Source organism: Argiope bruennichi, chromosome 2, assembly GCF_947563725.1.
Source record: "Argiope bruennichi chromosome 2, qqArgBrue1.1, whole genome shotgun sequence".
NCBI classification, from domain to species: domain Eukaryota; kingdom Metazoa; phylum Arthropoda; class Arachnida; order Araneae; family Araneidae; genus Argiope; species Argiope bruennichi.
In genome coordinates this window covers 133,651,187-133,708,412 of record NC_079152.1, presented here as the reverse complement: position 1 = coordinate 133,708,412, position 57,226 = coordinate 133,651,187, and the positions used below count along the sequence as shown (strand labels likewise).

At 29.7% G+C, this 57,226-nt stretch overlaps 2 protein-coding genes across 2 annotated transcripts; both read left to right on the top strand.

Moving 5' to 3' along the window:
- The first annotated feature begins 12,758 nt into the window (after positions 1 to 12,758).
- LOC129962345 (uncharacterized) lies at positions 12,759 to 25,533 on the top strand. The gene is made up of 6 exons (XM_056076092.1): positions 12,759 to 12,948; positions 15,334 to 15,380; positions 18,467 to 18,601; positions 22,680 to 22,718; positions 23,480 to 23,542; positions 25,412 to 25,533. Exons 1-6 carry the CDS (start codon positions 12,759 to 12,761, stop codon positions 25,487 to 25,489), a joined length of 552 nt encoding a protein of 183 aa, XP_055932067.1. The 3' UTR covers positions 25,490 to 25,533.
- A 15,899-nt stretch (positions 25,534 to 41,432) lies between these two features.
- Positions 41,433 to 56,058, top strand: LOC129961969 (uncharacterized). Its single transcript, XM_056075620.1, has 6 exons — positions 41,433 to 41,669; positions 45,242 to 45,288; positions 46,600 to 46,734; positions 51,228 to 51,266; positions 54,132 to 54,191; positions 55,896 to 56,058. The coding sequence occupies exons 1-6, from the start codon at positions 41,495 to 41,497 to the stop codon at positions 55,974 to 55,976; spliced, it is 537 nt and encodes a 178-aa protein (XP_055931595.1). The 5' UTR covers positions 41,433 to 41,494; the 3' UTR covers positions 55,977 to 56,058.
- Positions 56,059 to 57,226: the final 1,168 nt, after the last annotated feature.

Genomic DNA, 57,226 nt, shown 5'->3' with positions numbered 1-57,226 from the left:
TACTGTAAATTTGAGATTTTTTATAAGAATTTCTACAGTTGTGAAAAGACTAAATAAAAATAGTGTAATACAAACAAGTACACTATCTTGAAAGTTTGGAATTGAATTTAAATTGATATAATTTTTAATACTCTAAAAATTATTAATGTTTATAGATTTTTTTTTTTGCTTTAATGATACATGAAATAATTATTTAATTTTTGAAAATTAAAGTATTGGTTCATAAAGATTATTATATTGAATCAACTTAATGTTACATAGAAAAATATAACAATCCTAAATTTTTCCAAACAATTTTCTGTCTTACCCTTATTTGGGAAGTAAGTCATCTTCATAATAATTTTCATTTTTTTATGATTAAGTAATTATTGTTAATGCTTCTAGTATTATTGTATCTTTGGTTTAATTATTATTTTCATTTTTGCATATTTCGTTATTTCAATTTTTAAAATACATATCAAAAATATTAATAAAGTAAAACTTCGTTTCATACACGCATGTAATTTGGATATTGCCATTTCAATTTTGCTTATTTTTTCCTAACATTAACATTTCCTAAGCATTTATTTTGCCACATTCAGTTAATTTAATATTGGAATTGTTGCATTTTATTTTCTTAAAATTCAGTATTATTATTATTACTATTAATTCTTTTTTTATTATGTGTTAGTAATTTTATACATCTTGGCAGAAATATGATGCATATGTATGCTATTCACATTTTGAATAAGTTTAACTGAATCTTCTCAATTGTGGTTACAGCAGCTTATTGTTAGAAATTCAAATAACACAATTTTATATATTACTGTTTGATTGGCACAATGGGAAAATAAATGTTCTCTGAAGAATATCTGTAGCATAAAAAACACTATCATAAGATACAGAGAACATGTTAATAAACAATCATTTAAAACAGGGAAAGAAATTTTATTTTTTGTTAGTTTTATAGACGCTCCTTATACCTATTTTCTCATATAGCTATGTTTTGCCTGAAAGAAAACGTTGGGCACAATAAAAAACATACTGTTGCTTAAAGAATTTTTTTAACAAACAAAAAAAAAAACCTTTATATAAAGGCTTCTTTAATTTTATACAAATTCCAAAAGCAATTGTCATTCATTTGTGTTAGCTTGATTGCTTCCCAATATCTGTTGCATGCAAAGTGTCATCAGATGTGCAGTCATGCCTAAGAAGCATTTATGAAGCTAATTAAAATATTTTGCTTTTATTTCATTTCTCTGTCATTACTGATTGTTTATACGCTTTTATTATTATTATTCCTTTTTCTTAATCTCATATACAGACAAAAATGAATTTATAATTATCTTGCATTTAAATATTATAAAATTTTGATTTTATTATAAAGCATTGTGATCTTTCCTAATTATTTCCAGTCTTTTAATTTTAACTGCTTTAAATGGAAGATATTATATAAATTTGTAGTGCAGCACAATTTCTTTGAAAATTAAATGTTTATTTTTTACCTGATAATATTTATTTAAATGAGAATTGTTTAATTTGAATTTGCAAATGTGCTGAAAGAAATATTGATCTTAGATTATATATTTTTTAAAAATCTTATTCTAAAAAAAAGTTATTCTGGATTCCTCTGAAAGTGTTTGTGTTAATATAAATCACCAATAATTTCCTAAATATTTTTATATTGACTCGAAAGCATATGTAAACAAATTGCTAATAGGGAAAAATTAAGTATTTTTAAACAAATAATTTTAATATCGTTTTTTTCTCATTGTATTATAGAAGACAAACATCTTTCATTTTTTTTTAAATTCATGCATTTGTATTTAATGCTTACTTTGCCATTTGATTATTTCCATTTTTGACATTGCATATAAGTCACAATAAAAAAAGTGAATATGTTATTACAAAATATAAATAATATATTATTCAGCCTTTTCAGTTATATATTTATATTTGCTTGTGCACATTTTAATATTGTTCCTTGAAATAATGATTTTTATATATTAATATCTACTTTTGTTATTTTAATGTTGTTGAATTTTAAAATGGTTGTAATTTATAGTTTTTTTTTTTTTAAATTATAGATAAAATAGTCATTTAGTATTTTGGAATGCAATTCAGATTAAATATTTTAAAAGGACATGTCTTCAATTTTTGACGACAAAATAATCTGTATTATATTATTTAGTTTATTATTATATCTTAAAGAAAAGTTTTCGGATTGTTATATGCCTTCCCTCCCCCCTCCCGTGCTCATTTATTTTAATTTTTCCTTGATAAAAGTTTTTTTCCTCTGTGGAATTCTTCTGTGTCGATTAAAATGACACATTTAATTAAAATGTAATTCTTGTTTCAACGATTATTATTCATGCAACGAAATAAATAATTTTCGATTAGTTCTTTAATTACATGGAAACAGTATTCTGTGTGTTTTGGTATTGTTCAAAATTGTATTCCACTTTTTGAATAATGTTTCGAATCAGTTGAATACCTTGAATTATAATCTAAATTAATCTCTCTTTATTTAATTATTGACCAGTTTTGCCTTGAGGTTATCCAAACATTTTAACATTGATTGCATTAATTTTTTTAAAAAAATTATATTCTTGCATGAAAAAAAATTAATTTGAGTGATTCAGTGCTCAAAATTTTAAATTTTTGGTAATCTTACGTTGAATTAAGTTTATTGCAATAAAATTAATCTCTCCGTTTTAAAAATCTGGGATTACATAGTGATCAGCAAAGTGAAGTTTTCTATTTTTAGATTAGTTTTCAATCAGTATTAACAATATCCTGCTTGTCAAATTTTGTGCTTGTTTAAGAAGTATATTTAAATATAACTTTGAAAGGTAGCAACTTTTATGATATAACATTTATTATATTATTTTCTACTTCTGCTACATTTTTAAAAAAATTTACTATGAATTAAAATCCCAAATTATATCAATCATTAATAAAATAAAATTTATCCCCCCCCCCCAAGCATTTATTTGGTAGGCACTCTAATAGTCCATCTGCTTAAAAACTTTTTTTTTTTTGTTATTGTTGTCTAGGTATTTGTAAAGAGATCCAGTAACTGTTATTTAAGAACAATACCTTGTATGGCATTATGCTTTTCATAATTCTGTTATTAACACTTACGGCAATAAGATGATTCAAGAATTTCTTAATTAAAACGATAATAAACCTAGAGATACTAAATATACTGTTAGGTCAATTTTTTCTTCTTCTATATTCTAGCTGTATTTTCAGAATTGTGTGTATAAATTGTGATTAATATAAATGAAAATGAGGAAATGCATTTTTCTTAATCAGTGTTTTGACCAATAACTGCACTTCTAGAAGAAACCCCTGCTATAGGTCAAAGCAGTAAGTAAAATTGTGGAATCACAAAAATTTTGATGGGAATATTTCTGTGAAATTTTTCAACATTTGTTAGTAAAAATATTTTTTTAAAAAAATACTTAAAAAACTTTTAATTTGATTTTTCTTTTATTTTTTAAAGTTTGCCACATAACTTTATAAATTGAATTCTCTTTTAATTATCTTTGTTTACTGCTTTCTTTCTTCATTACATCTAAAAGTCATAGAAAAATTATTCTAATGAAAACGAAACCAAGGGGGGGAAACCTGAATTTGAGTTTGAGTGGGAGCAGAAAAATTAATTGATGATTACTAGAAGCTCATTAAGTTTTTTAACATCTTTTTCATATTTATTTTTAAGTCACAGCTTTAATTTGTGTGCATTTTATTTGCTTACTTTACTTACTTTTTTCTTTCATAAGTCTTTCCTTTTGTATATATTTTCTTTGTTTATATAAAATTATATATATATTTGTAGCAAACAATTTGTATATTTTGATTTTAATATTGTTTTCCTGTTTTGAGAAATCCTACAAATTTACATCCTAAATGATTTAAAAATTTACTCTAAAGTGAAAACTGCATTTAATAAATAAATCTATTTCATAGTAATATCACATTCATGCATTGTCTGTTAAATTAAGAGTTTGTTAAACCTTTACAAACTTCAAATTCTAAAATTAAAGTCTGAATTTTCATTTAAAGTTGTGAATTATTTTTTATCTGTTAATTCATTTTTCATATTTTGTGCAGTTAGTAATGAAGAAATGCTTCGTAATGTTGTATTTATTATATTTTTGTTCTCGGCAATCAAGGAGAATTGTTCTTTTAAACAATAATACAACTTTTTTATGCATTAAAATGACATTCCTATTGTATTAGTTATTGCATTTTATAATGATTTTAAAAGTTTATTTGTTGACAACATTAAATTTGATGATTAAAATATTGTTGTGAAATAAATATATTTACACTTGATATGTTCCATTTTATTTTATCATCCATTATACACATCAATAGTATATTAAAAGTGACAAAGATTTGGGAAATGTTTGTATCAAATATGGGAGTAAGAAGTGATTTATTAAAAATATTAAACTTATCCATATGCACAAGGAGATACTGTTATCTGTAAAACATTATATAGCAGTGTTTGCTAAAATAAGCTGTTTGTAGTTTGGGGCCTCGGTAAGTGGTTTCAGGTAAAATGATCAGGATAAAATATTAACTTCGATTATTTTGGACTGATAAAAAAGAATTTTTTTCTACAATTGGTTTTTTTTTTTTTTCCCCCGAAAAATAGAATATTTCATAAAATAAGATAAATATTCATCTGAAAGTTTTATCAGATTTTCCTTTCTATGTGATACTTACATATATGGATTTCCAAAACTTTCACCAAAAGAAATTATTATTATTTATTTTTTTAAAATTCTGATTCAATTAAAGTATCCTTGTGAAATACATTTTGCTGGCTTTGACATCACGCATTATGAGACCCTTCATTTAGTAAATTGGTCAATTTAGATTTATCTTTAAACATTCTTTTAACTTAATCAACATTTTAACTATTTATTTTAGATTAATTATTCTTATTTTAGTAAACTTATTAAAGCATAACGCTTTTATTTATTTGTTTGTATGACTCATAACTATGCAGCATCCACAATGAACATAATATAATAAATATTATCCTAACGTTTTATAATCAACAAAATGGCTTTTTTTTTTTTTTTTTTGCAAATTTATTTATTTTGTAAATACTACAATTATTCACCACGTCTACTGCCTTCCTCAGTCCAACGTCCTAGGCAGTTGCCTATTCTGCCTAGTTGAAAATTCGCTAATGTATCTTAATGTTCGATGGCTCATCTTATAATCTTTTAAAAGTATCTACAATCTCTTTATCTAAACTGTTCCTCTCGGATTAATAGCATTTAATTAAAAACCAAAACAAAAAAAAACCCGATGTTTCAGTTCTCCCCTTATACCGTCCAATATCCGGAAATAAATATGTAAACCAAAATTCATTCAAAATTTGGATAACCAGTACCAAAACTTAAGGCAACAATGTACTTCTTTCCAGGGTTTTTATAATTTTCATGGCATTTCGATTCGATAACAATTAAAATGCCATCGAATATTAAATCAGAAGTTATCTTGCATTACATCTTTTTCCCATTTGTAAATTTAGCGATTGAGTGATGCAGCGCATTTTTCAAATATTAGAAAGTATCTTTTCCTAATTATAAGTGCATTTTTTGAAAATTTTCCTTTTGTTTATATTAACTATTTTTTAATGTTCGTACGTAAGCAACCAAATAAATAAGGAATGAAACAAATACAGGATATCTCAGGAAAGTGGAACAAACCTTTATTTCCTTTAATATTGCTTCTCGACATGTATTTCCAATGACAAACTTTCTTTAACTCTTTATTTAACGACCCTGCTTTAAAGTACCATTTAAATCCGGCTGATATCTTCACAATATGACTATTTTTTCTGACCGTATTTGAAAGAATATGTAGAACGTAATTCCAACAGAAGGCAGTAGATATTAACTAAAAATAACATTAAAATGCCTTAATTAATAATTAAATTATTTTAATTAACTAAAAAGTTTTTTTTCTGGGTTTACTCTGTACCAAACTTAAACAATGGTTCAAAAATAAATTTGAAAAATTGAAGATAAAATATTTCGGGAAATAAAGGATAATTTCAGGATGACAATTGTCTGGAAAAATTTGGCTTCTCTGAATGTAAACCAAAAAAAAAAGTTTTTTTTTTAAATAAAATTTTTATGTCTCTCCCATAAAGTAAAAGTGTCAAAAGCAAAATATTTCTTTTACCCTTTTCCATGTCCACACAAAGTTTCACGTTAGTATTCACAAAAAATGGCAGAAATAGGTTTATTTTTAAATTTAGAGGGATTTATTACAAATTTAAATGGCAACACTTTTTTCAGAAATGCAAATTTATTCAATAAAGGAAAACTATTATTTGCAAATATTGTCTTGCAGTCCAATCATTATCATTTTAAAGGTGTTTGCTAAATACGCATAATGTTATTCACTTTGATTAGGCGGTAATTGCAATTTCAACTGTATGAGGAAGGAGAGAGAAACCGATCATTTAAGATGTCACAGAGAAATACTAGAATGTAGAACAAGAAAATAAGATATATTATTCGCAATTTTGCGCTTTTTAAAATAATGACATGTCCCCAAAACAAGGATTATTTTGAAAGGTTGAGGATTTATGCTATATGCGTTTATAACGCTGATCTAATTTTGTAGAAGAATACATTCCTTCTTTTTTCGCATTCTCGACATCCTTCTAAGAAAGTGTGTTTATAGAACGATAGTAAATTGAAGGGTCTTTACTTCCAAGAGGAGAAACGACGAAGATGAGAGTTACATAAATGATAGAAAAATTGACATTTTGGCTTATTATTATTTTTTTTAATCCTTCATACTAAAATACGAATAACCAGTTCAGAATTCAATATTCCAAAAACGACAACGTAGAAAATATTTCAACACAATAACTGTCATCCTTAAAACATTCCACGCAAGTGGTGCAATTGATAAAAAGACAATTGCATGATCGACGTTTAGAATTTTGCAGTTGGACCCTTCTTTAGATAAAATCAAATCCTTTTTTGAGAATTGCAATTTAAATAGGAGAATGCCGTTTTTACCAAGAAAGAATCATTAATCTACAAAATGGTCACTTTTGGAACCGAAAAAATTCATTCTTCATACATGAGGTTCATTATCAATGGCAGTTTTTAAAAAATGTGTAACTAGAAATTGGCTGGTTCCATTTTGTACAACAACATACTGAGTGGCAACCGATATATTTGGTTAATTTTGATGGGCATTATGTCTGAATTAAGGGATGAACTAGTTTTGGCAGTTCGCGAACTGTACATGTCTGCAGACAAATTTTAAAAGCTTGTCTTTATGCCACAAATGATGAACTGGATCGCATGTAAACAAGTTTATTAAAAGAATGCAATTTCGTATAGATTTCGAAGAACGCATTCTTTTCCATTTGTAATATGTGTATTACCCCTGACAATGGAAAAATCTCTCAAAAACCGGTCAGAAGTAAGTAAAAATGGTCTAAGTTCATAAATTTGCCTTTTAATATACCAGAAAAATTTACAGATAGAGCCATGAAGCTTTGAGTCCTTATAAATGAGAGTAAGAAAACATTTTACTCGTTGTCGGGTTTAGTTTCCCTTCCTAACCCCATATGGCAGCACATTCCCGTTGTCTTGAAAGTTATGCAGAAATATTTCTTGTTTGATTGTCAGTCAAGAAAAGTAGACTTTCACGTGGATTGTGAGCAAATTGTAGCTCGTGAGGAAAAGCTGAGCAAATTTATTTTAACGATCACGCGGAAGCCCAGCGAGTTTCTTGTGAAATTAGTAGTTTGTGATGAAAATAATTTTTATTGTCTTTAAGAAATATTCGTAACTGTGACATGGAATTGCTTATCGGAAATTCTATAAAAAAATGAGATGTGGTTTACTCGATGTGAATAAATAGATGACTAGTTAAGAAATCCTATAACCTGATTTTTTTTTTTTTTTTTTTTGGTTTAGAATCTTCTATTTTTTTGCAAGCAGGAGCACAGGCTATGTGCTCACGAACAGTGCAAAAATACTTCCTTAGGGAAATGTCCCCTATATTCGACACTTTTTCGCTTTAAAAACCGCATATAAATTAATTTGTTGTAATTTTTTTCATAATTACATAATTTATAATATACATAATATAATTTAATAAAATTTTAATTTCATTAAATTAATTTTAATAATTTAATTACATAATATAATTTTTTCATAATTTTCTGGTGATAAGGTCTCGGTTCCACAAACGAAGGGTTTCAGGTTCGATTCCACTGAAGAACCATCGTACAAGTGGGTCTAGTGCACGTTAAATTCGTCGGAGCCAAACGTCCTCCAGCCGGTGCAGTGGGAAAGTTTGGAGAGGAGGTGGCAGCTCAGGTGTCGTCTTCGTTGTCTGACTGAGATTCAAAGTTACGAGGTCCTTTCCAAAATGGTCCTAGTTCTAATTAAGCTAAGCTAAACTCCACTCGTGTACAAAATATAGACGGAGAAAATACTGTTATCATCAGAATCTTCGATCTCGATGTTTTGATGTATCTGCCCGTTCTATCTCCTTCTCTTTACCCCCTCCCCCAAATTTCGAAAAACACATTTTTCGAATTATGTCCGTTTATCCGTGAACACTATAACTCAAAAATGGAACAAACTAGCCTAATTTAATTTTCTTTGTAGTCTTTGTGTCAAAACTGTATTGTATGGTTAACTGTATCTTTTATGGCTATACATCAACATTTGTAAACAAAATCAAAATATAATATAGCAAAGGTTACTATTAGCAATGAACTTATGCAGTTATGTAATGTAACACCATATGCCAGAAAATAAAAATATATTTCATGGTAGCTTCCGCCAGTGATCAGTGGTTTCATGGGAAATGATGGTTGCTAAAATTTTCAATTAAATAAAAGTCTCGGTTTCGGAGCTTTGTGATTTCAGGTTTGAGACACGATCCCACCGATGAAGCTTCGTGTAAGACAGCTCAGGTGCCGCCCTCGTTATCTGACCACGGATCAAACGCGCGAGGTCCGTCCCAAAATAACTTTAGTGTTGCTTCAAAACGGGACGTTAATATAGCTAACTAAACCGAACTTTCAGTTAAATAATTTATTTGGCTTACTTATGATGATTTCTTCAGCAAAGTATTTCGAAGTTCGAATTTCAATAACCAAGTAACATATACTATTTCAGAAGCCTTGCAACATTCGGTTCATTGTGTTATACATCTCCCTAATTTTTTACTATCTCATTTAAAATTTGAATATGAAATAAAAAAGCAAAACTTCAAATAAAATTTTAAAAATTTTCTTTTTTAAACTATTTAGAAATGAATGTATTAAAATTTTATCATTGCTTACTCTGGAAATCAAACTTTATTGTCAGTACAGCAATTGAAAAAAAAAAAAAAACATGCTTTAAACAAAAAATCTTTTCAGCGCAGACAAAAAGAACCGACTCTTCATACTTTTAGCATCAAAAATGTTAGAAAAGCACTGTAGGAAATATTTGTAGCAAAATGAAAACAGTGAAATGTATGTTTGTAAAATGAGTTTTAAAATATTTTTAAAAATTAATTGAAATAGATAACCCCTTAATAAAGCTATTCGTATCATTAAAAAAATAATTTTAGGACTATAAAATTTATTTTAATGAAGAAGGAAATGCCACTATTATGTTTACTTTTTAATTAATTAAAATTCTAACTAAAATTTAAAACAAATATGGTTTTGAGGATTTCCTTCTTACTTTCTAAAATGCATCCATTTAGGAATTCCAGTTTAGCAGACGTACTCGAATGTTCTGTCCTGTAGAGTGTCAATACACACACACACACATTCACTTTTATTATTAGTAGTGAATAGCACATGACGGAATGCCAATGTGCATGTAAATACAGAGTAAATACGGAGATATGAATGTCATTTAAAAATATGAATGTCATTTTTAAAGTAAAAAGTACTTTTAAAAAAACATATAAATTAAAAAAATTCTTTTATGATCTGCAACTTTATTTTTTATTTAAAATGGGAATTTTAATTGTAGAAAATCTTAGATGTTATCCAAAATTTGAAAGCTGTCATTTTTTTTCTAACCAAATGATTTTTACAACCTGATAATTCCATATATGTTATTAATTTTTTTTTTTTTTTTTTTTTGACGAATGATACAAGATTTCAAGTAATATTACAAATGGCAACTCAGAGAGATGAATATATTAATTTAAAATATTTATAGGAGTTTTTTTCAATAGGAATACTCATACTATTAAAATGGTGGCTATAAAGGAGGCTTTGAATCTCTACTACACCAAAGCAATCCAAAATTCTAATGGACTTTTATCATTCTCGGACTCTCGCTCTGCCCTCCAGGCCATACTAAGAGGAAACTCCCAGCTCACCCAAGATATCATCCTGCTCTTAAAGGAAATAACTAAGGCCCAAAGAACCTGCATTCTCCAATGGATTCCGGCACACGTCGATATCGAGGGAAATGAGAAGGCTGATATCCTGGCCAAGGAGGCCCGAGAAAATCCTCCACTTTCTTACAGCCTGACCCTGACTGATGCTGATGCAATAGCCAGTCGCAGACTACTTCCTGCTTCTTTTCAGAAGCACTCCATCCCTGCCCTAAATTGTGAGCGTACTATATCCACGACCATTGCTGGATTGAGGACTAAACACTTCGGGGAAATGAAAATATCTTCCGATGGCCATCGAAGCCACAGAAGTCGTCCTCACTGCATCGATACAGAACTCTCCCCCGACCATATCTTTGACTGCCCAGCCACTTTGGCGAAGCTCTTCGAGATCCATCTCGATTCACCGCATCAACTTCTCTACTCTACTGAGGTTATTGATGTGGCCAAGTCCGTTTTAGACACTTTTGGACAGATATAATCCTATTGCACTACTGGACAAGACAACAACAACAACAACATACTATTAATATCTCAATCTTTTATATGTATGGAAATTTAATTTCCAATCAAATTACAGTTAACTTCGAATGTTACACTTAAACTTTATTTATTCTTCAAAATATGAGGAAAAAATTGAAGGAAATCAATTCAATAGTTTGATAGTTTCTATATTGTACAAATTACTCAAGGATTTCTTCAATTAAATTCCAAGTATATCTGTGGTAGTTTTTAAAATATTTTATTATTTGACTTTTTTTTATCAATTTATTGGATTTTGCTCGTGTAGCAACATTGAAGTATAATTTCAGTTCAAGATATTCCAGGAAAAATCATTATAATTAAATTAGGGTTGCTATAATTAACCTTTGAAAGGGAAGAGGTACATATATAAGTTCAAAAGTAAACTTATTTTTCGATCCAAAACTGTCCATGTACTATTTCAATTCTTAATCCCGGAAGTTTGTGCGTCGGCACAATGGAACTACAGTTCCACATTTATTATTGCATAATTATAATTATTAATTTATTTTATTTTTTATGAAATATCTAACTTAATCAAAAACAACGCACTTCTTTTAGAGCTTTCAGTCTACAAAAGAAAGTCGGGGGGAAACGGTATGTTTATTTTCGATTAAGAAGAAAATATTCGCAAATGTTGCTTTTTAGCATATTTTACATACATACAATACATATATACAATATATACATATATACAATACATATTTTTTAGTGCTGCGCATGCGTAGTATGAAGGTACTTTCTTTTGTATGTTTTGTCTACAGGTTGATGAAAGGAAGAATATGCTGTCGAAAATACAGTTCCAGTAATGTTAGAAGCAAGGCTTTAAACATTCCTTCTACTGAAGTGGAAAAATTTCAACAGTCAGAAATTTGAAAAAAAAAACCCAACAAAAATCTAGAATATTGAGGATAAAAAATAATTAAAAATATCGAAATAATAAAATTTTTACAGTAGTTTGTAGTTTTTAAATCTTAATTTTTAATGTTTTTTTTATTATTTAATCATATTTGTGACATGTTTTTACACGAATATTAGCTAAAGGAAATATATTATTAAGAAAATTAATTTTTAAGTTCAGCTTTTAATTTAAATTATTGATTATTTGGTTGCAATTTCTTTGTTAAAATTTACTCTCATCAAGTCAAAAATCTAATTATCGTTTTTAGTAATCTAATAATTAAATTAGTTAAAATCAATTTTTAAAAAAGTCAAAATTTTAGAAGTTAAAATATTAGATACCTTGATTACAATGCATGAACAACCACTGTTTGTGACTTTCAAAGTAAATCACTTCTCGTTATACTCCTGATGTTCATAAAATGTATCTTAGGCTTATAGAATAAAATATAAACTCTCTTTACATTGCATTGGAAAAAAGTGTTATAGGTTGCACGCAACGCTTTAGAGACCGTCTATTAAATCCTCCCCCTCGCCTGATGGAATCTCGTAATATGCCGGGAAGTTTCATTCTATAAATTTTAAGCAATAATTGAATTTGGTGAAGGCTTCATTAATACTTTCATGCAATCCCGCCTATTTTTCCTTAAGGAAAACATGATTTTATTCATTTCATTTAATCAATAAGGAAGTTTTTAAAATACAATTGAAATGATAGTTAAAAACCTGTGATTTTTCAAACTGATTCAAACAATGTTTTAACAGCTGCTCTTTTTTTGTAAATATTTTTTTTTTCATAATTTTTTGAATGATATGAATATAAATACAATACTGCCAAGTATATTAGATATTCAATAATATTTAATACTTTCAAAATATTCTTTTTTTCCACCAAGATTTGTATTTCGTTCGTTTTGCAAAATTTGTTCTTCATTAGGATGTTCTTCGACAATGTAGTATTATCATCTTTTGCTGTGCTGGCGCTGTTTTCCGCCGAACTCTTTCATCCTGTCCTAGCCGTTGAGTTTTACAACTTGCAGGATGACTACGGTCATCTGGTCAGCAAGAACCTCGATGAAAATTTTGAAATTGCCTGGAACTGTACATGGCTCATCATATGTGATTTTGGTAAGTATTGTAACGTAATATTTTAACTACAGACTAGAATATATAAAGCTTATCAGAATATGGAACAAATTTTAATATCAATAATTTGCCAATGTAGGTAGAAATATGCAGTTTTCAAAAAAAATATTCGTTTTGTTTATCCATAAATGCATGCCAAAAATGCCAAAAAATATGCGTTTTCTTATCCTTTTTGTCAAAAGATGATTTACAAAGCGAATGTTTTTGTCATGGAACTAGAAATTAATAGTGGCAGAGTTTATAGTTTAAACCACCAGAGGGCTCTGAGTTGCCAGAGTTATGCGTTACAAAAGATAATAGTTACAGCTTGCAAATGTTCAGGTATTATGCTTCATGTCTGATTAGATTTGTCAGAAGGAAGCCACATTTTTCGCAACATCAAATACCACATCTGGTGATATGACACAACATAAACAGCTGACATGTTGCTGAGTTACATGGAAAAAAAAGGATAACGTCTGGCAGCTCAGATCCAGAAATGAAGACGACACAATGTAGAGTTATTCTGAGGACTCCACATCATGCTGAAGTCATATGTAACTGAAAAGTGGTGCACTAAATCGGTTAATATATACTCCAAGAAATTCAGGCCGCAACAGTCTTATTTTACTACTTACTTTAGGTCAAACAACACCATCTATAAACGCATAAATGATGTTTGTGTTTGATGCTCATACGTAAAACTGGTTTGTTTTGGCAAACTTTATCTTTTTTGTCGAAACTTTTTAGAATCGCCCTCTGTATATTTTTATGTTCTCATACCCCAAGTATGAAAAAAAATCAAGCTTTTATTTAAAATCGATATCTAAGTACATGCTAAAAACCCTTTTTGTGCGTTTTTCGTGTTTGTAAATCAGAGATACAAAAAGATAAATAAAATTTTGTATGAATAATCCTTACACTTAATAGTTTTTATTTGTGATCAACTTTCAGTTGAAATCCAGCAATAGGAAAAAAATGTTATATATATATATATAAACTCGATTTTTTTAGATGTAGGACATTAAAGAAAAACTGAAATCAAAATCTTTAGCAATGAAAAAAAAAATTGAGGCCACAATTAAGCTATCTACAAAAATCAAGAGCTTTTTTAAGGAATAAAATTTATGCAAACTTTTACCAATAAAAATAGATAAGTAGATTTTTTTGATTCTATATATATTATGCTTCTCAAATTTCTTGCTTTGTTCTGTTCTTTTTGATATATCTGCAGTTACACCTGTTTTACTTTCTAGTAAACGAAATATAAAAAGAGAAAGTATAGTAATAATCAAAAAATTTGAAATCGAGATTTTGGCGAATCTCCATATTTCATACATCCTTGCGTTCGAAAAATACATTTTTGGAATTATATCTGTCTGTCTATAACACGAGAACTCAAAAATGCTCCGAAATGAACAGATAAAGTTTCCAAATTTGTATGCCTGTCTTTGTCCAAGTATTAGTATACACGATATATAGAGGCGAGTGTGTAAGATTTGGAGCACAATGTTAACATCAAAGAGGTAGATCATTATCACATTTTGAACAAAATCCATACAAAGGTTGTCTGTCTGTTGTTTTATACATTAACATGCTTTTAAACACGAGGACTCAAAAACACAACTTAGATAAAGGAAATTCGTTATGTGATCTTGCATTGCAAATTGTAGCAATGCGTCAAATTTTGGCGTCAATATTTTGAAAACAGAGTCCGAAATTCATTCTCGATTTTCTTCATTGCACTACGAAGAACAAAATGCTCATATGGTGAACTACGAGAATTAATTCTAAGTATTCGTGGCGTTCATGGCATTGCCCAAGTTCACAATTTTTAATACGATTTGTGGTAAGGTTGGGTTATAGCATCGAATATGCGAACAAGTTTCGGAGAACCGATCTTGCTAGTATATTTTACAACTTCTAAGAGGAAGGTAGGATTTATAATCTTCAATCTTTTATTTCTTTATATTGAGCAATATTATTTTATTTTAGTTTGATTTGAACCACTGTTGGTTATACTGCTTCAAACAAATTGTTAAATCTAGAGCAGATAATAATAGAAGTCTTACTAAAATCTAAAAGCAGATGGAAGACAAAAAAATATAAAATATGAAAATGAAACCATAGAAAGTTTAAAAGATTCAGTATATGAAGGCTAGATGATGATACATTCTATACACATATGACATATTCTATTTTATATTGCACTCCTAAATCGAGATGCTTATTTTTATGTACTTAATAACATTAAATAATAAAATTTTTGTATAATTTTAGATTTATTAGTTTCCTTTTTTTTAATTTCTAGTATTTTTATTATTATAATTTAGAATTATAGCCCAGTTTTGGTTTCACTTTGCTTAATCTAAAATTTGAATTTTACAGGTGGAGTAATGGAGATGAAAAAGATAGTTGATGCAGTTCATAAAAAGGTAAAATTTGATTTAACAGCTTTAAAAATTCTGATTATTGAAACATTGGTGGAAGTAAAAAAAAAAAAAATCTTTCAAATACAACGATGCACCAGTGTTTGTTTGATAGCAAAGATGCTTATTGCAATAATTACGAATGGTGGCATTCTCTTATAAGGATGCATGCTTATAATACTAGGAAGAATCAGGGAACAGAAATTTCTATTTAAGTAGCTTTTGCTTTGTTTCATACCGTTTCTCATCACTCATTACACTATAGACATTATCGGTAATGAGTAGTGTGAACATATTCCATATGAATACTCTAGAAAACCAAGGGTAGTGGTCAACTCGACATTTTCTCATTTACTCCCCAATGAAAATCTTATCCTCCCTCCCCTTGCATAAAACAGTGGACTTTGGTAAGGCCGCGTATGCTTTACAAGCACTGGCTAGCAATAAGTTACGAAAAGAAGATTTTTTGGCCTAAAATTAAATCGATTGAATCCAAAATTTCACACACCCTGCAGTGATAGTACCAAAAGTTTTGCAGAGAATTACAATTGTAGTCACGCGATCATTGTGATTAAGTCATTGCGTTTAGAAGCATGCAAAAGTACAAACCGACATACATTCAAACATTTCACAGATTTAGTTTATAATAATTTACATTTTAAATGTTAAATTTGTTTGCCAAATTTTATTTATGTAGCTTTTTACTTTTTATAGTTATCGAATTCATTTGTACTTGAATGGCCAGATGGATGGATAGATTTACACACAATGGATTTTTTTTTCTTCAAAATTTAACAGAAATCTACAAATTTGGTCTAAGGATATTATCTCAAATTTCAGCTGTTAAAACTCAAAACATTGTTTAGGTATTCAGAGACATAATGCATAAATAGACAGACATAATGCCAAAAATGTGTTTTTCAAACTCAAGGAGGTCTGAAATGACAAGATTCATCAAAATCTCTCTCTCTTTTTTGATAATTGCTAAATTTTTTTTCTAAGCTTCGTATTCGAGAAAGTCATATCTCTGAATTTCGTAGACGAGAAAGTAAAAAACAGCAAAGGAAATTCAAACTTTTCTGAAAGATCGTAGCAAAATAATCCTCTGGTGGACATTTTGGAACTAAAAATTTTTTTTACAAAATTCCGTGAGCGCATCTCGTGTATAGCCTATATACCCAATCTCGCTGCAATCCGTTCATCCGTTTGCGTTGTAGGATGCTGTTTATAGGGGAAGTTTAATTATAACCACCATGTACTTTGCCTTCTTTCTGATTTAAAGGTATCAACCAGACAAAAAGTCAACTTGAGTAACTATTTTTATGTCTCATAATTTACAAAAAGAACCAACCTGAAAATGCTATCTTGTTAATGAGGGCGGAAACAAAAATGCATATTTAGAATGAATGTTCAAAGAAAGTAAGTATTTTCTTATCATAATTTTAAAATTGGCAAGTGAGTAAAAATGTAATAAAACGAGAGATTTTAATTTTCAAGATAATAAAAAAAAAATGTTTCAATTAGAAAAATGTAATTTTTGAGTCTGAATGTGTTTTGGGTTCCATACCCTCATCACCAAAAATCGGTACTGCATTGAGATATCGCTAATGCTTCATCCCTCAGGGGACGACATCTTCTTGGTGCTGGGATGTGGATGTTGAAAGAGATCATTATTTTTTAGATGTCCACATTATCTAATATTTCTCATTCATATTACCACGAAGATGCAAAGAATAACTGGTCACAAAGTAACACTATACCAAGTTAATTAGGTCTAAGCAACATGCAGGCGAAGAACTGATTTCACTGCTTGTGGAACTTAGAATTTATACCTTTACAGAATCGATTAGAATTATAAAGAAGGCTATAGAAAGTTTTAGAAGCTTCTAATGAATTAACAAATGAATAATAAGGAATTCAAATTAAATTTCAACCTTTTAATGAATGTGGCTTGGCTGAGATTCGAACCCTTGAAATTGTGCATTGCAAGCGCGTACTTTATCTCTAGGCCACGCTGACTATGTACAGATCTATCTTTTGCTAAAATATCTTCAAAATAAGATGCCAATTTAATTAATCCGTTAATGCCTGATATTGTTTTCAAAAATATTTTATGTACTGGTTGCAGATATTATATATATATATATATATATATATATATATATATATATAAATTAAAATTATTTATAAAAAATTTTCCTTTTGAAATAGCAAACAGAGTGATTCTTGAAGAACACACACAAAAAAAATGGCTTTAGAACACGCTTTACATCATTCATAGGTTGTCATCTGCTAATATCATATTAAAACAAAAGCATAGGAATAGATTAGTACAATTTTAAAGTTAAAATGTTTATTTGTATAAAATTGAGGCGCATTTCATAAGCGTTCTTAAAAAGTATGCAAAGTATCAATGGATTAAACTAAATTAAAATGAGATAAGTCGAAGGAATGCCGGTTTCTGAATTTTCTCCTATATCTCTACTCCGATATCTGTCGCGTAGCTTTCTATTTCAAGAAGTCGGGGCATTTGAATGAGAAGAATCTGAATTTTACTTTCATCAGTCCTTGATAATGAGCTTGAACATTCTTTGACGAAAGTAGAATAATGAAAGCAGAACAGGAAAAGAGCAAAAATTAATTTAAGTTACGAATAAAGCTTTAAAATAGAGCAGGAAAAGAACAAAAATGAATTAAAGTTACGAATAAAGCTTTATAGCAGAGCAGGAGAAGAACAAAAATTAACTAAAGTTACAAATAAAGCTTTATAGCAAAACTTTCATACAGAGTCTTCAATTTCGTAGAAAAGGAGCACCTTACCAATCGCAAGCAGCAAGCCATCATAGTTTCTAGCCTTTAAATATTAACATCCATACCTCTATCTATCCTCTAGACATAGTTTGCATCCATTATTTAGCTGTTTGATCATATCTGAGCAACATTGTTAGTAGAACAGTTCAAAGTATTGAGAAAGAGACAGAGTATTTGAATGTGGAATTTATTTCAATGGAATATTGTAGTATACTTTATTTGAATATGGAACTTTCAAGTGTGGTTAGGCAAACGTTAATTTTTTTTTCCATCTTTTTCAGACTGTAATATTCTTTGTAGATGAACTGAAAAAGCTATTTCCCGAAGAAGAGTTCAACGAAAAAGATGCTTTCGATAATGAATTTTGGAAGAATGAATTAGAAGAGTTTGCCTGTTCCCGTCCCGAAGAAGAAAAGGTAAAAAATCTAGTTTATATTTTCGCTAACATGATGAGAGTTCCTTTACGTGAAATTTTTCCTGGGTAACTTTCTTTCACATTTCATGGTTATTTTTTTAACTATGGAGATATTTATAATCAGGTATTTAAGAATTATTACTCGCCTTAACCGTGATCTCGGCGTCCTGGGTTCGAGTCCCGGTACGGGCATGGTTGTTCTTCCTCTGTTCTGTCTGTGAATTGTGTGAATGTGCCCTCCTGTACAAAGGGATTGTGCAAGCGAATGAGTGATGCGTGAGTAGCAAAGTCGTATTCTTGGCCCTAGTTGGCGCTACTAAAAAAACAAGAGACGCACTCCCTATCGTCTTAAATTGCTGTTTTCGTAACAGCGGGCTTGTCTAAGTGCCATAAGAAACAACAACAACAGAATTATTACTAAGAAATACTATTAATTAATGTTATATATAGAAGCCTCAAAACCTCCAAAAGAAAAAAATTTATTTGAATGAATGTAAATAATATTACTTTTAATAAGCAAAGTGTTTCTTTTGCTCACGGCAAGTACTAAATGTAACGAGTTTTGTATTTAACTTCGTAATACTTCCTTAACTTCATAAGAATCGAGTATGTGTTTTATTCCTCTTCCCACTGGCCGATTAGATCTAACATTTGATGCATATCCACAATTTTTGAGTTAAGACCGCGCGTCAGATTTTATTTATCTAATTTGCTTTGCTTTTGAAACGTTACTTCAACCAGAAATTTTCCGACGGATGATAAGACATCTCCGGTAGTGGGCTGGGTGGTGAGGCGCAAACAAATTTTCTCAATTTATTTCTGAAATAGTGTACAGTAAATAATTGCATATTTAAATCAAGTCAATTAAGTATTTAATACTAATTTAATTATAATAAGTAATTATTCACAATAATTAACTATTTATGTGATGTTAGGGATGACGAACGACAATAGCATAATCTCAAATGAAATGTATTGCACTGATATTGGAAACAGATTTTTCACATTATTATTTAAATTTTATAATAAAATAATAATAGAGACAAGTATAAATAAATATTAACTTATTATTAAACTTCACTATAGTGTAATATATTATGTTAATTGAATTAAACTTATATTAGTTAAATAGATGTTATATGAAGTGAAATCCTTTAAATGTTAAAGAACTCTCAAAATCAAATTTGGATTGTTCACCAAAGCATCATTTGTAGTTATTGCTGTTATTTTTATTGAAATAAATGAATACTAATTTAAAATAAAATTGCTATTTCTCAATAAAAATTAAAGTATTAGCACCAAATTCAATTAATTATAAAGTATTTTGTGGGGTGAAGATTTCTTCTGATAAATTTCTAAACATAAATATTTCTTTAAAATTAAAACGTTTTATTTTTCAATTCTGCAAACTTAATCAGCTATAAGTCTTTTTTAAAGTAAGATTTATAGTGAACAATGTAGAAAAGTATTCATGTGCTATAAAATTCATGCGATTCTCTTAAATATTCTTGTTAAGAGCATTTTCCCAAAGTTTGACATGTGTTGAAAGTAACAGTAGAAAAAGATAGTATAACTTAATAACGTAAGTTACAATGCTAAAATTAAATAATAAAATACGAAAATAGTTTTAATAAAAATGTCGAAACATAAAAATCGAAGAATCTTAAAATTATCTTTAACTACACAGCTTTATTATCATTATTACTTTCAACTAAAATTTCAACTTTAACTTTAATAACCTCCTGCTCCTTTAACATTTCTGTTGATGTAACTATAACATATAACATAACTTTTCTATTTCTCTAACATTGATGTATTCAAAGAGCATTTCATGCCATATGAATGACGAAACCTTCTTTGAATTCTGATCTAATAATAAATTGAATTCCTTAAAAGTTGAATTCATTCTTTTATCATATTTAGAATCAAGAAATCAGCATATATTATAACTGATGATCAGCATATATTATAAAGGTGAACTAAAATAAAGTATCATTTAATCACAAATTTGTTAAAAATTATACATAATATACTATGGATTCTATTTAGGCCAATTAAATTAAATAAACGTTCGAAATGCTTCACATATTTTATAATTTTTATTTTCACCCCAATAATTTTAATACGCAATTTCCAAAAATTAGTAAAAAGATTTTAAATAAATAACATTTTCTAGTGAAAAATGCTATATATGAAAGTATAGAAAGCGAAAATTCTCATTTGTAAAAAAATGTTTTTATGTAAATTTATACAATTATAAATAACAAAAAATTATGATATAGAAATAAATATTTGCTTTGATACATTTTTTTTAAAAAAGAAATTAGTAATCTATTATAATATTTAAATCTTTTTGGGAGGGAAATGTCAGAAGAGCGATTGTTTAATGAACATATATTAAAAAAGCAACAAAAAAAAATCAGCATAATTTAAATTTGCCTCCAAGAACAATTGAAGAATATTTTATTTTGCTATGAGAGTAGTAATCAGAATATGAAATAACTTTTCTTCTGGAAAGTGGTGTGAATTTATTAAAACTTATCTGGAATGAATTTCTGAAAAGACAATAAACTTGCTTCTGAACTTGCATGTGTTCATTTTTTTGAGGGGGTTTATTTTCCAAGATTTTTTTTCTAATAGCTATTGCGAGTTTGAATGCTATCAAGAATAAGTACTTTTTTGCTCAGTTTTAAGCACAAGTTTATTTTAGTGTATACATGAGGTCTCAAATATACATGAGTCTTCTGTCAACGATTTTTTTTTATTGGTCACCATTTTAACAAGATACCTTACATATTCCATTAAAAGAAACATTGGAATAATATAACTTTTGCCAGGAAGTAATTGACAAAAAAAAAAAAAGCTTATTCCCGTTTCATAAAATGTTGATTATGGCATGTGATTAATTCTAGCATGAACTCATCCAATAAGTTTTGCACGGTCATGATTAATTCTTTAACTGTGGAGAGTAGACTACTATATCATATATGTTTACCTTTTGTCGTCAAAATGCAATTGGTAATATTTTATTTGTGTGATAATTGCAGTTAATGAATTAAATCGCAAAAAACGCATAATTTTGCAATTAAATAGATCTAATTTTCATTTCCGTATTTTACTTACTCCATTAGCTTACGTTGAATTCATAGCATTTGATTACAACAAAGTAACTCTTTTTAGAAAACTTATATTGCAACAAAGTAATGACAGCAGCTGAATATGTTTTTTACTAGGTTGATTTTAAACATAAACCAAGCAAGGAATTATAATAAAAAAACAAAATGTAATAAATTGGAAAATATTTAAAAAAAATTATTGCTGTAAAAAGAAACGATTAAGTAAAATGCTTCTTTTCTTAAGTTTCCATCAAGGTTTGAATCAGAAGACACAGGTGGAAATATTCGCATGGATTCTCTCCATTATCTTAATGCCCCAGTCTTGACTAATACTGAAACCTTAATGTTCCCTAAAAAAATCCCGAATAAATGATCAAAACATTCAATGTAAATCATAATCTATACAAATTTTCATCTGCTTTCTTGATTTCTATATCGATCGACTAAATGCGGCTGACAAAATGCAACATATGATAAACTTGTTGACTTGTTGGTTATTCTGTCAAATGTAATGCAAACTACAATCTGAATTTTTTTAAAAAAATCAGATATCTGCTATCTTGCAGAATTCAGTGCTGTTAGCTGAATCGACAAATTCGAATAAAATTCATTTATTTCAACCATTTAGAATATAAGAAGTTTATGATCGAATTTATATTATAAGAATTTTTAATATCCAACGACTTTTTTCCTTATTTCTTCCTTCCGAAATGGTGAAGAATATTGATGACTAACTCTTAATTTCTCACCGACGGAGGGGAGAGGGAGTTGACCCCCTAGTGCTACCTTCCAGAACTTAAACTGTTTATTGAAGAAAAGTATCTAATATTTAAAGGATATTAATTCGGTGTAGCCAAAATAGCTCGTTAACTAACTAGCATTGGAAACATTTTAAATGAAATTCCTATAAAATAATTTTTTTGTTTGTAATGAAGACCAAGATTGTTTTTGATTTTCTTACAGGAAAAATTGGAGACCATTCCTGTTCTGGATTACGGTTCTGTGAGTATTTACAATCTTTCTTTTTGAAAGTATTAAGTAGGAAATAATTAGTTAAATTCATTTACATTTGCACCATTGGTAATCAGAATTTTTTTAAATTTCGATTAAAATTTTAGATTTAAATTTCATTTCTACTAAAGAAAGGTTAAATGACTGATATTTCATTAAGTTAATCCTTTACATCGGGTGCCCGAACATCGCTTAATTATTGTTACTTATAAACTAAAATTGAAACTAGATTCAAATATTACCAATAATCCTTGAACGTACTAAATATTCTGTAGTTTCTTAACACAATCGATACACAAAAACATTCCCTAAATAAAAAGATATTATCTAATATAACAATAAAGAAAGCGGCAGAATTTAAGAATTAATAGTAATTAGTTACTATTACAGGATAAAAATATTTTTCTCATATAAAATTTTTAAAAAAATCCAACATTTTTTTTTTTTTTGTATAAAGTTTCTAATGCCATTTTTTGTAGGCTGCTATTATAATTATTTACGTTTTACTACAAATTTCGAAATTGGAGCATTGATATCATTAATAATAATGATTACATTCTAGGAGAAAAAAAAGAAAACTTACGAACTCTAAAGAACAAACTCAGATAAAAAATAATCGAATCGAAGAACAAATTTTATATCACGACTTTTTGCCTTCTGTATCTTAGAATTTTTCAGAAAATCTTCCTGGATTTTACTAATTTAAGTTCTATAATGATTTTTGTACTTTATTTATCCTCTTTTATTTTTAGGAAATTTGTAGAAATAAGACTCCAGATGATAAAGCGGAATGTCAGAAACTCGAAGAAGCAACTGTATGATTTATTCTACCTAATTAGTTTAGTTTTTGCGTTTTCTATAAAATTCAAACAATATCGGATATTATAAGGCAGAAACCTTACGGTTTACTTTGTCATTTCATTACTCTGATTTAAAGGCAATTACCAAGTGATTCTAAGTGTATTTCAGCACAATAAATACTTTTTGAATACTTAGGAATGCAAGGGATCAGGTGAGACATAAATACAAAAAAACAGACATGAGCGAAAACACGATGTAATATCCATATACTGTAGTTAAATCAATTTGCCTGCCGGTACATTTCGTTTCACAGCTTATGTTTCCATGAGAGGCTGATATTATATTAAAGAGCCGATATAATGCTATGTCGAAATGAGGCATCAAAGGTCGAGCAACATTTATGGAGGATTTCATTTACCTGTTCTTTGACATAATTACAGAAAAAGAATTCCAAGTAACTGCTGTCATAATAGCCGATGATTTATTGTTCGAATATCTCAAATCTTACAATTGTAGGATTGTATGGTGGTGTAGAATCTTGTTAAAATCGAGTATTACACAGATGAAGTAGTTGTTCAAAAGACTGAACAATGACTTTCTTATGCGTTCCGCGATCTCATTATATTTAGAAACAGCGAAAAAAATCAAGCAAACATTGTACACATACTGTGCACATACTATTGTATTTATCTCATCAAAATGTCTTTTCATTTTCTTAATCAAAATTCTTTTGCTACTTTATAATTGGGTCTTCCTACTTGTATGATTTTTGAGATCGGGGTGCCGACTCGCAATATTTCTGCTGGAGAATGCTGCAAGTGTTCTCGTATAATATTAACTGTACATTAACACCAATTTTCGAATGCAGCTGTTTGCTTTAAAACACTGAAGATATACTTTACTAAACATCTGTGATTATTTTGAAACCTACAGGGCGCCTTGTTATCTCGCAAGGAAGCAGAACATCACTACTATGTAAGAATTAATATTTTTTGAGTTTTGAAACTCATTGCTAATCTGACGAATCCATCTGTGCACTATTTTTCTCATGGCAAGGACAGTACACCGCCAAAGCCTTTTTGTTCTATTTTGTAGAGCACCTTTGGTGTAGTAAGACTATAAACTCGTCAGTGCTATTACAGTAGCTGTGGTACGTCAGTGATACTATAACTAATGTCGGGCCCTTTATGAAAAGGGGTTAAAGGGCTATAAAATTGTGTTAATACTAGGAGGAATGGTCTCTCTAAAACTTTCTCTCATACTCTCAATAAAGGTCTTTTCTCCCTTGATTAGCACATCGCATAAAACTTTGGACTCTAGATATGACCGTGATTTCCTTGCATGACATTGATAAACGATAGTTATGAAATATAGGCCTTTGGCGCGAATCTAGCATTTTTCCTGAATCTATAGAACGAATATGTATTTTGGACACCTTTTCTCCAACTATTAAAAACTAAAATTTGGCCCAAAACTACAGTTTTAGTTACACGATAACATACTGAATTCTTTTAATTTAAATCATTATGTTTAGGAGTTGTTGCGATTACATCCAAGCGAAAGTTCAGATCGACAGTTTGACGAATTTGATGTCTATATTTTAGATGCCAAACCTTACAATTTATTGATTTATAATATTGTACTTTTTAAAAAGAATTTTAAAAACTCTAACAGTGTTTTTAAGATTTTTGAGATTCATACAGTATTTGCAATAGTCTATGGGAGCTTCTGACAAAAGTTTAGACTTTTACAAGGCGTATTGTCAGTACCGAAAAACGTCTGCTGATTTCTATATTTCGGGCAACCACTTTAAACATACATAGACATTTTTATTTGTTATTTAGTTATGTTAGCTTTATAATAAGATTGTTCTCTTTACGCAGGAAATCTACATGGATGTAATGATGAAATACAGAAATCGTTGCATGGGAGCGATTGGTAAAGAAGCATTAGAAAAATGAGACTAACGAGAAGACAAGACAATTTTTTTCAACTTTTATGTAGCAAAATATAAAATTTTTATTTCCAAATTCAGTCTTCGTTCTATTAAAAGAATATGCATTTGTAATTTAGTTAATTGAAATTAAAAAAATAAAATTTTCTGAAAGTGTTTTTAGAAGGCGTAACAAAATTTTAGCAAAATGAAAAAGGAAAAAAAAAAAAAAATCCTAAAATAATGATTAATATTTATTCATTATTAAAGTAACATTGTCCAATTATTTATTCTAAAAAGAATAGGACAATTTTAATTCATATTACCTGCATAACAGTGGATCAGTTGCAAAATTAATACAAATGATCTATAAATCCATAAAAAATAATCTAGAAGATCTCTAAATATAGCTAATTTCAGTATACATTCTCAATATGATCAGAATTTCAATCAATTTTAATTGACTGAAGTTGATTTCTGATTATCATGTACTGTGATTTGGGATTGCAATACCGGATTAAAATTTCAATACCGGTATTCGGTATTTTTTAGATCTTAATACCGGGATACCGGTTTTAATACCGGTATTAGAAATTTTAGAAAAAGAAAGAAAACAAGGCGTTTCTTTGTTTTATTTGCCAGTTTTATAAGAGTGTAAATATCACAAAAATAATATGTAACTTATAAATTATAACAGTATATAAAGAATTACAAAAAAGTAAAAGAACAACTTATTTAAATCACAAAAAAAGTGTAAATATCACTATTCAGTCTGTGGTACTTTTACAAAATTTTTGAAATGTGATCTTAAAAAACATAATGACAGTACAATTGATGCATTAAGCCTGAAAAGTAATTTTGTGTAAAAATAACCAGATGTCGAAAACGCTCTTTCGTCATCTACGCTAGTTGGTGGTACTGTTAGCAATACGCGATATACTTTTTCCAAGTATTTACCTCTAAATCCCTCATCTTCAAATAAATCAATTTCTCGTCGGGTGGTTTTGGATATAGCTGATTTCTGTATTGTATTTTGGTTCGTTGAATTTTTTTTTTTTTTCATTTATCGCTAATTCTAATTTTTGTTCAAGAGACAATTCATTTTCATTATCGATATTAGTGTCATCATAATCTTCGATATCTGAATCGAATTCTTCTGAATGTAGATAGGTTTGTGAGTAAAAAATTGTAAGAAAATTTACTATAAACTTAATCAGATTTGAATTGATTATTTTCTTTTCTTTTTCATTTTCATTTTTAAAATCATTATAACTATGTAAATATCATAAGACATCTTGAATATCGTAAGACACCTTTCTTCTGTGCGATTTTTCAATGTAATATATAATTCTTCAGATAGTGATGTGTGTTGTTCTTTCATGACTGCAACATGAAATTTATTGTTAAATTAGCTGTTAATAAATTAAAATCTCTTCGACACAATGCCTCTATATTCAGTTTTATTGGAAGTAGAGCTGATATAGTTCTGGATATTAAGTCGAATTCACTATCTGAAAAATTGATTTACAGGTTTAAGTCGAATATTGCTTTTTGGATTAGATGTTTAAATTTCAAAAACCCTTCCATCATTAGGAGTAAACTGTTCCAACGTGTCTTAGAATATATTATTAACATATATTCTGTTTTATTTTCAGTTAGTATATATTTTTGTAATATGGCATTTTTTGTAGTGGAACGTTTAAATATATTAACAATTTTTCGAACTTTATAAATTATAGGAAGCAATTCTTGATGTGTTAATATTTCATCCTCATTAGCAATATCTTCTTCCACAATTACATTGTCATTATCTTCATTGTCAATATCAATCTTACTCTCTTCAGTGTCGGAATTCGAAGTTTCTATATCCACAGTATTTGGATTCTTCTGTTCTTTATTTTTTTTGGTATAATACATCTTTTACTCCTAATTGAATTCCATGTGCAAAGCACAATTGTTGATATGCACCAATCAACTTTCCTACTTTATTCATAACTGTTGCTCCATTAGTCGTTATGGATACAATATCTTCTTTCAGGGATAATCCATGTTTCTCTAATTTAGATTTAAGCAATTAAATAAGCCATTAATTAGCTAATTAACTTCGCCCGTTAGGAAGGCATAAAAACAAAAACGTATACTATTTTGCTATGTTGGTGATCCTTGAACATATAGTGGAGACAATTTAAAAAATTTCTAGTAAATACCGAAAAACCGGTATTTAAACTTGTGAATACCGGTATTACAAAATTGTAAAACGGCTCAAAATACCGGTATTCGGTATCCCGGAATACCGGTATTGCAATCCCTAACTGTGATGAATTTAGGCATTTTGCGATCTTTGGAAGTATACACAAAGAGGCCCCTATTTTAACAAGATAATCGATTTTGTAATTCGTTTTCGCATTTTAACATATTAATTATTTGTTGTAGTTGTGACGTGTGTGTAGCTAAGTCGTACTCTTGGCCCTAGATGGCGCTACTATTGAAACAAGAGACGTTCCCCTTGAGGCTTAAATCGGCTGTCTTCCACAGCGGGCTTGTCCATGGCAAGTGTCATTAGAAACAACAACAACAACAGTTAATATACATTTAAAGTGCATTTGTATTTTTTTAATTTTATGAATATGCCTTCATTTTTATTCATTTATCATGACACCAGAATGCCCGTCATCCAGATTTGTAATCAATGTCATTGGAGCAGATGTTCTATGCTTGCAAAAACTGAAATAATTAAGAGAATATAATGGAGATAGAATCCTGACCAACCATATTCGATAAAGTGTTAATGTTACCACAATAATTGACAATCCTTAAATTTGTAATTTTACAAATTAATTAGTTTATCAAGCAAAAAAAAAAAAAAAATATTTTTTAATTGACCTGTTTGCAAGCCCTAAAAGCCTTGTGCCCCTAAGCAGCTGCCTAGTTTATCTAATAGGAGTTAAGCCAATAATCATGTAATTACAAGAATTTGGTGCATAAAAATTTTGGCTATGAATCTACTTACCACATTTTTTACATAAGAGTGACAACCTAAAATTCCTTTAGAATATAAAATTTCTAGTAAAAATTTAGGCGTCAAAATTATGGAATTAAAATGGCTACAATGTATCATTCTTATTAACACAAAATGCCCAACAGTATTGTTATGATATCTTCACAGCATCATCCGACATTCAGAATATCGATGAACATCGTGGGGATGGCGAAAAATATCTTGTGCTAATAGTGATGTATTTAAACTACTTGACTATTCCGATAACTCTTCTCACTGTTTTTAAGTTTATAACCAATATTCGGTCGTATACTTACGAGAGTCTATCATTAACTTGAGAAAACATAAAAGGACCAAAATTTTAAAACGCTGTTTATATCCAAGAAATGTCCACTCAAGAACTGTTCATCGGCGTAATCATATCTTCATCCTCACGAATTCCCTACACTTTCTGAAAGGATCGCTCTTTTCGACTTTCGATACGAATTGTTAGCTTATAATTTTTTCCTTTCCATTCAAATGATATCGTTACTTTGCAAGACATGCAAAGCAAGATCTGAGTTACAAGTAGAGATTCTTTATTTCCCAATGAATTGTTTTCAGCAGTTAGCCACAGCAACAGCACTATGCCTTTTGAAAGTGTATCTGACCACTAATCTATAAGTGAATTTCGTAATCTATTCAGGAGTTCACAAAATTAAAGTTTGAGGAATTAATTCGAGGTGTATTGTGCACCTTCTTTCAAGATTTACAAATCCTTTTGGGCCTCCCTTATTGACTTCACACTCATTGTGAAGTCAATGAGGGTTAAATAAATCTGCATTTATAATAAAGCTCAATGTGTGTGTGTGTGTGTTGGCGCTCTAAAGGCCAGACCGTTTAACCACGAGCCACCAAATTTGGCATATGTATATCTTGGAGGTTGGGTATGTGCACATAGGAGCAATTTTTTTTAAATTTTTTATTGGAATTTTAATTAATTAAAAATTAAGCGAAATTTCGCCGTTTTTCTGTTTTAACTTCCGAAAATATTACAGCAGAAAATTGATTTTTACATCGTATTGAAGTACAAAAAAAAAATTATTTCAATGATACTAATATTTTGACCTATAAATTAAATTTCTATTTTTAACGAATTTTTAAAAATATAATTTATTCATATTTTTTAACAATTTATTTTGCACAAAATAAAGATAAAATTTAATCTGCACGAGAATGGCAAAAAATTAGTTTTTATCAACGTGTTTTCATCACATTTATAAAAGCTGTGATTAAAAAATAAGTTAATTACTATTGCAAATTAAGTCTAGAAAAATGTAATTTTCAGCGCTTAACTGTGTGAAATGAAATAAATAGGAAATGTGATATTTCTTTAAAAAAATAAATGCAAGACAAAGGTTTATGATCGTTTGCAATATCTATATTATTAATTCAATAAATAAGATTTATTTAAGGTAAACTTGGTTTAATACATACAGGATATCCTTTCAAATTCAGTTCTAATGGTTAATTTGTAAATCTTTAGTAAAAGACATACATAATGTATAATACTGATAAAATGGTCTAAATGAAGTAAATAATTATATTTTATGTAACTTGAGTCAATAAATGCACTGATGAATTACGAGTTTAAAATTTTTCCATACAGTGCTCAGCGAGTCATATTTAACAAAATATTCTTGAGACATTAATATTTTAAATAAAAAGAGTCGCACTTAATCAACTAAACCAATCACTAAAATTGACTGATTTATGAAAAAATGATTATTACTATTCTATAAAAATGTACGCTTTTAAACCTTTCCTTCCACCATCTTAAAGAAAATATCAATTCCGGGCTAATCAATGCTTGGAATTTTTCCTAGGCTGATAATCAGATGAACGTGTGATGTCTGTGTGTGTCTGTCTGTATGTATGTTTCAATCCAGACCATATGATATAGAGCTACCACACTTGGCATATATATACTTTGGAGGATAAAAAAGTATCCCTAGAGATATCTTTTTGAAATTGCAATTAATTAAAAATTAAGCTGAGTTTTGGCATTTTTCCATGATTACTTCTGAAAATATTACAGCACAAAATTGTTTTTTAAATCATCTTAAAGTTCAAAAAAAAATTTTTTTTTCATTGATACCATTGATTTAACCTATAAATTAAGTTTCAATTTTTAATGATTTTTTAAAAATATTATAATCATATTTTTTGAATTTATTTCGCACAAAATAAAAGTAAAATTTGACCTGCAAGAGCTCGTTAAGAGTGCATCAGTGTATTATTGTCATCTTGACAAAAAACTGAACGAATAAATTAACTCTTATTGCAAACTAAATCGAGGAAAGAGTGATGTACAGCACGTATGTAAATGGAAGCATAATATTATGGAATAAATATAAAATGTGATATTTTCCTCGTAATTCTACAACAGCTGATTGCAATTTAGAGAGGTATATAATACAATGAACAAATTATCGTAAGGGTTCTATAGTAATATGAGTTACGTGATTATTGAAATTTGAAGTTTAAATATATTTTGCTGAAGTAATTATTAAGAGAACAAGGTATATAACTATTTAATTAAAAGTTTTAGAGAGCATTACTTCTGGTGAACCAGCTGGTCGCCAAAGGCGGCTAGTAAACAAATGAAAAAATATATACTACGCACTTCACTCAAAATGCAACATGAGATCGATCTGCTTACCAGCTGATGGAACTAGTAAGAAATGTTTTCTAGTCAGGAAGTTTCACGTTAAGAATGAACTGCATTCTGTTTCAGTCAAAAAATGAGGAATCCAAGTCTCGTCTTTAGTCATAGTTTAAACATAGTCTACTGATAATTATTCCAAAGAAACCCCATTAAAACGCTTTCTTCTGTGTTTTTCAATCAATAGATGGGGCATCCATCTGCTGTTTGTTTTCGACAATGAATTCATTCATTCCTGCAACTGTCTTGTTATTTGTCGAGATTCATGGTCTTCCTTCGTTAAGATAATCCTTGATATTCGTACTGCCATTCTTTAACAAGATGCACAACTTTGTAACAGCTGGGCACGATATTGTGTTATTATTAACATTGTGAAATTGCCATTAAATTTTAGTATAGTTGCGTACTTTTTTTACAGAAACGTTTCCAAAGAAACAAATGATTCAAATGAAGAAAAATAGAGAAAACTTAAAAATTTATTTTAAAAAAATAAAATTTTTAGGTCTGATTTATAAATTATCGTATATTTTTATAAAATATTAGAAATATAATAAATGGATGACATCAATAAGCCTGGGGGATCTAAATTTAAACCTAAGCGATTAGTGGGGGGTTGAATATCTATCTCAAAACACAATAGCGTAAAAATACTTTGGGCTTGATTCATTTATCTTTATTTGATTTTTAAAATTTACTCTTCATTATATAGTGGTAAAAACGTGTACACTAAGAATTTACTAAACATCATTATAACATGCATGAATATAAAGCAGGCAAAAAAAAATATTTTAAAAATATATTAAAATTTGAGAAAAAAATTACAGACATAAAATAGCTGCTATTGAATTTGAAAGTTAATTAAAACTAAACAAAAAACATTGCACGGCAACTAAGCTGGTTTAATTTTAAGATGGTGTAGAAACTATTTTTGTCTAAAATATTTTCTAAGGTTTCGGAAGAAAAACACTAAAATTTTTATTACTTTCTATTTAATTAAATTTTAATTAGAAAGGAATTAAATTATAAAAATAATCATTTCTAAATATACATTCCACTCTTCCAACGTATATCTGTGCCAAATTTGGTACGTCTAAATCTAAAGGCTTGTACTATAAAGGTCCAACAGGCACATTCTCCCTTGTTATGAGTGGAAGAAAAAGTATCAGAGTAAAGGTGAGAAGTGATTAATTACCACGATAAAAAAAAAAAAAAAAAAAAAAAAAAAACACCAGGACTTGAATGTAGCACCCCCATTTGCATCCCTCCCCCCCCAAATTATTTTTTCCGACTATTGCATCACACATCAGCCAAAGTTCTTTTTTTCCCCACTCATTAAAATATACGTTAAAATCGTTTTTGTAAAAACCCCTTCAGAGTACATAGTAAATGTTCTTTTATTGAATTACTGAACATGATGAAGCAATTTCAAGAATGAAAATACAAAAAAAAAAAAAAAAAAAAAAAAAACATACTGCCATATCAGATAAATTCGAAGCTTGTGGAAGCGTATTTGTTGAATTTTTGAATAAAAACACAGGAATAATAATTGCACTGTGTTGATGTGTGTGATAGATGTTATGTTTTAGCCATATTTCAGGCCGTCTTCGAAGAACTGCTTCACGCAAAAGTCATAAAACACTCAAATAATGATCATTGTTGATTATTCGGCCAGTTGGTAGGAATTCAAAATGCACAGCACCCCAACAATAAAAAAAAATAAAAAAAAAAAAAACAGTCAACTTTATCTTGATTTTTGATTGAATTTGTGGTGGTGTTTTCTCTTTTTTTTCCTTCGCTTTTCAAGTGCTATTCACTTAATTATTGAGCTATTTCTGTCTCAAGAGTGTATAAATAAGTTTCATGACCTGCAATAAATGCAATTTAGAAAGAAATCGCCTTGAGAAAGCAGCTTTGAGGCCATTTGAGCATGTTGTTATTTTTTAGATAGTTCAAAGGTTTTCGATAATTCGGTTAGAAATGAGTCAAACCATAAATGATATTTTAAAAATTACTTGACGAGATCCTAAATCATATAGGAAGTTGTTCAATAATATCTCTTATTGTCAGTCGATGATCACCAAGAACAAAACTTTTGATTTATTGACATCTTGATCTTTAATCGGCGTGGATGGTCTACCAGATATCGGATCTATGGTGGTCTCTCTAACGTCTTTAAATTTTATATCAATCGAAAACAATTGTTTTTGATTTAAAAAATATGCTTTTAAGAGCCTCTTGCAACACTTCAAATGCTTTAGTAGCAAAAATTTCATTGCAAAAAAATTTAATGCATGTTGTTTTGATATACAACTTTCGCCATTTCGAAAAATCAATACAGTAAAAATCTTTCTATCATTAAAAATAAATTTATTTTCATACAGTGAAATGAAATAAATTCCTGAGTGTGAGACCAGATTTTACAGAAGTCTTAAATATGTAAGTTTGCAGACGATGCCTACAATAGATGTATTTTAAATGAAGTAGTCTGGTTACTTTATAATCACAGAAGTATACCTGTCTATCCACCCATTTGCATGTAAACATCAAACGTGAACTCAAAAACGAAAAGAACTAAAAACAATAAATTTAATATATGGTTTTATTATCATAATTCTTAATCTGCATCAGATTTTCAACTAAATATATAAGAGAATTATGTGTGCCAGTCTGTTTGTTCTTGAGCATATGAAAACTATTATTGAAAAATGCACCAGTTCAGATAAATAAAATTGGTTATATGTTCTGGTCACCGAACTTTTATTAAAACTTGTTAAATTCTAGTTTTAATAAAATTTCGTTTTCTAATGGGGAAAAAATTGCTTATACGGTTGTCTTCACTGTACTAAGGAGCATCTTGTGCAAGTATACTGTAATGTCGAAGGAAATGATTCATTTCCTTCGACAACAAGTTTTTTTTTTCTTTCACTAATTCAAAATATTTATATTCTTAAAATATATAAAAAAATTACTAAACGACTAATTATTTTTTTAAATCGGGCTGTGCTCCTCCTAAGGCCACTCTTGGTTAAATAATATACACAATTAGATTAGTAATGTGGTTGCTATGTTAGTGAACTGACTCCATTAAAACTTGTCACTCACTTTGAAATCGGTGATGGGCGACACCCCTCCCTTAATAGCTCAATTTCTCTGATACACAAAAGTTGACTACAGACGTTATAGTTGATGTATAGACCAAAATGATTTTTCTGAGAATAATTCCGTAATATATATATATTATATTTTCACGATAATCTACCCGCTGCAATCTTTTTTTTTCTTACCCGTGATGATCCATAATGGCAAAAACCCAAACAAGCAAAATACCCAAAACAAGCAAACCCCAAACAAACTTACCCCAAAACAAGCAAAATAGCAAATTTTGTAAAAAAAAAAAAAAAAAAAAAAATCAATAATAATTTTAAACAAAATTTTTGATGTTTTCACAATGACACTTTAAAGGAGACTGAGACAAAATGTAGGAAATTTATGAGGCTATGCATGACAGTAAATTCTACATGAATACTTGCGCAAACAATTTCCAATTCTGGGAATAATTGAAATAAAATAACTGTGCTACATAATCAGAAACATTCCATTATTCATCCTCGTAAAAAGAATTGGAAGAATTAAGAAGATAATAGATTTATCATTGATATACATTTTTATCATTTATTTTTAATACTATAGCAGTTGCATTGTTCTATCTTCTATTTCGGATAATAGATGGCGGTGCCTGATTAGGTACGCATCCCATAGTGCATCGCGATTGTAAATATTGTTACGGATTCCACCGCTACTGAGTCCGTAAATTCACCGGGTTCGATTATAGTGGGTGTATGGTGTGAAAATAATCAGCAGGTCTCAATAACGAACGACGAGTTTTATTAAACATGAAGTCACGAGTATGTAAACAACAAATTCACAGCCGAGACAAACAAAGGCAATACACAGTAGCACTTCTTGCAAAAAACAGTACGCAAACAGCACAACACAGTTCAGCAATAATAAGCTGCTCGGAAGCGCCCAGGGAGAGAGCTCGTTCAACTTTTTAACCAGAGTTGAACTCTAAAACCTACCTCCAGCTCGGTCGCACGGCCTTTTATAGTTCCCGAGATAAGGCGGAGAATGTTCTTGAACCATCAAGCATATCTCAGTAACAGCTCCATCGACAAAATTCTGGAAGATTCCAGTTTTATCTATATTGTCGCCAAATTCGTCGCCAAGTTTCCAAATGATCGTCAAGTTTGTTGCCAAGTTCTGGAATTACTGATTCTGTACCCGAGCAGCATCCAATACAGATGATTGTAAATCGGCCTTTCCAATAATAGTACTAACCGTGCTGGAAAACAACATTAGAGATTTGTAACAATATAATGAGAAAGATGATATGCTGTTCAGTTAAGCTGCGGGCATGAATGTCTTGTCTTCTCTTTGTGTTTGTGTAAAAAAAAATGTTCCCAAAAACATACGTCCTGTTGCTTTCATTGCACCGATCATACTGATCTTCATTCCACTGCAGTGCTAAGAATATTGGATAGCCATCATTTGAATAGAAATTCACGAGTATTGGACGGCATTTACTTGAACGGGTTTAATTACTTGAAAGTGTTATTTCGGAAGATGCTAGTAATTTTGAGATAGTTTGGATTCAATGTCACTAAAGCAACTGCTTTGAATGTAAAACTTGTTTGCATATTAATTAAACGATGCAAGCGAAATCATTTATTAAATGGACAAATATCACGCGAAGAACGAAAATTTCACTTTTCGGTAAAGATCTTTCCCTAGATGGATCAAGGAATAATATGAAATTTGTATAATAAACAGATTGAAACATGTACTACCATTTTCATGTAGATAATTTTTTCATGATTCTGAAAAATATTGTTTTAAAATTGCAATTTTGAACCAAATAGAGATGTAAAGAGCATAAACCCAACAAAAAGTTTCATTAATGTTGGTTCACGCGAAAGCACAAAGAAAAATAGCAATTAGTGTACGAAGAATTTATTTAAAGCTGAAATTTTTGAAATCATTGAAATTAACGCTTTTGTATTAAAGATATTACCTTGCTTCTAAAAAATTACTAGCAATTTATGTATAGTATTTTATTTAAGAAATAAAGAACAAAGAAAGTAAATCCATAAAAGTTAGTTCGCCTTTCCATAACGTTTGTTAATATAAATAAACATCAAAGAATAAGAGTCTAATAAAGAAATAATTTCGAACAAATAATTTCGGTATAATAAATAAACGGCGTTTTCGAACTTATTCAAATCAGAAATACCATTCGTATTATTTTTTGCTTCTAGAAAATTATTTACAATTTTGAACTGAAACAGGAGGATAAAGAATGCAAACGATTATATTAAAAATTGTATAGAAATTTTAAATATTTTTATAAGTGAGCTTCTTTAAAGCAGATGGACACAAGTCTGAAAATTTCGACTGGTTAAGCTATTTTAATAAAATGTTTGTCTCTTTTTATTCGACTTCCTTTTGAATCTATAACAAAAGCACTGGAATTGTATTTTAATATTTTTTCCTTATTATTTAAGATAGATAATCTGTATCAGGTCTTTGAAGTTTTTAAAATAATAATGCTCTTTTATTTTACCTCAAAATACAATTAAAATCTAAAAAAATTAAGACTGAATTATCATTTTAATAAATGCGTAATACCTGCTCTGCGCTAGCAATATTGCATTATCTAACACCGACAATAATAAAATGTAAAGACAATAAATCTAGTATTAATTAAATACAATAATAAATACAGACGTCTCTTCCCTTGATTTTCTAGCATACATGAATACCATACAAAATGCACTTGCACACTTTCTAGTAATCGAATACTGTATAGAGCGCCACTTAAAAATAGCGCGAGATCAAAGATGATCGCTCCATGCATATTCCCGACTAATCACTTTGGAAATATCTATTTTTTTATATTTATTTTACCAGGAATGTTTAGTAAATACTGCTTTTCAATTTCTTACTTTAAGGTGAACCTTCGATACTTCGGAACATATAAGTGGAAAATTTCATATGCCGTTATAAAATTCAAAAAATTAACTTTGCAATGACTCCATATAAGTGTCGCGACATTTTTCTCATTTTTCTATTATTTTTTAAAATATTTTTTATCTAATCACCATTGATGTTCAGTTTTTTCATCGGAAATATTGGTCATGTACAATTTTAATTAAACATCTCATTTATAATTTGATATTCTATGTATTTCATGATTGCCTCATTAAAATATATTTTTAAACTTTCAAATATTATTAATATTTAAGATATATTTTTTAATAGCCTTACCTCTGTTCATAGTGTGCATGAACTTTAATAAAATACGTCACACGGCATCACAATCACATCCAAAGCATAATTATTTCAATTATTTAGCATTCTAGTTATTAGTTGTGTTATACGATGTCGCAACTTCAAATTTTTATACTTTATTCAACTGCCTGTTGATTGCAGAATTAAACTGGTATTTTTATTACTGGTATTTAACTGGATTTTATTCACGTCAAACACACTTGATGGAAAAATTCTGATAACAAAATTTAAGAATAGTAAATATGATATTTTAGCATATTGGTTAATGTTACGACATTTATTTTTTAATATATTAAATATTTTATAGGGTTTCGTTAATAGGTTAAACAAAAACATTACTGCAATAAAGTAAAAACAGAAATCTATCTATACTTATATAAGGCTCAATGTGTGTGTGTGTGTGTTGGCACTCTACAGACCAGACCAGCTACCGAATTAGGCACATGCATACCTTGAAGGTCGGTAATGTGCACCTGGGGTCCCTTTTTAAAAATTTTTAATTAGAATTTTAAGTATTAATTAAAAACTAACTCTCCCGCCAAAAAACTCTTTTCATTTTCCCCACCTCCAAATGAGTAAGTCTTCAGTTTCTTATCCCACGCTAATAAGGCTAGGGTTAACATTTTTCGGCCGATTATTTCAAACGATTCTGTTTATTTTCTGCATTTTAAACATTATTTCATGCATTTAAAACTAAACATTGCTCATTTCCACTTTAATTTAAACCATAAATTCTACGGGAGCTAACAGAAAATGAGAAATGCATATCACGTTATGACTGAAGGCCTTTATAATATTATGAATGAATTATATGACTATCAAAATTTGAAGCTTTAAAATATTTTGATGAAGAAGCTATTAAAATAGGAGCTACATAAAATATTTAATTGTTCAAATTTTAACGAGCATTAAGATTGGCGAACCGGCTGGTCGCCAAAGACGGCTAGTATTTAATAAACCAGTACAAAGAATATGGAAGACTAAACATAATTGGCATTCTTTAGTTTTTCACATTGGAAGGAAAAAAAACACATTTACATACTTATAAAAACAATGGAAACTACTTATTGTTAATTATGTTCAAAGCAATCTTTAAAAATTCATTTTAAAAAAGAAATCGATAAAATTATATAGATAATTTCCTGAGTTTTAAAATAATGTGAAGATAATTTTATCCAATAATATTTAGTGAGTTTCGCGAAACAATGCCAACATTTTATGAATTGCTAGTTGAACTCTAATTAAAATTGCAAAGAAAAATTGTATAAAGGTGAAATCACTGTAGGTCCAATGGACTGTCCTGAACAGAGCTAATAGATAATTTATTCTGTTTTTATAGTTATTAGGTGAATATTTTCTCATATCAAAAGTGTTTTCGTTCAAGCAGATTTAAGAGATTTATCAAAAAATAAATAAATAAAAATGTGAATGGCTCCTTTAACCCCGATTACAAAAGTGAAAAATATCCATAATAAAGCAGCACATTGTTCTTCGCACTCATTTATGCAAGATGGCAAATTTTGAGATCAGATTCATCGCAAAGTGAAAGAAACCGAGAATGCATTTTGTACTTCTTGCCATAAATCGATTTGATAATAAATTTGATACAGATTTACAATTTTTGTTTCAACACCGAATACCAAATTTCATTTACTTCATTTGTTCCTTGGTTTTGTTTTTTAGTTTCCACGTTAACATGTAACAGAATAGACAGGCCAATAAACATCCAAGCTGAAGGATTTGATCCAAATGCTACTCCATATTTCTAATAATACAATCCTTCATCGAATGTTAACTATCTATTTATTGTGTCAGTGAATTTTCGAGTTCATATGCTTACAAACGGAAAGATCTACAAACTTTCCATTGATGGATTTCCTTCGAAATATTGCATAATTTCTAATTTGTATGTAAAGGCAGTATACAAAATTCATTCTTTTTATTCTTTCCATTTTCGAATGATCACATGCCATGTTAATTGTAGATGATGACAGAGAATTAGGATTTATCTTCACGATATTGTTCCGCAATCAGAATATTGAGCAAAGATAAAACGTTGAAAATCTTATGCTTATACGGTTCAGTGATATCAGACAAATAAATTAATTTACATATAGATGCAATTACAAAAACGATTATTTTAGAATCTGGAATATCCAAAATGCAGAGATTCCTTAAAACTATCGAGTTTGAATTTGTGTTTTGATGATTTGCAATATTTTGTATGGGTTTAAAAAAGAAGGGATATAAGGAGTATTGTGTAAAATAGTTTAAAGTAATAATATCCTGAAGGAATTTCTTAAGAACTTAAAAAGTTGCTCATTTAACACTTTAACGAAAATTTTGTATGGTTTTTTAGTTGCCAAATTACTTTAAATAAACTAATTATTGTGTTCAATCATACTTGCATCTAACGAGTAAAGAAGATAAGACATAAAACACATAAGTACATAACATTTTATTGAATACTTATCTTTTTTTCTTACAAATCTGTAACTCTTTAAGCTGACAAAGATCTCGATGAACAATACATTTTACCTTGAACTGTGCCTAAGCTATTCAGATGCAATAAATAAAGAAATGTAAACGAGCAGTTTTCTGCAAAGTCCTCTAAAAAAGCCAACGTTCAAATAATATTCATATTATTTAGAATTAAAATAGAACTTGAAAGAGATTGTTCGGCATTTCTATGAAGTGACTTTATCTTCAGATGATGCAATTACTTTATCGTTTACTTTCTTACTTTTATTTAATCAATCTCTTGCCACAAAAAATAGCAAGAATTTGGTGTTTTGGAACTTTTTTTCAAATTTTAATTATTGCACTTTCGTAACACTTAATGTTATGCAATTTATGTTTATTCTTTTAACGACTTTTTGTATACTTTATATCTACACTTTTACGACTTTAACTGCATTCTTACTTCTTAGTGTTTTACAAAAATTCTGTATATATGATACAAATATTAAAATACAAATATAAAATCGAGCTGCATTTTCTTCATTGGATTTTAAAATGCATTCAATAGCTTCCAGAATATTCCAATAACAGCGCACTTGTGATTGCATTATTTACTATTACTTATTCGTTACTTTCAACTATCGCACCGCAACGTAAACAAAAAACAATAGAGTTCATTCATGGGTTCGATGTTAATATGCTAACAATATGCAGTTTATAAATTCATATTCCTCTGGAGTCAAAACATGTTTTTCATTGCCATAAACGGCACAGCTCGTTATTATTATAGAAAAAAGGTCTTGAAATTGGAATATTTTATTCGTGTAAATACAGATACAAGTCACAATAGTATTTCCTTCCAAAAAAAATGTCATTTTAAATTAATATCAATTTTTCCAAACACTCGCATTACATCATTTGATGGAGGAGGAAACCGATAAAAAGAGGATGGCATAGAATCAACAGGTGGGCGTCGAGAAGGTGTTCTTTGCGTGCAACATAACAATATAAAACTATCGAAATCTAACAATTTTCCTGAAAAATGTACAATAACATTCAATGATTTTTTCTGCACCAAACACGATGTTCAACATTTTATATAATAGATAATAAAATGTGTATATCTCTTTCCGTGTCATTTTAAGCACGAAGTTCAAACTCATAAATAATCCTAATGACATTTTGCATCTGATTGATAATACAACAGAAATTGGCCTCTGTAAATTCATTTTCTTGCCATTTTCAGAATACCCTTTTCTTTATCTTTGCTTCACGCTATGAATTTATAAATGGGAGGATTTGAATGTAAAATTTAAACTATTTAATGTTTATTTTACTTGTCATTTTTTCATTATTCTATCAGCTGTATCCTTTGTGTAACTTGCTCTTCCTTATTTATATACACATTTTATTTATAAATATAGTCAGATTTATTCTCATATCCAGTTAGTTAGAGACACATTCTAGATCCATTTTGCCTTCTTGGTTGTTATTAAGAAATTTCGGCAGTGTGCATTTATGCAATGATGTTCACTTTTGCTATTACGGTCGTCCTGTTAACGACCGGGTCTTTCAGTCCCCTTCAAGCTCTCGATTATCTTGATTTCCAACAAGATGAGACCGGTCTTGGAGGCAAAGATCTTGATGAGGAATACCAGCTTGCCTGGAAATGCACTTGGTTTGTCTTTTGCGACCTGCGTAAGTTAAACTTTCAAATTTTCTCTGAACTTTAAAAATATTTAGTTTCATCTTTCAAGATGTGATTCAAACCTTTCTTGCCATCAAAAGAAATGCGCTCCGGTTAGAAAATTAAGTATACGTGGATGGGACGTGTAAGAAAGCAGACGAGTTCTTGCTTCTTTCAGGGGATTTGGGGGTTGAGTTACCCTTACATTTTGTTGCCATGACCCGTGCCTTGACTTGCTCTAGATCGTATTCTGGACTATGTTAAATCAGAATCCAGCGCCGTCTCTTGGAACTTATACTTTGCATGTATACTATCATCTTTGCATTCGCTGCCGTTTGATGTCCAAGCATTGAACCTTAGAATGCATGACTTTTCATTTTCTTTTTACTACAAAAATACATGTGTTTCGAATACCTGCATATAATTTAGGAAAATTATTTTTAAAAAAATTTATTTTATTTATTTTTTTTGGTGAAAGTTTAACAAAACAATTGAAAAGTGCCAATTGGCTACACTGTGAATTTGACAATGTTCCAGGGACTTAAATCATGTTATAACAATTCTACAATAAAAAAAAAAGTCCCGTTTTACCAATATATTTTTTATAATGGGAATAAAATGTTTTGATAGTATTTTTAATGGTAGAATTATTCATACAACAGACACCTTGGTATTTTTCAAAGTTTCCAGTTTAAATCTAATTTCATTTCCGCTCTTGTCATATATCGGTGTTTTCTGCAAATGTTTATCAAAACGTATTTAAAAAATGGATTTCCAATCAATCATTGTTGCTCTTTGAAACAATCATGTGAAGCTTATAAATGGAAATAAAAATGTGTAGCCAAATGGCTACATGATGCATTGAAGGGTTAATGATATTGCACAGTAAAGTTCAGATCACCTCAGGGCCCTGGGCATAGTAACGGATCTTTATATTCTCACGGCATGAATTATGGTGTATTTATAGCTAGATGTGTCACCGATCCACAAACCATAGGCACAAAAATTTAGGGACTCCACCCTCAGTAACCACAGTCCTTAATGTGACGAAGATTACTATTGCGATCAAAAAGTATCCTGCATACTTCATTTAAAATGTATTTTAAGTTGTTGTTGTTTCTAATGGCACTTGTCATATACAAGTCCACTGACTTTAAGAAGTCGTTTGTGGTTTTAAGCCAAGGGTAGGTCCCTTGTTTTTTCAGTATCGCCATCTAGGGCCAAGAGTACGACTTAGCTACACACACGTCACAACCCTTTTTAATGGGCGGACTTCATTCATGCGTTTCATTCGCTCATCCACAGATTGTAATGTAGACCTGAATCAGAGAACGATCACCCTTGATCCAGTACCTTCAGTGGTATTATTCTCGACATGGAGGACTTTGTGACCACGGCAGATTTATACGCGCTCCAGCCACCACACATGCGGTGAGTCTTCGGCCGGCAGGGTTTGAACTCGCAACCCAAGGGTAGAATTTTAAGTGGATATAGTCTTTAAGCTTCCATCAAACATTTTTTTGCCTTCTATAAATATCTGCCAGCAGTCAGAAATTTATTTCATTTTATTGACTGAAAATGCGTTTGTCTTTATTGAGATTTATAAGAAGTCGAGAAGGGAGCAGTGGAGAGGAGTCTGTCTTTGGGATGGTATCTCTAGTGATCTATGTCTAAGCGCTTTGTTACGGTTATTCAAAAACGATTTGCTGCTTGTGTGCTGCTGTTTACTGCAGGTACTGCTCTTGCTGCGCTTCGGCTGTATTTTGCTACTTTGTATTTGTCTTTTCGCAAAGTAAAGCGTCTTGTCCGTTATCGAGTTAGTTGAACTTTTCAAAATACACTAACTGGAAGAATTTTTCCATAACAATAATTTACAGTTTGTATGTCTATTCTCCCTATTTCTTGTTATTTCATATTTTTGGCCACTTGTCTACTAAGAGAAAAAATCGAGGTATCATGAAGCCTCTCTCTCAATGTTACCATTGTGCATCTAAATCATTGTTACAACTGCGGCAAGTCCAAAATTCATCGAGTGAATGGGAATTCTGAACCCACGAAAAAAAATAATAATCTTATAAGCATATTTATTATTATAAACAAAATAATTATATACAAGTTTAACTACTTACTGAATTTTCACGGAGAATTTTTTGGTTGGCGTAGCTTTAAATAGATGAATGCTACGCGCTATGCAAGAAAAACTTTTCTTGTAAAGGAATTTAGTAACTTCCAGACGTAATGAAAACAAATGAGCAGCTCGAAAATTTCATATTATGATTTTACACAAATATTTAATACTTCAGCGTAACTCTTTTTTTTTCACAGTTGAGCTCTTTAAACTGTATGAAACCGAATTTTCAAGCCATGTTCCTCTATTTGTTTAGAAAATTATTCAATAAATTAAAAAAAAAGACATGAAATATTTTATCATAAACTTCCGATTGGTCTCTGAGTTACAATTATTTTAATTTATTACCAATAAAGTTATTAATAAATTATTTCTCAAGCGTTGAAATCACAACAAACCTTTGGGGATAAACTGAAATCGCGAAATTATCCCCCAGGAAAGAGGTCAAAATGAGAACAGTATTAAGAGGCTCAGATACAAAACATCTTCACAGACTTAAAGCATTGTACTAGATACAGCACAGGAAGAAACGACTACGTTCATGAGCAGAATTTTGCAAATAATAATCTGAAAATGTCACCCAGATGCAATGCTCATATTTTAGATATGGCAGGCATGACATTATTAAGAAAAAATTGTCCGGTGAATGCACGGTGAAACGTCTTGTAGCCTCTGGCTCAGTAACGGTTAACAATTATTTATTTCATAAGAAAACACAAAACACTGACGAAGAATACGTAAAACAATACTTTCAGAAATCAATATCAAACAAGTTACTAATCGTCTTAAACCAGCACAATAGCGCAAAGCGTTCAGGAAGTACTCGCTGGAGATAAATACTACACAGATATAATTCATTCAACTTCTCGTTTTAGCTATGCTTCTCGGTATTTTATTTATAATCTCTATGAAAGAACAATAAATCTTCTAGGAGCTATTGTATCTTCGCTGAAGATATTGTCAAGATAAAATAGTTCCCGAAACCTTCATTTTCGAGACGAAAGTCGCCAAACTATCATCATGTTTGTCACCAAGGCTCGGGTGTCATTGACTTGGAATTTATTCAGTATCTATTAAAATATCTGTAAAAAAGCTTTTCCTTGCCATGAAATCAACTGAGCAGGAAAATAGTATTATAGATTTATGACATTATTAAAAAATCACGCCTGTTGGTTCTCGTAGTTATACACTGTGGCAGTGGTTGCTTCAGAATAGTCTGTGTCCCACTGTTACGCTTCTCACTATTCTGTTCTGTTCGAATTGCCTGTTAGGAGCAACTTTAAACTATTCACACGTGATCTAATATTTTTCTTAATAATCGATTAAATGTGGACATTAGAATCCAATAGATGATAACTTGATACAGTCTTTATATGAGCATTTTTTAATGATATGATAATATGCATTGATTATATGAATTGATAAAATAAAAATTCATTTTTTTAAATTTTACAGATCACATAATGGAAGCGAAAACACTTGTGGACGGACTTGATAATAGAGTAAATATATTTTTTTAATTATATAAAATTTTGAGCTAAAATTGAACAGTTCTTGATTACAAAAAGTGTATTGTGTAAATTGTCATGTATGATAAAGCTTAGACAACTAGATATTCTTTGTTAGTCCATCAGATCACAGGCTTTGAAAATTAAAACACGTCTTTCAGAATATAGTCAAACTTTACTTAACGAGCTCTTTGCTTAATGAGTGATTTGTATACTGAGAAAAACTAAATATAAAAGAGTGACTCGCTTAACAACCGATGTTTTGCAGAACGATTGGCAGGGAAATACAGTGACATCACATGCTGGATTAACTTGTATCAGTCTATATTGAGTGCATGTTTGATGAGAACCTATATATTTACATGTAAAATCTTTTGACCGAATAGCGTTGTCAAACTCGGCTCCAAGAATTAATGGGCTGGAGGTGGATAGTAATGAAATAGATGCAGGAAAAACATAAACAGAACCACCGAAGAACTTATGGAACTACATTATATGTCACAGCAAAAAGCTACGAAGGAGATTTGGTCAGGAAAGGAGGGAATAATAGACTCAGCAGAACAACAACCTTCTATTGAAATAAGGGAGATGCTTAAAGTATGGGGAAATATTACATCGTTTTCAGAGTAGCATTCCCTTGAGCTATGCTTACTAAAAATTCATTTAACTATAATGCTGTGTCTCATTTTCAGCAAGTTTTGAAGCGCAGCCTTTACACATTTTTTTTTTTTTACAAAAAGTATGTATTATAAATAATAAATTACATTATTATAAATTAGTTTGATTTTTTTTTTTTTGAAATGGAACGTATTGTTCTACTTTACATGGATTTCCATGGGGGGAAAATCGCTTCGTTTGCCAGTAAGATTCGAGAACAAGAACATCTCACTGAACAAGAACATCTCACAATCAACTGAATACGGTGGCGGCGGCTTAACTGCTTGAATGTTTAGTTCTCAGTCATATGGAGCGCTAACAGATGATGAAATGTATGTAATAAGAGCATAAACCACATCATTTTGCCCCAATTTCTCCTTTATAAAGTCAATTATTATATAATCTGTAAATAACAAAATTTGGACAAATGCTGATTCTGCTGTGATTGTACTATAAATAAAAATTCGCCCATTCATTATAATTTTACGCAGATGCACAGTTTCCTTTCTTCAAAAAATATTCCAATAACATACAATTCACATCAAAGATTTTAAAATATCCACTTTCCTTTCTTGTATATCAAAACTCAACAGTTGCAAAGAATAAATTTATCCATGTCACATTGAAATATGTTTTTATTCTTTCCAGACTGTCCTATACCTTGCTAATGAAATACGGGCCATGTTCCCAGATATTGAGGTAACGGATGAAGAGATATTCGATACCGAAGCTTGGGAAAGGAGAGCAGAACAAATTGCGTGCTCTTTTACAGATGAAGACAGGGTAAAAATCTACTGAAACTTAATGAAAGGATTTTTTTTAAAATTGAAAGCATCAGTTTTGTTGCTTTAGATTAGTTACATTAAAGTCCTGTTTTTTAAAGCAACACTAAAGCTATTTTTGGGACGGACCTCGTAATAATGAACTGCAATCAGATGACGAGGATAACACCTGAGCTGGAAACTCCCGCTCCAAACTTCCACACCACACCAGAGGGAAGACATTTGGCCCTGACGTATTTGACTATAAGAGATCGGGTCAGGAACCTGAAGCCCTCCGTTTCCGAGACCTTACCTCCAGGCCACTGCGGCCCCAGTTTAATTGCATTTTACATAGAACTTCTGAAAAAAAATCCGGTTCCTAAACATTTTTTTAAAATAAAAAATATGAAAATATTTTTTACGATTAAAATGCTTAATGAAAGCGACAAAAACATATCTTTTGACGATGATATAATTATTAAGATCAAAACTCGTTGATCATCCTCGTAAGTTTAAAAGAAAGATGCTCTCTTTTTTTAAAATTTTAAAATGGCAAGTTATACGATATGCTTGAAAAAAAAAACTTTCAAAAAATAACGTGAAAATAATTGCGCTACTGGGAAAGTTCGAATTTCAATGAAAAAAATATTTCTCCGAATTTTAGACAGGTGGAAGGTTTTTTAATTCGTAATATTCCGATTTTTTTTCCTATGACATTTTGCTATTTCTGGTCATTACTATTTTGTCTTCGTCATTTTTCACTATTTGACACTACTGAAAATTGTATTGTATTTTGCATTGAATAGATTTTGACTTATATTTAATAAATTAACATTTTCCAAAAGCGTGGGAAATATTTTTTTAAAAGTAGGTGAGATATGCGCCGCCTCTTAAAAAAAATCCATTTAAACATTGGTTAGTACAAAGATAATTATAATTATTTATGATAACACTACAGACTCGAGTTTTTATGTATTTAAAGATTATTGAAATTCAGTAGATACGACTCTCTTCATCCAAAATATCTTCCAGACTTTGATGCAACAAAATTTCATTTGTTTTGATAGTTGGTAAACCAATAAAAATTTGAAATTTATAATGAAATTATAGGGGGAACAATAACAATCAGAAAGTAAATTATTCAGGAAGACTTCCATTGAGGAACTAACTACAGAAATGAAAAAATTCACAAAATAGAAATTTTACAGCAGATATAAAAATTTGTTGACTAGAATTCTTGAGTAAAAGAAATTTCATTTAAAGTTTTTGATATATGAAGTTGTCTCGTAATGCATTTCATGTACTTTTTGATTGAAAAGCATCACTACACTCGTTTCGAAAAAAATGTCTGAGTCTTTGACATGTTCCTTTAATGCAATAACGCAGAATTTTATTGGAATAAAAAAGTTTTGATACGACAAAAATGTTTATTCACAAATAAAATTTCCCTTATTCATTGAAAGGGCCATGAAACTATAACAATGGCGCTCTGCAATTATTAAACTGAGAATTACTGTTGTTCATTGGCCACCGAGGGCATCACAAGCCAGTAGGATATGTTGCTCCAAAGCTCAATTTGCGTCTTCCTTCACATAAATCGGAGTTCTTTGAGTTAGAATCGATATTCCTTGGTTATAGAAGTTTTAGGTTTATTTCTATATTTCGAGAAGTAATATTCCTGACGTAAAGTCAATAATATTGACAATGCATTTTACTTCACGGTGATCTTTACAATGGCAGGTCATAATATTGATAGAAGGTTAAAGTCCTTCCTTACGTTGTCCTTACTAGGTATATTTTTCTCTTAAGAAGTATTATCTAGGCAATTTCCATATAATAAGCCACAAAAAGATGCAATCTGTTAAGAAAAAAACTTCTTTTAAAGTAACTACAGAAAATTTGTCCTCATTCATAGCTGAACTATCAGCAAATAGATGAATTAAAAATTTCCATTAGTCGCTTTTACTTAAACTTAAGAAAAAAGCAAATATAGAAATTTAGCTAATGTTTCACCATAAAATTTTGATAATGAAATTTGAATAAACTTTTATTTTATCGCCTAATTTCTCAAGTGTTTTCCAAACGTAGTTGCACTTTCTTTAGAATGTATATCAACCTCCGTTTATGCGCCGAATTTTGGCTACTAAATTCATCTCAATGATTATTACCTAAAAGTTACATTAAAAATATTGATTACTCATGGGATTAAAATGTACGAAATTTTTTTCAATAAATTAAAACAGTAATCTAAAGCTAACAAAAATTCAAACAATCTTTAAACGTACAGGTGATTACAACCATTATTACTATGTCTCCAATATTGTTTATATTCAAGTCAATTCAAGTAAATATTTATATATTTCCACATTTTATGAATATCCTACCGATTACCAAAGCATTATCACTAGGGATTGCAATACCGGACTAAAATTTCAATACCGGTATTCGGTATTTTTTAGATCTTAATACCGGGATACCGGTTTTAATACCGGTATTAGAAATTTTAGAAAAAGAAAGAAAACACGGGTGTTTTTTGTTTTTTTTGCCAGTTTTATAAGAGTGTAAATATCACAAAAATAATATGTAACTTATAAATTATAGCAGTATATAAAGAATTACAAAAAAGTAAAAGAACAACTTATTTAAATCACAAAAAAAGTGTAAATATCACTATTCAGTCTGTGGTACTTTTACAAAATTTTTGAAATGTGATCTTAAAAAACATAATGACAATACAATTGATGCATTAAGCCTGAAAAGTAATTTTGTGTAAAAATAACCGGATGTCGAAAACGCTCTTTCGTCATCTACGCTAGTTGGTGGTACTGTTAGCAATACGCGATATACTTTTTCCAAGTATTTACCTCTAATTCCCTCATCTTCAAATAAATCAATTTCTCGTCAGGTGGTTTTGGATATAGCTGATTTCTGTATTGTATTTTGGTTCGTTGAATTTTTTTTTTTTCATTTATCGCTAATTCTAATTTTTGTTCAAGAGACAATTCATTTTCATTATCGATATTAGTGTCATCATAATCTTCGATATCTGAATCGAATTCTTCTGAATGTAGATAGGTTTGTGAGTAAAAAATTGTAAGAAAATTTACTATAAACTTAATCAGATTTGAATTGATTATTTTCTTTTCTTTTTCATTTTCATTTTTAAAATCATTATAACTATGTAAATATCATAAGACATCTTGAATATCGTAAGACACCTTTCTTCTGTTCGATTTTTCAATGTAATATATAATTCTTCAGATAGTGATGTGTGTTGTTCTTTCATGACTGCAACATGAAATTTATTGTTACATTAGCTGTTAATAAATTAAAATCTCTTCGACACAATGCCTCTATATTCAGTTTTATTGGAAGTAGAGCTGATATAGTTCTGGATATTAAGTCGAATTCACTATCTGAAAAATTGATTTACAGGTTTAAGTCGAATATTGCTTTTTGGATTAGATGTTTAAATTTCAAAAACCCTTCCATCATTAGGAGTAAACTGTTCCAACGTGTCTTAGAATATATTATTAACATATATTCTGTTTTATTTTCAGTTAGTATATAATTTTGTAATATGGCATTTTTTGTAGTGGAACGTTTAAATATATTAACAATTTTTCGAACTTTATAAATTATAGGAAGCAATTCTTGATGTGTTAATATTTCATCCTCATTAGCAATATCTTCTTCCACAATTACATTGTCATTATCTTCATTGTCAATATCAATCTTACTCTCTTCAATGTCGGAATTCGAAGTTTCTATATCCACAGTATTTGGATTCTTCTGTTCTTTATTTTTTTGGTATAATACATCTATTACTCCTAATTGAATTCCATGTGCATAGCACAATTGTTGATATGCACCAATCAACTTTCCTACTTTATTCATAACTGTTGCTCCATTAGTCGTTATGGATACAATATCTTCTTTCAGGGATAATCCATGTTTCTCTAATTTAGATTTAAGCAATTAAGTAAGCCATTCATTAGCTAATTAACTTCGCCCGTTAGGAAGGCATAAAAACAAAAACGTATACTGTTTTGCTATGTTGGTGATCCCTGAACATATAGTGGAGACAATTTAAAAAATTTCAAGTAAATACCGAAAAACCGGTATTTAAACTTGTGAATACCGGTATTACAAAATTGTAAAACGGCTCAAAATACCGGTATTCGGTATCCCGGAATACCGGTATTGCAATCCCTAATTATCACGTAAATAAGTAGAAGAATAAGAATTCCTTTCATCTGGTTGCGATTGTATGGTAGCATTATTTTTTCCAGATATTGTATCTGAAATTTTTTCTAATATATGCTTCACAATTGTAAAGACAAATTTCCTACTGGTAGAGTAAATTAACATTGAAAAAAGTGTATTTAAATTAATTATTAGAATTATACCCTTTTCCTATTTGAAAAGAAATTTTTATTTTCAAATGTGTCTAATACATGATTTATTCTGTTTATGTGATGAATATTAACGACACGAACTTTTCTTTTTTTCCAGGAAAAATTAAGGCAAATACCTCTTACTGATTATGCTTCCGTAAGTACAATTGATGCCCTCTTAATTCCAATACAGTGGATGCTTGATCAATTAACACGATCCATTTAAACATGATATTTCTTGTCTAATCGTTCATAAACCGATTAACAATAAATTATAAATTATTTGACGCACGAAAAATTAAAATGATAAATTCGTCTCGTAGACAAGAAAAAAATAAATAATTTAAACACTCTTCTTTTCAATTATCAACATCTTTCTTCCCCTAACGAATACAAAGCCTACTCTGGCGAATAAATGAATAAAATTCTTCACCAACTTCTGCCAAAGCAGGCTCAATTCATAATATTTATAATCATAATATTTACATATTATTTATTTAATTTTTTTTCAAAGCCTCAGAAATATTGGAATTAATCAACAATCTAGGGATATATTAACTTAAGGATATGAGTGTGTTCTTTAAAGAGCCTTCACCCCCCCCCCCCTCAGTCGAACTCTGAAGGACAAGGTGTTAAAAATAGTCAGTTTTTTAACCAACTGTTTGAAAATGTTTCGATTTCTATTGTTGTGAAGTGAGAATTTGGAGAAATGTTGGGAATTTCGAGGAGATTTTCTTTAAGTGATGACCTGTTCCTTCTTTAATAGGAAGATAAATGAGCAGAAAGATGAGGAGGAAGGTCAGTGATAGACCACTTTATGGCTAGGGGGCCAATTGCCTCGAAGAGGATGTCAGTTTAGTGAATCGGTCAGTGTTAGGGACAGACTATGCTAAAAATAGCAGTCGACCACAAGAAATCCGGTTGACACTGCTAAGTTCAGTGGTGGCGGGGTGGTCGGCTGCACACAAGAAAGAGTTTTATTTAGTTGTTTGTTTCAGACCTACCGGAGTGCACGAATTGAGTATAGTAATTATACATCCATGCAATATGTTTATAGAGATTTGAAAATAAATACTCGTAAAAAAATCTATTGTATTCCATGAAACAGTTTCTACTGATCATATTTTACAAACAAAATATATATTATATAGTTCCCTTACACTTTTCTTTAATTGATTTTACAACGTTAATTCATATTATCTCATAATTTATGCAATCTTTTCAAGAGTCACTAATAATACTGCATTAGTTATAGAAAAAGATGAAAAAACAAAAAAAAGTTCACGACGATTATCCTCTGCTATCAAGTATTGTCAGGGCCCGACTTAGCCTAATTGGTGCCAGGGGCAAAAATTTCTTTGGGGGCCCCCTTCAGCTTTACTACTTTAGTAATGAAGAACCGTTGCATAGAAGTGCATAGAACTTGTCTATGGTATATTTCGTTATTAATTCAAAATGCTATTTTAATTTAAAACTAAAAACACGTTTAATCTCTTCATTAAAGAAGGAAACGTAAAATAAACATTCTATTCGATTGGTTTGACCCCCCTCTGATGTGGGGGCCCGGGGCAACTGCCCCGTGTGCCCCTGCCATAGTCAGGCTCTGATTATTGCATATAAACCAACAGGAGTAGTCTCCCCGAAAATTTTTCGAATACTCTCTAGTTTAGTGTAGTTACGTCCGTTAGTTTAACGTCCTGTTTCAAAGCAACATTAGGGCTATTTTGGAGTGGACCTCGTAGTTTTGAATCGCGGTCAGATGACGAGGACGATACCTGAGTTGACATCCCCTCTCTAAACTTCCACACCACACCACACCAAGGGGAGGACGTTTGGCCCCGACGGATTTAACGTGCCCCAGACCCGCTAACACGACGGTCCTTCGGTGGAATCGGGTCTCGAACCTGAAGCCCTCCTGTTCCGAAGCTGAGACCTTAACACAGGCCACCGCGGCCCTCCGGATACTCTCTAATAAAGGTGTTGTCTTCTTTTCTTCCTCATGAAATTGTGGGCATTCTTTAAGACTGCCAATGCTTTGTATGTCATTAGTGAACAATAGTTACGAAGTATTGATCTTTGGCGTGAATCTACTATTTTCATTGAAATTGTCATGAAATCTTTGGAAATTAATCCTAGCAAACGGTTAATACACCAACTCCTCAATGCACTCTAATAAATGTATTTTTGCATTAGTAACCGCATGCCATTGACGCGCAATAGCTACGAAAGAACTTAATAGCTAGTGATTTCTTCGTTTATTAATCGCTGGGATGTGGTTAATACACAAGTGCCAGAATCCTAAATATGTATTTTGGACGCCTAGATCGATTAAAATTAAAATTTCATACAAAACTACAAATGAAGTCACATGATCATATATCAAATTTCATATTAAATCATTTTCGAGTTAGTGCACTTACATGTTTGTGAAGATATACACTGACAAACGTCAACTCTTTGACTGATTTGGTTACAAATATGTTGCACTTTACCAACACTTTAGTTGTTAAATCTATATATCAAATTTTATCCGCCTAGCTTTCTTCGTTTTGTTGTTATCATATTAATTTATATTCTGGCAACTGGACAGAGAGGTAGATGGACTTCCTCTACATAGATTTTGCTCAAAAATTGATAAAAATTTACAAGTATGGTATAAAGACCATGTACGAAATTTCATTCGTATAGAGCAAAGCGTTTTTTAAGTTAGAATGTTCACAGACAGACAATAGACATAATTCCACAAATGTGTTTTTCCAACTCAGAGAGATCTGAAAGAGGAAAATGGTCATAAACTCGCATTCGGATTTTTTGACGGCATTTTGATGATTTTTTGACTATACGAAGTACACTTCTATTCGTACTCTTCATATTCGAGAAAGTAAAAAAAAGTATCGTAAATTGCAGCTATATTCACATTAATAAATTTTTAGTATTTTGATGTATGAATTTCATTAAGTGTATTTTATTTTATGTGTAAATTTTATTGACGGGATTCTTAAAACGAAACACCTTTTTTTAGGAGGTGTGTGAAGAGACTAGGGAAGACAGAGAAGAATGCAATAAGTTGGCAGCGACAGCAGTGAGAAATCTTCAGTCTCTTATATTAATATTAATAAAGTTTAATATCCCATCCATAACGTAAATTAAATAAATAATAATTTGATGTCGTCGGCTGAGTACAACTATTTAACTATTTATATATATATATATATATATATATATAGAGAGAGAGAGAGAGAGAGAGATAGAGTAGTTCTTTAGCTGCTGTAGAGTAGAAGTTTTTTTTCGGTTTTTTTTTTTTTTTTTTTTTTTTTCCAATTTTTATAATAGCATTTTTAGCTTCAAGAATTCGATGAATCCCTTTAAAGGAATTATCAATATCGAACTGAAATTCTTGTCATATCTTTCTTTTTGTACTGTTCCTATCTCAATAGAAAGGCGAAAATTTACTTCAAATTATATTAAAAATGTCTTTTAAAATTTACGTTTTGGTAATAAAGACTATTCTTTACTTAATAAAGTACTTCAACACGCAATCATTCATTTTCATAATTTTCTTTAACGTTTATCTTTTTAATTTAAACTTTTCCTCCTCGGCTAATAGTCTGATACAAACGCTTTAGATTCTTTCCCAGTCCCTATCCTACTCGGAATCCCTGAATGTCATGTAATGACGTGTTTGGATTGCCAAGTAAGAAATTCGGCAATTATTTTTTTCCATGTCGAAGTACAATTTGATTGGATTATAGTACTGTTATGGTTTCTTGAAAATCTTTCATCCATATGTTGAAGCAAGTATTAAGACTTTGTGTAACTGCAAGAGAGGAAGCTACTTCTGTACAAGAAACAGGTGAATGAAATGGAATTAGACAAGTTATATTTCCTTAAATGGCAATATATGGTAGTACTTCATTGGCCATGAATGAACTATAATCAACAACAAAAAAAGATGTTACCACATTTGAATAGTAATTATAATCGCATCATAAGTGTTTCAATACATCCTAGAATTGTAGAAGAAATTTCTATAAAATGAAATAATTTTCTTTTTAAATATAATTTTTATCAAGCATGTATTGAATTCGAAATTCCTATAAGGGGTTTAATCCACTAATCGAGTACTTGAGATTAAAGAAACGAAAGAAAATAAGATAATAAAAAATCTTTATTATTTTTAGATTCAGCGCACATATTTGAAAATAATAGGATCCTGAAAAGAAAAAAAAGTGAATACAGTTATGTATAAATAAAGAGAAATATTATTATAAATAAACAGAATTGAAAATGACAAAAAGAGACATGTTTTGGACGGAAAAAAGAATTAATCTTCTCTTCTTTTCATCAAAAAATATTTCTGACTGGATTCTAAAAATAAATGATTTGAAAATCTCCAATAGTTAAAAGTTTTTCAAGTAAAAGGTGTTCAGTGTCAATACTCAAAAATGTTCAAGTCGTTTTTAAATGAATGATTCAATTTCACGGTCAAGAAAGAGTGTCGAAAGATATGACTTCCAAAATTCAACGGTTCGCCAACTCGCATAGGGGAGAATAAATGCGATTAATATTATGAATTAGGGACTTACAACAAATATTTACTTAGAAGTAATAGCGTTGATAATAATTTAAAAAATTAAATACTTCGATAATCTTTTTTGATACATTTACTACTTTACCCTGTCTTATTTTATAAATTCAATTTAAACTGAATACTTATATTAACTTTTTTTAAAAATTTAACTAACTTTTATTGATTTTTTAAAAATTATCTATACATTTTTTTTAGGATAAGTCCAAAGAAATTATAACAAATCACAAGGAAGAGTGTGCAGAAGATGAAATGGGCGAAGCCACTGCAATGAAATAACAGCGTAATTTGTGACACTTACAAAAAACGCAATATTTCTGTAATTGAAAATAGTTTAAATAAAATAGTTGCTTAAAGATTATACTATAGTCATTGAAAAATAAAAAAGTATATAATTGAAGTCTTTTCTTTTCTTTTTTTTTTTTTTTTTTGGATTAATCATTCCATTTTTTTTGGGGGGGGGGATATTAACAAACTTTAGCACTTTCAAATCAGCTGAACTTGCCTAATAATAAAGTAGAACAATGTGCATGTGTTGGCACTTAACAAGACAGACGTTTGAAACACAACTGCTAAATTTGGCATAAGTATACTTTGGAGGGTGAGAATGTGCATGCCCGAGAGTCATTTTTTAAAATTTAAATTAAGATTTTATTCATTAAAAATTGAGATTTTAGTGTGGTAACACAAGAAAACATTATTGCACAGGATTGAATTTTATATCCTTTTTAAAATCTCAAAAAATTGTATCAATTTAATGTTTTTGAAAATGTTTGCTTAAATTTTTTGAAAATATTTTATTGCACAATTTATAACAATAGATTTTATTGTCGCCCAGAAATTTATATCCTTTCATTATTTCAGTAAATTAATCATGAAATTTTCTTGTGTTGTTGGAAACTAGGAAGAAAGATCTTACTTAATATCTATGTAATTTACATGAAGAAGAAAAATGAAATTACAATATCACGAAAATTAAAGGTTTGGTAGTCTAGACACATTTTTAACAATGCAATGATGTCGTGGGATATGCATCTATCCGAATGGGTCATTATGTTATATATACAACTAGCAGTGCCCGCACAGCGTTGCTCGTGGCGTAACATCTAAGAGGAAAAATTAGCTTTAAACTTAAGTCTTGCCTCCACCCGATATGATATGCGCATGTCGCGCAAAATGAAACAAACATAAGAATGTATTTAGAAATTTTCAAAAATAACTACAAAACAATTTTTTACAGCACGCATTCAGAAATATTTAGGGCTAAGCTTTGATATACAATCATTTGGCGCCTTGTGAGGTTGGCAATTTTTCGGTGGTGCTTTTTGTGGTGTTACATTGCCGTCACTTTTTTTTATGTTACTGTATTTCGATCGTTCCTATTCATTTCCCTTGATTTTTTTCCTGCTACACGTACTCCTTCTGCTTACTTTCATTATTTTAGATTAAATATTTTTTACGTGCATTCCATTTTACTGCATTTGATGATTTTTTTTTCTATATTTCCGTTCATTTGCTGCAGCGTTTCT

Coding starts and splice junctions, on each gene's coding strand:
- LOC129962345 (XM_056076092.1), top strand. CDS start 12,759: ATGTTCTTCGACAATGTAGTATTATCATCTTTTGCTGTGCTGGCGCTG. Junction 22,719..23,479: donor CTGTTCTGGATTACGGTTCT/GTGAGTATTTAC, acceptor TTTTATTTTTAG/GAAATTTGTAGAAATAAGAC. Junction 23,543..25,411: donor AGAAACTCGAAGAAGCAACT/GTATGATTTATT, acceptor CTCTTTACGCAG/GAAATCTACATGGATGTAAT.
- LOC129961969 (XM_056075620.1), top strand. CDS start 41,495: ATGATGTTCACTTTTGCTATTACGGTCGTCCTGTTAACGACCGGGTCT. Junction 41,670..45,241: donor GTTTGTCTTTTGCGACCTGC/GTAAGTTAAACT, acceptor TAAATTTTACAG/ATCACATAATGGAAGCGAAA. Junction 45,289..46,599: donor TGGACGGACTTGATAATAGA/GTAAATATATTT, acceptor TATTCTTTCCAG/ACTGTCCTATACCTTGCTAA.